The sequence below is a fragment of the Polyodon spathula genome, unplaced genomic scaffold, assembly GCF_017654505.1.
Source record: "Polyodon spathula isolate WHYD16114869_AA unplaced genomic scaffold, ASM1765450v1 scaffolds_1709, whole genome shotgun sequence".
NCBI classification, from domain to species: Eukaryota; Metazoa; Chordata; class Actinopteri; order Acipenseriformes; family Polyodontidae; genus Polyodon; species Polyodon spathula.
Window position 1 is genome coordinate 1 of NW_024473185.1, and position 57,500 is coordinate 57,500.

Below are 57,500 nucleotides of genomic sequence, written 5' to 3' on the forward strand. Positions count from 1 at the left end.
GTTCTGAGTTAGGGGAGGTGTGGACGAATGAATGGTGTTTTGTTTTATAAAATTAATTATTATTTTTTTAAGGAAAGTTACATCCAAATCTTTGAAAAACATTCTTTGGTCTTGGGCAAACTTTTCTTTTGTTTTTTTGTTTTTTTTTAAATTTTATTTTCAGTCTCCAAATATCAGCAATCCAGTTCTGCTCTGTTTTCTAAAGCCTATAGTTTCAATACGCTCATCCAAAAGCATTCTTTTTCGAAGACTAAGAAACAAAGTCGATCTTGTAGTGAAGCAAACAGGGATTTTATTACCCAGTAAAAAAAAGAATTAAAAAATCTGATGGTTCTCCAAAAGTACTGGTTATTAATAAACTATTATATACACAATCTAAACCAGGGCTAGGCAACTGTAGCCCTTCCAATCCATTCTGTTCCTTTCCAGGACTTTACTCCAACCAGATCCTTCATTATTTAATTGACCTTTCAGTAATTCCATTCCAGGACTTCGTTCCAACCAGATCCTTCGTTGTTTAATTGACCTTCCAGTCAAATCCATTCCAGGACTTCATTCCAACCAGATCCTTCATTATTTAATTGACCTTCCAGTCAAATCCATTCCAGGACAGTTCCAATGGAGATCAATGAAACAATGAAGGCTCTGGCTGGAACAAAGTCCTGCAATGGAATTGACTGGATGTGCCAAGGTTGCCTACCTCTGGCACTGTAGTCCTTTTGCAACAGGAGTGGTGTGTGTGCATCAAGATGAACTGAGAATGGGCACAGAGTACATGTTCGAGTAGTAAGGACCGTCCGTGGGCATGGGGGCCACTTCCCGGGCCCCGAAGGAGTTTATACCCATGTGTGTGGAAGCGGGGGCCCCGTAGCTCGGGTACATCATGCCAGCATCGTAAGGGAGAAGATCCGCCCGGGGGGTGACATGCTGGAGGTCGGCCGACATGAGGTGGGTGATGGAGAAGGGGTGCGCCAGGGGGTCAGTCCGGGGATCCTGAGGGGGCGGAGGGGCGAGGTGGCTGGGGGCTGGGGAGAGGTGGTGGAAGTGCAGGGCTTCCTGGAGGTGCTGAGCTGGGGAAGCCATGGGAGGCGGACTGGTTTGGGGGGATTCCAGCTTCTCCAAGCCTGGGACCGGGGACTGGACTGGGGACGGGTCCAGGCTGGACCTTGGCGAGTGGGCGGAGGTTCGCCCTTCTTCTCTCTGAGGTGTGCCGGAGGGCGGTGGGGTTTTCCTCTCCTGTTTCTGGCAGCGGAATCGCTTCTGCCGGCGCATGTAGCAGCCATTCTCGAACATGTTGCCCGAGTCGGGGTGCAGGGCCCAGTAGGAGCCCTTGCCGGGGGCCTCGGGCGAGCGCGGCACTCGCACAAAGCAGTCGTTGAAGGACAGGGAGTGGCGGATGGAGTTCTGCCAGCGTTGCTGGTTCTGCCGGTAGTACGGGAACAGGTCCCGGATCCACTGGTAGATCTCATTCAGGGTCATCACCTTCCCCGGCGCCTGCTGGATGGCCATGCTGATCAGAGAGATGTAGGAGTAGGGGGGCTTGGCGTGGCTGTAGCTCCTTCGGTACCCTTGTGGCTTTCCGTCCCGGGGCCCCTCCAGGCTGTACAGGGAGTTCCCGGGGACGCTGTACCCAGGCTGGGGGGCTCCCATCTGCCCCAGAGAAGTGGGCACGCCGGCCAGCCCTCCTGTGCCCATCAGCCCCGACGATGCCACACTGCAGCCGGAGGGGCCGCTGCTCATGTACGGCCCGCCCATGCTGCTGCACGACCCCATGGCACTGGGCAGGTAGCCGTTGAGGGTGAGGTTGGGACCCATGCTGTTGACGCAGGGGTAGAGCTGTAGAAATCGAGGAAGAGAGGCGTGACAGTATATTAGTGAATTTATTTATTTATTCATTTTTGGTTAGGCTGTAGCACACAGGGTTAGAAATGCACAAATCGCCCTGGGTTTCAGAACCACCCCTTGTTTCAGTATATTAATGAAATGACCAGGCATAAGGGAGTCTGAGCATTCAGGCTAAATCAGCAAATTGCAGGTTTATCGTGAAGTTGCTTGTACAGCTACAGAAGTGTTTAACACACTCCTGGCTCAGGATCAATTTAAAAGCTAAACTGAGGGTAATTCTAAAAGCAAAGTCTAGGTACAGGTAGTTTGGCTGTGTGTGGCTCAGTGGTTAGAAATAGTGGACTGGGATAACTAGATGGCAAGCAACGCCTTGCTACTTTCAAAATGTTTTGAGTTATTCACCTGTAATATAATTATTATATACACCATACCCGTGTCAACACACCAAGCCTAGACGCGAGTGGTCATTGATATATTTTTTATTGAATGCCTTCCCCCGAGTGTCATTAACTCGTTGTTCGGCGATGTTAATGTATGCGGAGGCCACCCACACCGCAATTTCCTATCCGACATTGTTCGTCCAGGTCTATTCTTCTCGCCCAATGTTGTCCGACACCGCGGGTCTTTTAAAGTCACCAGGCGATGGTCTTTTATTTGATTTGGAAAACCATGAGCTGCGGCCTGGCGAGCTGGCATTGTCCTGCTGGTAAAACACGGGCAAAATGAATCGGGTATCGACAATAAATAACCCGGAGGGCAGTGATCTTTACAGATGCTGTCCGCTTTTCTTTAAAGGTAAAGCCTGTTTGATCAGGGAGGCTTCTGGGCGAGCGAACTGGATCGCGCTGTGGAGTTTATGATTGATCTGTCTGATTCAGACAGCTTAGAAAGAGTTGCTAAAGTCAGTCTATAAAATGCGAGGGTTTGGACCACACACGCACTGAGGCGTGCTTCAGATTCACACAGCAGGCTCTAGCTCGGCAAGCTAGCTTGTCCACCACGTTACAGATGAACTGTGAAACCGACAGTTTCAAATATTTCCCCATTCATTCGTTTAAGTCCCCTGTCTATGTATCTATGACGCACGTGTATATTGGGCAGGGCAACTTCACAAACGCCATTGAGTTGACACAAACTGTTTAGAAATGCAAAATTAAAAATCGCGGCCGAAGAGGGTAGGCTATATGAAATAACAGATCTGTATTTAATGGTCAAGCTGTACTGTTTATAAGCACTCACATTAATAACATATTTGCAATGCAATTGCACAAACATTCTGAAATGCGTGTTTTTAAAATCGGTTGCACACAGATTGGTTTGTTTTTTTAAATATTATTTTTAGTTTGTTTAAATTAGTGAATTTGGGTGTCTGTGAAAACTGCCGGTGTTTTAACTTCAAAATACTGATTTTTTGGGGGTCTATTTTTAATCAGAACTGTACCCTATATGGTAAACAAACTTACTAATATTAGTTAATTCAAAATTACGAATTAAAACGATTTAACTAGACATATATAACTCTATAGGCCAATAATAAAGCTGCTAAAGATATGATCATATAATAATAATTTTAAATTTTAAAAAAGTCTTATTAAGTGTGCATGCAGAATCGTGCGGCTTGTATTCAAATTGTATTCAATGAAGTAACATTCTCTCAATTGTATTTCCTCTTTTTTTTAATGAATTAAATTGTCTCTCACCTAGGCTGCAAACCGCGGTATTTTGGACACAATGGCCTAAATGTTTACAGCCCAGAAAATACGCGAAATACAAACTGCGGAATATATGCGATGCACTGCAGTGAGACTGTACTGTCGCCTTTTTGAGGGTCTGTTTTTAATTTGCACAAATATAATGCGGTGTTTTAAGACAGAGAGACTGTGGAATGCGCAAATTGTTACATGAAAAGAGAATATAATGTTGCAATTGGAAATCGCATAGCATCGCAAAATTACAAACACAATGTGTGTTTGATATTTCAAATTTAAAATCTTCATTCCTCAATAAAAAAATAAATAAAAATGTTATTTGCTTTATTTCCACGTGTTTGCTGTTATGTTTATAATAGGCTAATTAACACCCGTTGACGATTTTATTAATTAAAATGCGTGTGGCGTCGAAATCGTGTTAATATTGTTCAAAACAACGTCGAAAATGACAAACAGTCGGATACACGGTGAATAAGGGTAAAATATCGCATAAAACTAAATTTTGTAATATATAGGCCTCAATATAATCAAAGAAATTGCCACCATTAAGAGCTAGAGTTAGATAATAGATAGAATATATATATATATATATATATATATATATAATATATATATATATATATATATATATATATCTATTTTTTTTTTCTATTTCTAGTTCATCAACGTCATTCTCAAGTGCTGATTGAAATCGCTGGCGGTGTTTTTTTGTTAATTAAGTGAATTAAGACGCGTCTCTCGAGGTCTGGGCTGGGTTGCATCCTGCAGCTCCGTCACCTCCTCGTACAGTCTCGCTGGTTTCTTCATTACAGCAATACGTGTTAATTGATTCTAATTAGCGGAGCCCGGGCAGGGAATATCGTCTTCCGCGTGGGACAGAGTGTGATTTTTATTTATTTTTTTAAAAAGAAATATATGTTATTTTGTAACACACACACACACACACGGGTTTGTATTCCTACATTTGTGAGAATTTCTCATTGACTCTCACTATATTTTTGTTTACTATTTCTAACTCCAGTCACACAAAACTCCACACAGGGTGAAAGTCGACAACAGGAGATACAGTGGGGACATTTTCTCAAATTTTCTCCCCACATTGATATGAATACCTGTGCACGCACATTTAGGAAGTAATTTCATTTTCTTGTGTTTCTGTGAGAGCTGGACAAACCCGTGGAACTGTACGGGGCCCTGTTGTCGTGGCTCACTTACTACAGTATTTAAAAAAAAAAACGTGTATTCAGTTTGTACCAGAATGAATGACTTATTAACAATTCCACTGTTCTTTTTATCTATACGCCACAGGCCATGAACAGAAGAAAAAAAACAGCAGGGGTGCAAACAAAAGCGGCGAGCAAGTTCGTGCCACAATGTGCCGCGTAATCACGCAACGCAAAAACATCAAGACTCTTCAGATGAACTCATTTCGACGCACTGTACAAGCTGTGCAAACCTGCGAGGGATACAGAGGTGCCCCACAAGCGTGCTGCATGTTGGAATGAACCGGGCAATAAATTCAAACCGAATGGTAGCCCATGCCTCGCCTCTCGCTGTGTACATCTGCAAGGGAAATGTGCTGGGCCTGTATCCTCAGTTACTGACTTGCGGCTGTGCCTGTCACAGTAGAGTCTGGGGAGAGGCGCTTGTCTTGTCCCAGCGTTTGACTGGACTATCGATCGTGCACCAGATTTGCCAAAAACTGGACTATTCAGCTGTAATTGCAGACTTTGCCTCTGCTAGGAACGCACGAAATGTTAATTTCTAACTGTCTTGTGTGTTTCTTTTTTTAGATTGCTGTAGTACGATGCAATTCATTTAGCAGTGTAGCTGTTGCGCTGTGGGAAAGTGATGGTATCGTATTGTGCAGGCTTAGATTAATACATCTTTATTTCCATATTTGAGAATATCTTTGTATAATAATATTGCATGAATTATTTAAAAAATGTTCATGTTTTTATTGTTCTACAATGCAGTATACCTCTCTCTCTCTCTCTCTCTCTCTCTCTCTCTCTCTCTCTCTCTCTCTCTCTCTCTCTCTCTCTCTATATATATATATATATATATATATATATATATATATATATATATATATATATATATATATATATATATATATACCATATTTAAAAGTATTCTACAGTTTAATAAGGACAAGGGGAGATATTTCTTGTCGGGACAAACTTCGTTTTTAAAAATGCATGCAGTTTAAAATTTTTATAATAACAGGCTAATGACATGATCGCAAATATTTACATTGTCCCCCCCCCCTCCCCTCCCCCGGGCAAAATATTAACCGCGGGTTTGTGGAAATTACCTGAAGAAAATATTTTATATATATTAATAAGTGGCGCAATATACTGAACAGCTGAGTCGACTCTTTCGTTTAAATTCAGCTCGAAGAGACTAAATGCAGTTTTTTTTTGTATAAAAAAATTTTTCCGAGGGCCCTGTGTTGATAATAAAGTTGCAGGAATCTGGGAACCGATCAAAAAAATTCTTCACTCACCATCCCATTTAGGAAAAGCTGGCACGAATAATTAATCGATTCAATCGGTGTTATATTATTATATTATATTAATTTATTATAAATTATTATATATTATAATTATGATTATTATATTATTATATTATAAAAGGCTTCTCGGTTGATTAAAATGTAAATACCGACCTGTTATTCAGGTATAATTTTTTGTGCAATACTATAAGATATGAGTAATATTTTCTATTTTTGAAACGCGACTGTTATGATGTGAGCAATATCAATAGGCTTACTAATTTGGAAACAATACAGCGCCGTGTAATTAGATGTGCTTCACTACAAGGCACCCCGCGTGATTATTATGGTCCAGGTATTGATTCTGATCGATCACAATTAGCAGCTAACGCGCTGCTTACCTCGCTGTCGTGGTAATGAGTTGTCCAGTCCTCATTAGTTTCCAGTTTGACGCCGCTCAGCATCGCGGAGTTATTGCCTTCGAGTTTAAACCGAAACCCCGACTGAATCAATAGAAAGCAAACACAAACATCCGAAAGAAAACCACAAATCTGGGAAGCTGTACTGTGGTTTGTCTCGTTTTCTTCAGTCGCGTTTTTGAAATAGAATCCCAGCACAGGATCTATTCAGTTCTTCAGCTGCTCCCAGGATTCCTGTTTATATCGCCCGTCTCCAAATCCCATGGTTTTTATTAACAAAACCACCTTCTCCCTCCCCTAAATCTGGCCACGCCCCTTTCCTTCACAAAATAGCACCTTTTTTTTTCCTTTAATCTAACCCCCTCCTTCTTCTTCACAGGATTGACAGCCCCGCCCCCTACCATCCCTTGTGCCCACCTGCTAACTTGAAAGAATAACACAACGTGCGTACAATGGGGTGTGATACTCGCTATACAGCCCACGATCACTCAGGAATTATTTCGTAGGGATTCAAAGCCTTGTATAATAGCTGCCCATAGTTCCTAAGTATGGGGTTCAGAGACCTGCAATAGGCATGGTATCACGATATGCTGGTTTGGTTTAAGTATTCTACAGTGTAGCATGCGGTGTGGTACACGTCATAAAGGGAACCCAAATTATGTTAATCTGTATTACGAATGAAACATTAAGTATTTTATTCAATTATCTTTTTTTTTTGATTAAAAATCGCCAAAAAGTTCAAAACTACAAAGACAAGTTTTATATATATATATATATATATATATATATATATATATATATATATATATATATATATATATATATATATATATATATATATATAATTTATATTTTAAAATCGAAATAAATACATCTGCCAGACCTTTGGAATTAAATAAAGTACATTTTAATTTTAATGCGTATTTTTAAAATTAAATAAACACTTTTATTTCCTTTTTTCATGCTCAAAAAGGTGAAAACAAAAATGCACGGTTAGATAAAAAAAAATCACACAGCAAAGATAAGCAAATAAGCAAATAAACTAGGATTATACACACACACACACACACACACACACACTCTCTCTCACACACACACACACACACACACATATATATATAAACTATTCACAAGTGCTGAATTTAGGAATACTAAAATAAACCTAGTCTAATACGCGCAACGTTTGTTGTATAATTGATTACGTTTATTGAAGTATTTCGAAATATCTTCCTTTACGATTTTTTTTTTTAAAAGACGAAAAAAAAAACACGTTCATGTTACAAAAATGAAAAGCAAAACACCTCGAGAGTGCTGAAGAGAACATGAAACAGAACATTTCGCTTTGCAAATATGATCCAGTACCGTTAACGCAGACAGAAATATCCGTAGACCTTTATAGCTGTTCCTTTATTTTTATTTTTTTTACAGTGATATAGACAGAAATGCCAATGCAAATTTGTAGTCTGTTCAGTTGACAAGAAAATAAACTAGTTTTTGAGTCGTTTAAGTTTATAAAAACGTCTTTTTTAAAAAAAAAAAAAAAAAAAAGGGGGGGGGGGGGGGGGCCTCAGTCTTGGCATATTTGCAAATAAAATGAAAATTAGGGTCACCGGGTCAGACTGACAGTGTACACCGCTGCAATTTGTAAAGCTTTTGTCTTGAAGTTAAGACACAATATTCAGGTCACCGCAGCTATTACTAATAATCAGCATCTACACACTGCGACCCACGTGTTTTTAATTGCATGTGTTTAGTTTCTCTTCGAAGAGGTTGGAGTAAACTGGAGTTATCTCAGCCCCATTGTCTGCACCCCAGCGATGATGCTGACGTCTCACGACTACCTGCAAGAATCCCTGAATCTACACTCCGCGGCGTCTCGATCTGGCACGCCCGTGCGTAATTTAGCTTTGCAGCGTTAACCGTGCATTTCGCATTCTCAAACCGTCTGCCAATCAGTAAAACGCATGCAATCTTGAACTCTGGAAGAACGCAAGCAGTCTGGCAGCTAGTGAGCCGGACAAGCGTGAGGAATGAACCGACTTTGATCATAACACTGTCGTTTCACATCACATCATAGGATATAAACGCTCTGCTCGGTGGTCTGTGAGGTAGCTATCACACCGTTTAGAATGGAATCTTTAAAATCGTCAAACACTGTAAACAGCTAGTATCCTCAAATGACTTGTTGACGGTCCCGTTTGTGTGTCTGGTTGTAGGGACAGCTGCTTGCCCTTTTATAACCCTGCCTGCAACTTGCTGGCGCTTACGATTACAGAGAAAGGAGAGGCGGGCGGTCTCACTACTGAAGCTCAATATCAATTATTTTATGCAAGCTGTACGAATCAAAATTGGACTGTAAAAAATAATTGTGAGGCGTCACTGAAGCGAGTCTTACTGTTTTGTTATATTTGTATTATTATAATTAACTGCGTTATGAGCTTACCAGGCCGTAGGCAGCTATGAGACACCCGAGGCACGCCGACCTCTGTTAAAATCATATTTATTAGACTCGTTAAATAAAATGCATTCCATCCCTCGTTATAGTCACAAAAGTCACGCCGATATATATAGTCTGTATGCTCTTCAAAATATTTTACTGTCATTGTAGATTACAGCGACACCACGGCGGGATGAGGCGTGCGCTTGGGAAAGCCCCTCGGTGACTTTCCATCTCTGGCTACGGCCGTGTATATAACAACGGGGCAGGACAATTTCAATTCGCTATTCAATGACATCTTTTTGACTGTACAGTTGTCGGCGGTATTCGTGTTTTCACTCTCTAGAGCGGAGAGAAAGTTTACAAGCAGATATTTAAAACAGACTCCAAGTGCGCGCCACAGCGTAACGAAAGGAGTCCATTCTGCGTTTGAAAAGCTATCAGTGGACTCGCATTTCCCATCGGTAAAGTAGAATATTTGTGTCCTTTTTTTTTGTAAGGTAAAGTAAACAGGCCTATCTCATTCCCAGATCAGGAATGCCATGTAGTCTAAGCCAAGGGGGAAAAACAACCTCGGTTTAACAGATACTCTGAAGGAGGATCCGGTCATTTGTAACTTATTTGTGGTTTTAATAAATCATTAACGCGCTTTATCAGTTTATTAAAAACCGCACCGGTGTGCGATAAGAAGAGCTTCGAGTGGATTTAGTTTTTTTTTTTTTTTTTTTTTTTTTTTTTTGGGGGGGGTTCAAAGAACGGATTTTTTTTATAATCTGTTACTCACCTGTTGCCTTCCCTCAGACCATTATAATCGTTTTCATATCAATACAAGGCGTTCCAGAGTTCAAAATCTATACCAGGTTCGCTCTTACCAAACACATCGTGTTTCTGAACGATATTTTAATTAAAACAGGCTCCCTTTTCATTTTTACCCATTAAACCGTTTTCAAAAGCCCGCTGGATACCTCTTCATGCTTTTTTTGTGTTGACCGAGCTCTTAAGGGTAATCTGCTCTTTTTTCTTTTCTCTCTTATTCAATTGCCTTTGTTTTCTTTCATTGAATTAGTCATTGAAGTCGGCTCTCTTTTGAAGAGAGGACTGAAGCGCTCTCTCAAGACGGGACATGTCTCAAGGTTGTGATCGGAGTCGAAATCCTTCCCATTTAAAAGGTGTTCAATCAAGATTGCTTTCAGCGTGCATTCAAAATTAACTCAGAGTTTGAAAATATACAATCTAGGATTATTTATGACCAAGGAAACAAACGTTCTGACAATATTGTGATGTAATTGAGCAGGGACTTGATTACCTTGGCCCTATTTTCCAATGTGGTAAGATAAGGCACGACTAATGTATTTCAGCAAGGTCAGAGAATGCTGCTTTAATCATACTATGAAACGATCTCTGTTTTATATTTTTAATTTGACTATTAAACTACTTTTTGATCACTGGTGAGGGGATGGAATGGGTCACCTAGTCATGTTGTTGAAGGAGACTCTTCTTCACACAGAGAGTGGTGAGGGGATGGAATGGGTTACCTAGTCATGTTGCTCTTCTTCACACAGAGAGGGTGAGGGGATGGAATGGGTTACTAGTCATGTCTGAAGGAGACTCACACAGAGAGTGGTGAGGGGATGGAATGGGTTACCTAGTCATGTTGCTGAAGGAGACTCTTCTTCACACAGAGAGTGGTGAGGGGATGGAATGGGTTACCTAGTCATGTTGCTGAAGGAGACTCTTCTTCACACAGAGAGTGGTGAGGGGATGGAATGGGTTACCTAGTCATGTTGCTGAAGGAGACTCTTCTTCACACAGAGAGTGGTGAGGGGATGGAATGGGTTACCTAGTCATGTTGCTGAAGGAGACTCTTCTTCACACAGAGAGTGGTGAGGGGATGGAATGGGTTACCTAGTCATGTTGCTGAAGGAGACTCTTCTTCACACAGAGAGTGGTGAGGGGATGGAATGGGTTACCTAGTCATGTTGTTGAAGGAGACTCTTCTTCACACAGAGAGGGTGAGGGGATGGAATGGGTTACCTAGTCATGTTGCTGAAGGAGACTCTTCTTCACACAGAGAGTGGTGAGGGGATGGAATGGGTTACCTAGTCATGTTGTTGAAGGAGACTCTTCTTCACACAGAGAGTGGTGAGGGGATGGAATCGGTTACCTAGTCAGGTTCTTGAGGTTGAATCACTGGGATCCTTTAACCCGACTTGACTTCTGAGATCAAGCAGCTACTAGAAACCAGGATTTGATGGGTCTAACGGCTGCCTCTCTTCTTGCGTTCTAATATTTCTTATTGCTGGTACAAACTGCCTGTGCTAACTATATACTATCCTGCAGTTAAAATCTTCTCTCTACTGTTGGAGCTGCTTGCCAGCCAGTCTGTGGGGGTAGTGTTTCAGTTTTTATTAGCAGAGTGCAAACGTTTGCACTGTGGTTGAAGTGAAGCCCTCCCCTCTCCTTCTCCCCCCCCAGTCTCTGGCCAGCTGGGTGAAAAGCAGGCTGTGTTTGCGCTAGGGTTTGTAGGGCAAGGGAGGAAAGGTGGCCTTGCAGTAGTGCATTGAAAGTGACAGGTCCTCAGTGCAAACATGCCGGTCGGCCAGGACAACCAGCTTCAACTGAACCACTGCGCCAGGCTGGATATCCTGGAAAGTCAGCCCTCTGGACTAAAAGGTGCCACTAAATTCATTTAGTTCCTCGTGTGGATGTAGGATAGATCTGCTGGCACCAACAATCCTTTTCCACCTCATATCAGAGCCACGATGGCCCCAGGCTCTCACGGTATGGGTGGGTTTCCACTGGCTATTTGTGAAGCCGAGAAAGCCAAACCGTGAAACACTGGCCTCACAACACATCTGAATCAGGGTCGGGGTCAAGGTCAAGGTCAGGGTTAGCGGTTAATGATTTCAGTCATTAGGTTGCCGTGTCTAAGGTCGAGTGTCATCATGCTCATCTCCCTCTTCTCCACTTTGTGTAATCAGCCCTCCGTTGCATTTCCGTGATATTCAGTAATATATGAAGAGTGAATGTGAACACAAAACCCATAACCTTCTGGACCCGCCATTCTCAACTCAAACACAACGGCTTTTAATACAGCGTCGTCTACATCCATGCAGCTGGTGCCTCGTCGCGTGTGAGAGACTCAACTAGGATCCTCAGGAAAGATAGCTAGAAAACCTCCAGGACCAGAGTTGTCCCCAATCGAGGCATAGACCTTGGTGTCTTCATAGAAAAGCTCGGGGGGCTCCCGAGTGTAAAGGCGCTCCGCGTGGAGTGCAGGATGCTCCCTATTGCCTGGAGATCTCCGGTTCAAATCTACCAGAACTCTTCAGCACTTTCCATTAATTTCTAATAACAGGCTGCAAAACTGCTACTCTTAAAAAGACACATTAATCACCTGGGTGTTTCCCAGATTAAATCACAGCCTGGGTGATTTATTAGCCCCTTTAGCACTTTCACATAAAATATAAATGCAATCTGTGAAGAGAAATATGAAGAAGAGGCGTGTGTGCTCTTGAAAACTCTTGTGTAGAAGTGTATTATACTTATCTTTGGCTGATCCTATTAAAATGTATCACAAGCATTAAATAAGTATTAGGGTTGAGGAGTTTCACTATTTATTGGTGTTGCTTTTGTGAAACTACTAAGAGAGCACTTTCTTGGTAGCTGATTGCATTCAAAGCAATACACATTTAAATACCAGAGACATCTGAGCTCATCTGGTTCTTAGCAGCTGATTGATCTCAAAACTTAGTCAAGTCTGGTCTGAAAGGATCCCAGTGATTCTGCCTCAAGAACATGACTAGGTAACCCATTCCACCTCCTCACCACTCTCTGTGTGAAGAAGAGTCTCCTTCAGCAACATGACTAGGTAACCCATTCCATCCCCTCACCACTCTCTGTGTGAAGAAGAGTCTCCTTCAGCAACATGACTAGGTAACCCATTCCATCCCCTCACCACTCTCTGTGTGAAGAAGAGTCTCCTTCAGCAACATGACTAGGTAACCCATTCCATCCCCTCACCACTCTCTGTGTGAAGAAGAGTCTCCTTCAGCAACATGACTAGGTAACCCATTCCATCCCCTCACCACTCTCTGTGTGAAGAAGAGTCTCCTTCAACAACATGACTAGGTAACCCATTCCATCCCCTCACCACTCTCTGTGTGAAGAAGAGTCTCCTTCAGCAACATGACTAGGTAACCCATTCACACAGAGAGTGGTAAGGAATGGGTTACCTAGCCATGTTGTTGAGGCAGAATCACTCTCGTTCATAAATGTTCTTAATAACATTATTTAGCATCATGCATGGAATATAATTTCTGCATATTCAATTCAAATGTGTTTGAGGAGACCTTTAATGAACAAACTAGGAATAAAGTTTACTTTAAATATACTTTATTTATTTATGTATTTATTTATCAGATATACTGTATGTTTGAATCCACCTGGATTTTCTTGTATTTCATACAGTACTTCTGTCAGGTCGTGGATATGCAATCAACGAATGCTCGGTATCTTTTTGTCAAAGAGGGGATTAAATACCCTGAACTAAACACAAAACGGTTCTTTGAAATTTAAAACCAGTGGGGCTGAATTGTACAGGTGAAGTGACAAGGTGTACCCCGAGCCCTGCTGTGACGGGACGGGGTTGTTATTATCCGCTGACTTCGTCTCTGTGTTGGGGGAGAAATGGGAGTGTAGGGTTGTGTTTGTTTGCTCAACTGCTTTGCTTTTAAATTGTGAAAAGACAACGAGACCATTGTTTTAGCGGTCCTAGCAGAGAGGCGAATAGAGATAGCCCACCAGTCTATTGTTTAATCATAGCAGACGTGGATCATTGCATTGGAGAGGTGAGGTGAGGCGGGCGCAAATATACGAGTCACACCGTCACCAGAACCGACGACTCCCAGCCAACCGGCTCGACTGCGCATTGCATCGCTGAAGTCGGGTTTCGAGAAAGGCTGCATTAAACACACACACACACACACACACACACACACACACACACACACACACACACACACACACACAATTAATTCAATTACTGGGAATTATTTGTGGTAAATGTATGTTTATAACAAAAATCTGTAAAACTGCAGAAAATGCCAAAAGTAACCCCCCCCCCCCCCCCTTGTAACTTTCTGTAACGTGTACACCATCTAAATAACACAGAATGACACTGTTACGCGGTTTGGTAGTTTTACAGGTTTGTAAACGCTGTCGAGTGACATTGCAATGAAGTGGGTGAAGGCTTTGTCTATATAGGCCTGTTTGATTGAGCCCTATAGTTTCTTACGCTGTGTTTATACCTCGGTGTGTTTTTTTGAGCTCAGTAACTGTTTAGCTGGGATTAGCCTGTGTGATATTCTGTACACACCAAACGTTATTCTAGATGCACTGCACACTGAACACTTAATGACCAAGGTTTGGTTTGTAAGTTTTCAATGGGTACGATTCGACCTCAATTCATTAGCTGCACCCTATTGCTCGCGTGTATAATGCATTGCTTTATATATATATATATATATATATATATATATATATATATATATATATATATATATATATATATATATATATATATGCGCTGAATTACAGTAAATCACTGTTTGTGTGTGTTTGTGTGTAATTTCGCCCTCTTGCGGCTCCTGCTGGTATTGAAAACCGTGTGTGCTGCACAGCGGCAAGGTTAACTCTATCAAAGACATTGCAGCGCCTTGCCACCCTCTCAGGTAATCTCATACCGCCCCCTATCGTCTTCTGAACAGCGCGCACATGTTGTGACATGCGCAGTAAACATGTTAAAAACAAACCCCAATGAAATAAATCAATAATCAATAATATACAGCATGCTGATCATTGACACACAGAGGGCTGTTCGGTGGAGCATGTGTGTGCAAGATTATTATTATTATTATTATTATTATTATTATTATTATTATTATTATTATTATTATTATTTTACTTGGCACCCATTTCTATTGTGTCATCTTTAAACAATATCATTTTAAACATAAACATTTAGCACATCTCACAATGCAAATCAACACACCGAGGACTTTGTGTGTTTAAAAATGTGTGTGGATCAACATGCACGATTTAATTTCCATTGTAGATCTGTTTTTATTCATTTATTTATTTATTTAATTCTAACAGGAGACATGCGATTAAAACGTCGTTCGTTTCGCTTTGGCCTCTGTCTGGATACATAACGCGTCAGTTTCCATCACCAGGACCCGAATCCACATCCTCGATTCACACGACGTCTTTTCTTTGTCAATTAATTAGCGCCTCCCAGGGGTGAGCTAGCGGGGGCGGGCGTGTAATTTGCACCTTGCGCCTCGGGACTGTCTCTCAGTACAGATAATTAATAGGTTCTACTGATTAGCGCGCCGGGAACCCTCGTTAACCCGAAACAAATTAGCACCTCGTTTGTTCTCTTAAGGGGTCCGCCTGCGGGACTGTAATAAAATACTTCCTGGCCGACAATATAAACGAACATGACCGCAACAAAACGCCGGGGAGGTTTAAGCGTCTTGACCGGGTCGTGTAAAAGCTGAGAGCCGCTCCAGGTGCGTCTTAAACAGCTGTGCGCCTTTCTTGCACGGACCCGCGACTCTCTCAGGCTGTTAGCGTGTGTTTATCTTGGGAAGGCACTGCAGAGACAGCGGGGAGGGTAGCAGGGGAGTGCTGAATGCAATATCGGCGTGCTCTCTTTTCTAGACAGCTTTTGAGGAAAGTCCAACAGCCTTCCCAAACTTTTTAATTTTTTTTTTTTTAAAAGAATGCTATTCTATAAACAAAATGCAACCACGTTTGCTGGTATTTAAGCAGTTGACGAGTTCAGTGTTTCACTGCATAATTCGGGGGGGGTGAATTAATAAAGGCGAGAGAACAATTAGCATGTTCATAATTAGTCTGGCTGGTCGTCAACTCGGATTTAATCTGTTCCTCAGCTGTTCGCGGCACCCCCACAGCGCGCATTCAGTCAGCATCTCTTGTTATCGATCTTATTTCTTTCCCTTTTAAGCGGCCCATGGGTCATCCAAATTATCAGCTTCTTCCTTCTCAAGCCGAATGTAATTTTAAGAAGGAACCGCTTGAACAACAAGAACATAAGAACATAAGAACATAAGAAAGTTTACAAACGAGAGGAGGCCATTCGGCCCATCTTGCTCGTTTGGTTGTTAGTAGCTTATTGATCCCAAAATCTCATCAAGCAGCTTCTTGAAGGATCCCAGGGTGTCAGCTTCAACAACATTACTGGGGAGTTGATTCCAGACCCTCACAATTCTCTGTGTAAAAAAGTGTCTCCTATTTTCTGTTCTGAATGCCCCTTTTTCTAAACTCCATTTGTGACCCCTGGTCCTTGTTTCTTTTTTCAGGCTGAAAAAGTCCCTTGCGTCCACACTGTCAATACCTTTTAGAATTTTGAATGCTTGAATTAGGTCGCCACGTAGTCTTCTTTGTTCAAGACTGAACAAATTCAATTCTTTTAGCCTGTCTGCATATGACATGCCTTTTAAGCCCGGAATAATTCTGGTCGCTCTTCTTTGCACTCTTTCTAGAGCAGCAATATCTTTTTTATAGCGACTCCTCGTGTACCCTAAAGGGTTACGAGGCTCAGATACAAATCTCTACCGGGCAACGTCCAGAAATCCTTTACCTCTGTGCTAAATGCGCACTCTGCCCTGTTTTGAAAAGGCGATACACTAATCGGCGCGTATTGCAGAACTAGCATGAAGCGAGTAACGTGTAGGAGCGCTTAGATGAACCTTCTGAGTTTGTATTTTTACAAAGTCGGTCCCCTGTTTGTCTAGTGTCGTGGAGGGAGTATTAGCCATCGTGCTGCTTGCACAATGGTACCTCTATCTATTTCATAATGCATATAGGTCTTTTTTTCAAAGCTTTGGTAGGGCATTTTTTTTTTCAACTGAGAAGAACTGTAACCTGACACACGTCAACCTATTCACGATTTACCAGCACACAGATATAACCACAATCGGCAAAGCACAACAAATACAAACTGGGCAAATATGAGGTCGCTCTCTCAATATATTACAATATACTACGATCGCCGCTAGATACGGTACCACTGCTTGATCCAAAGATGATAGGGCTTGTTTAGAAGAGCGCTCGTCGGTAGAAAACTACAAATCCCATAAGCCCTTGCAGCTCATCAGCAGCAACAAGCGACGTCATTTCAGCGCGTAAACTTGCGTGGAGAGCAGCGTGGAGAGAGGTAAGGGGAGAGTGTGCAGAGTTAAAGATACCTGCCTCTCGTTTTAAAAACCTTGTTGAGTAAAACACGACAGCTTTCTAAAAACGGGGCCGCTATCCGTCAAAACATTTACGAATTATAATAATTATTAAAAAATAAAAAGCAGATGCGCATACCAGTTTAATATGAAACGAGTTGCATATTTAAACTATACGCGAGATAAATACGATGCATATTATTATTATTATTATTATTGAGTCATTTAGCAGAGGCATTTCTCCAAAGAGACTTGCAGAGACTAGGAGGGTGAACTCTGACTTGCTCAAGGACACACACACACGCAAGGGGAGTCAGTGGCTGAGCCGGGATTTGAACCTCCTGGTAAAAGAAAAGGCTTTGATTACTGGAAAGGAAATATTGATAATTAATGTTTTTAACAACATCGCAACAGCAGCCGTATTGATGTGATTTGATACACTCTCTTTGACTTCGAGTAAGTTGTCATAACAACATAGAGAGAATGGAAATAACAGGTAGAAGATAGAGGTTAAAAATGAGCAAAAAATTAAATTTATCCTTCGTCTAACAATGGCCGTTAATGTAATGGGCAAAACAAGGTATACTTCCTGTGTGCGGTGCTTTTAAAAAATAAATAAAACTGAAACCTGTCAATTCTAGGTAAGCGTGTTGCTCGGTGATGTAGTGTGCTAATGTTGTCGCTAGTGTGTTAAACGGCGCTGTTTCTCAATGCTAATGACATTGATGTCTGATTCAAAGTTTACTGTCATTGTATTAATAACATTGACGGCACAGAGAGCTGTCGCCTGGGTGGTTTAACTGGTTTCTCTTGATGCGTTTTGGTATATAACTTTCCTTCTCTCAGGGGGACAGCTTTTACCTGGCGGACGCCCCAGTCCGATGCGTTGGCGTGGGTCTCGTCCCGTAGGCTCTGTGATTTGAAGTCGTTCTTGTGTCTCTCTGTCAGGATGTCTGGAAGCAGAGTGATCCGGCTGGACCTGGGGTCCCTGCAGCGCGCTGGGGGAGACCCCGTTCACCTGCTCCCCTGCGAGGTCGAGCACAACGGACCGGCCAGAGTCGGCCAGTACTTCAGCCCCGCAGTGAAGGGGACCAAGAGCGGTGAGGAACCGAGCCTCTGAACCCGAGGCACAAACCCGAAGGAGGAAGCACACAAACACATCCTGGCTTTAGAATGCATTGTGTACTAGTTCTAGTTTTTTTTCCATAACTGTTTTTTTTTTTTTTTTTTTTCTTCACTTTTTAGCCTCTGCAAAACTTATTTGCTTCCCCTGAAGAGTCTTTTCCCGCCCAGGCTCCTGTCAAAGCGGTCCTGGACTGAATCAGTTGAAATGGATTGCAGTGTGTAACAATGGATGCGCAATTAACTTTTTAAATTTGTTTTAAATTAAGAACATCAATCAGTTTAATAAATACTGTTAATTGCAATCTGTAGGAAAGCAGTCCAGATAGCCTCTGGGTATTCAAACCCGTGTCCGCTCTGCAGTGCAGTGTGAATTCTTGTCGTCTTGTGCCGCAGAGATGACCGTGTCGTTCCGAGGGCGGGGCTTGAAGGGTCAGGAGGTCAGCGTGCCCCAGGGGTACAGCGGCATGGTTTTGAAGGAGGACCACAAGCCAGTCTCTGAGGATGAGGTGAGGGGAAGGGGGTCAGATCAGACCCTCCTGTCAGGGGCAGAACAAACAGGCTAAGCAGGGCTGTAGCGGCACAGAGCTTTCTTGTTGTTGGTGTTTGGCAATGCAGATTCACTGCTTGGGTGGGTCGCGGCTTTTTATTTTAAATGTTTTAGGAATTGTACAACCGCGTGTGTGAAAGTTGGACAAGTTGTCCTGGCAAAACTTTTGAGAAAAAACAAAAAAAAAACAAGCATGCCGTCTGTTCCAGGACCGGTCACTTCGGGTCAGATCCACCTTCAGCACTCTGACCAGCTGGAACTTGGAGACTCCGCCCTCCTCCGATGACGGGGTTGTCATGGCGATGAACTGGCCGGTAATCGCCGAGGCAGTGAGTACCCAGCCCGTCTCTTTCCCCCAGAGACTGACTTGAAATCACTTGTTCATTTCCAGCATACCGTTGCATACGCATGGGAACAGTAACTTCAATAGACAAGTTAACTTCTGCAAACGCATTCTACTCGTGCTGTTGAAGGCGACAAACCTTCCACAGTAAAATGTTTTTGGCCCGCCCTCTCTGCATTCTGCTGCTGTTGTGAAACCTCCTCCCTCCCCTTTCTCTCCACAGATCCACGCACCCATTGAAGACTAACCAGGGAGCCGAGGCTGAAGCCGCTCTGGAAGGAGTCGCATCCCTTCCAACCTGCTGTACCGTCTACTGAAGACCGTTCCATTGCAACTTTCCAAATGGGGAGTGCTGTTGCGATATGCAGTCACCAGGTGGCGCTCTGCACTGTGCGATAAATTCATAATAAACCTTTTGCTTTTAATGCCTCTTTTCACAGCGCTGCTTTTGCTGCTGTTAACAGCAATCTAAAACTGCCTTCAATATTCAAGGCGCCCCTGTAATCAGGTGTTTAAAATGACTGTGCAAACTATAAAAGGCACAGCAATTCTAATGCCTTGCAGGAAGGTCATTCCCAAATGATTCCATCTTTTACAGAAACCCAGGCAGTAGTGTCCAGTTGCTGGGTGTGTGAGATTTTTTTTTTTTTTTTCAATGAATTACAAATAAGTCAGTTTGTGTTTTGTAATAAACGTTTCTCTAAAACATAAAGTTGCATCTTTTTAAAAATGTTTTCTAACTGCGTCTTTGTACCTCCTTGTTGAATCACTGCATCATTAGCTTCTTGGAGAGGAGGAGAGATCCCTAATCAATATTATAGTGTTTGCTTTACCGGTATGTAAAAATGTTAATAGTTACAACAGAGTTTTTCTGGAACTGGCGATTTTAAAACGACCTGTCCACATTAGGCTTTAAATGTGGGTATTATTTTAAAGAATAAAGATGTAGTCTCACAGTCCGCAGCACACGTCTAAGACCGCCTTACCGGAGACAATCGGGGTCTCTGAAAGCAGCCGAATCTGTAGACACCAATAATTCTCTGAATAACAGACCTGCTGTGCGTTCCCATTTCTATATACAAGCTCTGGCTAATAAGTTTTGCATCACCCTGTAGAATAAACTCACTGCACTTCATGAAGTCGAACGAAACCTGCCGAATTATGTCACATCAACATATTGAATTACACACCCAGCGCTTTGTGGTTTTCCATAATACTTAATGGCAAAATGTAACGTGAAATATTGTACCATTGTTCTGGCTTCCGGTAGATTTTTGCGAGATCATTGTGTGGTTTTTCTGATTACATGATGTTAAATAAAAGATCCAAATTATTGAGAGGGAGGGAGGGAGGGAGGGAGGTTTTAATCCTGATATTCTAGGTGATGCAAACTTTTGGCCAGGACTTTAGTTTCGAATCCCATTTCAATTCCTGTTTGCTAGAACACTTTGGTTCTTTCAAAACGGCATCTTTAATAGCAGGGCTGTAATCATTTAGTTGGCTGCAAGAGTCATTTAACAGTTAAACGATTTGTTTTAAAACTTGAGGACATGTCCTGAATGCAAATCAACTATGAGACTTTGAGTTTTTTTTTTACATTAATCTTTATCTTCACATCTACAAAAACGAAAGACAAAAAAAAAAAAAAAACACTGTACACTTGCTCTTAAAAATTCACATTCTTGTAACGTAGCTTCCTCACCAAATGTCTCTCTCCACATGTACTGGCATTTGAACGGGTCCAGAAAGATATACTGCGAGTGTCCAATACGAGTGTGGAGTCTTTACAGTGATTTATTAGTGTGTGCGACAGCGTTCAGCATTTCCTCAGCATTTCCCCTCCTGGAAAACGGAATCCAAGTTTAGTCCAGAGACCTCCTCGCTCTAATAAAAGCGTCCGGTCCTCCAGAAAGTAATTCCAGATACTCTTGTTTCAATGTCTGAGAGACCTGGGGGTTCCTAAGCCTGATCCTGGGGACCCCCCCCCCCTCTCATTCCAACAGAGCTCTCAATTACTGAACCAGACCCTTCGCTGGACTGATCATTGGCTTAATTAGATCTTTTTAACTTTTGTTCAGCTCTTAAACAGTTGCAGTTCAAGCTACTTATAAAATGCTACGGCTAACTTGAAATCAGCACAAACTGAAAACAATTAAAAAGGTCTAATTAAGCCAATGATCAGTTCTTTTAAGGGTCTGGTTCAGTAATTGAGAGCTCGGTTGGAATGGAAACCAGACGACACAGGGGGTCCCCAGGACCAGGGTTGGGAAGACCAGGTAGGGACGATAATTATCAGGATAAATCCTGATTTATTCTAAATCCTATCCCAGTCCTCTCTCTATTATCGATGATCACTTTCAATATGACAAATAAATCAAGACTAATCAAAATCACTGCTAACGTCTCGATAAACGGTGATCGTTCTGTCCGCCTCCTTTAACACCACGTTTTAAAAGTCTAGCTTTACTAGCAATTTGTGTGCAGGGCTGGGATCGATTCCCGTTTGTCAACTCCAATTTAAAATCAATCCCCCGTTGCAATGCCTTTCGAAGGAACTGGAACTGGCTGCGATTGTGCAGCTGCTTTCATTTGCAGACAATTTAATTGACCAACAGTGACTTCAGATTTAAGTCATTTTGTTACCGCTATGAGAATCCAAACAGAATACTGCTAACTGCAATTCTGATCAGTTTTGAATTGATTCAATAGAAATAGATTTTTTAAAAAGGAATTGACGTCAACCCTGCTTAGGAGTATATATACATACATACATACATACAGTACACTTATTCACATAATCTGGTCACAGAAAAGATGTCTTAAGCTACACTGGCCCTGCCTATAAGGAGTACTGCAGGCTGCAAAGTCAGTTTGTTACCTTTTTAGAAATGGTGTGTAAAGACTCGATAAAAAAAAAAAAAAGAAACACAAGATACAACGTCCGACGACTAGAATCAAAGGTGAACCCAACGGGTGCAGAGAATGTGGCCCCAGTCTCACTGCACCTGCAGCCAGCGCACACAGCTTGTCCCCTCTGCCCTGCCCTCTCCATATATCAGCCTGGGCTGGGCTGGGCTCTCGCTATCCGCGTCTGAAGGCGTCTGCTTGCAAGCACAGAGCAGGGGTTGCTGGGAAAGGGGTTTTGGTCCGTGGGAAGGAACGCAGATTAATGTTCTCTGCGACCGCTGGCCAGCAGTCCCGGGTTTAGGAATGCTGGCTTGTCTGTCTGTCCTCCTCCTCCTCCTCCTCTACCACTTGCCCCTCTTGCTCCAGTCTTTGGGGGTGAAGTGCAGGCACTTGGGGTCGATACGGAGGTGTCTCTTCTGCATGGCTCTCTCATGGCCGTCCACAATGTCCTCGGAAAGCGTGAGGATGTACTGACCCTGACGAAACGAAAGCAAAAGCAATGCTGAGAGAGAGAAGACAAGCAGATCCTGCTAACCCTGCTGAACTTCAGAAACGTCAGAGATGAACGAACAAGGTTATTTTAGTGCGAGTTACCCCTGTTGCTGAACTACAAGCCGTTACAGTATTGCCTGTCTGCTTTTTTTTTCAGGTTTGTCACTATCTCCATCCTTCAGATGAGACGTAAAACAAGAGGTCCTATTGGAAGAGACTCTGCAGCAGCAGCAGGAGTTGATGAAGCAGAGTTCACCCTCCTAGTCTCTGCAAGTCGCTTTGAATAAAAGCCTCTGCTAAGTGACTCACTAATGAAAACATTTCCTTTGCTCACCTTGTAATAGTTAATCAGATTAAGGTACTGCAGAGTGGAGATGACGTCCTCTTTCTTGACGCTTGTGATCTCGCTGATTTCACTAAAAAAAGTGAAAAAAAAAAAATTGATTTTTATTCAATTCTTTAAAAGAATGCATCACTTTCCTCCAACACCTTAAATCAGTTTAAAATGCATGAAGGTGTAAGTCTGTTAAATCTGGTTTAATCCCACTGAAGGAAATGCATTTACATTTAAAGTCCCCTCCCACTAACTCAGTTACCAAAGTACACTGTTCTGTGCTGAAATATTGGTTTGTGTTCTAAAGTGCTTTTTGGTAGTTAGCAGGCTGTCGACTGGCAGAAAATTTAAATATAGAAACGCTTCTCTTTTTTTCTTTATTTTTCCGTTTCTACTAGCGAAAATAAACTGTTCCATATTAAACGGAAACAATGACGACAGCCAAGTCGGCAAGCTGGCAGCCCGCTTAGTGCCAGCAAACTGAACGAAGAGAGAAAAGCATCTTGTTTTTTTGTTCAGGCAGCCCGGGTGTTTCTGCCTCTGGCAGCCGGCTGGTCCCGGGCTTGGTGACTTTGCCCTCGTCCCGGGACGCTCACTTGATGGTGATTTGCGGCCGCTCCCCCGTGTCTGATTTGGGGTTCATGAGAATCTCCAGGATGGTCTGGGACCAGTAGCTGCGGTACGAGAGGAGCCCCAGATCGGACAGAGGCTTCTCGGGGGTCCCCGTCTTCCCCTCCACCTTCGACAGCTCGTAGCCTGCGAGAGGGGGGGGGAATCAGAAACTCCGTCAATAAGTGAATCCGAGCTATTAAAACACTCCATCGTGAGGTATGAGAGACAAGCAGAAACAGACTGTGGAGGTGGGTTATCAAGTTCAGGTGAGCCGTCAAAAACAGCCGAGCGCGTGGGAGTGAACAACTTGGACCGGCGAGTCTGAAGGTACAGCTTTTACTAGCACAACAAACCAGGCTGTAAAGCGTGCGTTAGCAGTTGTATTATTAGTGCCCTGCCATTGTGCAGTAGGCTATGGACCCGCTGTGCTCTGCCTGTGCTGTCCTCTGTTGCCGTGCTGTGCGGTGTTTGTGCTATGCTGTCCGGTGTTTCTGTGTTGCTATGCTGTCTTGTGTTGCTGTGCTGTCCTGTGTTTGTGCTGTATTGTCCTGTGTTGCTGTGCTGTCCTGTGCTGCATTTCAGTGCTGTCCTGTGTTGCTGTGCTGCGTTTCTATGCTGTGCTGTCCTGTTTTGCTGTGTTGTTGTGCTGTCTCCACGTTGTGCTGTGCTGTGCTCTGTCTCTGTGGTGTGCTGTTGCTGTGCTGTGTTGCTGTGCTGCTCTGTCTTGATGTGCTGTGTTGCTGTGCGCCGTGTCTGTGTTGCTGTGCTGTGCTCTGTCTGTGTTGCTGTGCTGTCCTGTGTTGCTGTACTGTGCTGTATTGCTACGCTGCTCTGTCTCGCTGTGGTGTGCTGTGTTTCTGTGCTCTGTGTTGTGCTGTGTTGCTGTGCTCTGTCGTGTTGCTGTACTGTGCTGTATTGCTATGCTGCTCTGTCTCGCTTTGGTGTGCTGTGCTGTGTTTCTGTGCTCTGTGTTGTGCTGTACTGCTATGCTGCTCTGTCTCGCTGTGCTGTACTCACTGAACTCGATGAGCAGTTTGCCGTATCCCCTCCTCTGGTAGGGCGGGAGTGTCAGGATGCAGGCCACGTTGTAGTCTTCTGTCGATTCCTTTTCCTGAGGAGAGAGAAAGGGAAGCTCTTCACAGACAAATCACCAGCAGGCTCAGCACAGTGAAACAGCAGGTTCGATTTCATGAGCTGCAAGCGCTCCACAGCTTGGAGGCAGCGCTCCCTACCTTGGAGAAGTAGCCCACGATGTGGAAGCCCTTGGAGTCGTACTCTGTCATGACGTAGAAGAGGAAAGGGTCTGTGTCGTAGTACAGGGTCTTGTGATCCAGGAAACACTTGGCTAACAGACACAGGTTCTGAGAATACATCTGCGTGGAGCAAGGAAACAGGAGAGGGGCGATGAGGAGAGTCAGGGTTACACAGGGTCCTCCCCACAGGGACTGCTTTGTTGGCTCTTGTGGGTCATTATTAATATTCAGCAGATGCTTTTATTCAAAGCGACTTGGAGAGTGAGGGGCGAGCTAAGCATTAACTGCTCCTGCAGTCACTTTCAACAGAGCCTTGACTGTTTTGCGTCTCGTCCGAAGGACGGAGCACAAGGAGGTTCAGGGTGACACACAGCGAGTCAGTGGCTGAGCCGGGATTTGAACCTCCTGGTATCAAACCCTTTTCTTTAACAACTGGACCCACTGGACCCCCCCCCCCCCCAAAGCTGTAACCACGCGCTACAGTAACCCGGTACTTGCTTTGTTTTTTCTGCCGTCGATTTCGAAGAAGGAGATGGTTCCTTTCCTGTAGATCTCGTTTCCCGGGGGGTGCCGCAAGTTACATTTCGTCTAGGAGAGCAGAGTTAAAATCGACTTTTATCCATATGCCGTTTACGAGCACACAGAGACACAGGAGTTTATAAGGACTTGTAAATCTAGGAGAGTGTAAATTTGCTTTAAAATGTATGTTTAATCACTGCAGCACCATGGTTTTGGTAGAGAGGTTTTTGTCTGGCTTCCTGACTCCCTGAGCACTATAAACAAACACAAAGCTCACACACACACAAACACGCAGATTACAAGCGCAAAAACACACAGATCCCGCAGACTCACACACTCGCAGGAGCCGCACACACACACACACACACACACACACAGGCAGCCTCGGCTCTCACCAGGTGCCTCTGAAGACACTTGAGGCTCCTCAGGTACTTGAGGCAGAACTCGCACAGGTAGAGGATGGGCAGGGCGGTGAGCTCCTGGGGGTAAGGGGAGAAGTACCAGGGCTTGAGGCGGTGCCGGCCCAGCTCGATGCAGTCGATGTTCTTCATGCGCGTGATGATGTCATCGTGGCTGCGGTCCGACACCAGGCTGCCGGTCATGCGGGGGGCCGAGGGGATCCCGTCCGAGCTGTCCTGAGAGTCCTGGAGCCCGGGACAGAGAGGAAGGTAAGATCGGACTGCAGGTCAACGCAGTCCAGCCTGTCCACGATGACGGCTCTATTCAAATACAACTGGCTGTCTGCACTGTTATGCATGCTAATATAACATACTGCTAAGGACAAAGGTTTTGCATCACCCTATAGAATGAACTCGTTTGTGGATATTTAGGTTAACCATGGCGAAGTATTGCAATAGCACAATGCACGTCTTTATACAAGGCGATTTACAGTTGTGGCAGGGCAGTACAGGGCTACAATGCAAGCTTCATATTTAAATACAGTGTAGTGAAAATAATACTACTGAAGTACAATGGACTATAAGCCAAGACAGTCCAATCTCTCTGCAGTGACTGATTTTTACAGACTGGATATTCCAATTATTATTATGCATGTCAATATGATTGATGCATTAAAAACGGTATATATATACATATAAAAACATTTTTTTATGACAGCCTTGAATTAAAAAAAGGAATTTTAGCAAATACTTCTCTGTGATTGGCTGACCTCTCTCTGTAATGGCCCGCTAAAGACCGGCGCAAACAGTCAAGAGAACCGGGCTCGTTCAGCCAATTCAAATCCGGCTTAGGCAAAGAATCGTACACGTTTAAAACACACGTCTCTGTTAATGACGCCAGGCGTCACTCTCAGTCGAGTAAATGAATCTGACAGACCTCTCCAGGGGGGAGGAACACGCTGGGACATCGAGGGTTGATATTCTGGAAAACCTTGATGATCTAGCGAGAGGAGACACAACACAGGGAGACTGCAGCGTCTTTCACCGGGGAAGGAGGGGCGATCGAGTTAGGGCACAAACGTGCAGAACACGATAAGATAATCCAGTCATTTCAGCCTGGACAACTTGAACGCAGGCAGGCCCAGACCAAGCTGCATCACAACTGGACAAAACTGGATACGCAGTTTGAAAAACAGGCGTGAAATGCCAGGGACCCAGTGAGGAAGCTCAAACTCTTGAGTTATTTAAAGTCCCCCCGCCCCCTCCCCCCTCCCTCAAAAGCACTCTACAACCACTTCATGGAGACCGAACTGTATTCTCCAAAAAACCCAGGAACTGAGAAGCACAGGGTGACTACAGTACTTATAACTGTGCGTCCTGTGAACATGGGGTCTGTACTCAAATCTGCCTTCGTAACAATGTAATGCTGGAATTATCTGCTCAGTTCTTGGCATCTCGAGCCAGACCAGTCCAGGTTTTTACTCCAAGCAGGTTCTGAAGGTGTTTACAGAACCTGCCGAGAGGCAATCAAGTAATTCAGAACCTGGTTGGAATTAAGAGCAGGACTGGAACGGATCTACGTGATCCTCGGGTTAACTCGGTACACCCCTCCCGAACACCGTGTGGAGAGGACGGCTCTTACCTCATCGGTCCCCAGACAGCTGGCCTTCCTCTTCCTCCCTGGCTGTGACGGGATGAGGCGGCGGGCTGTACCATTCTGGAAAACAGAGAAGGGGTAACGCTAACGCATTCGTCTAATGCTGCGCAGCACAGCCGTGAGCATGATGTCCGTTTTGCTTCCGCTACACCAGCGCTTCTCAAATCCGGTCCTGGGGATCCCCTGCGGCTGCTGGTTTTCATTCCAACCGAGCCCTCAATTACTTAACCAGACCCTTAATTGAACTGATAATTTGCTTAATTAGACATGTTCAGCTCTTAAACAGTTGCAGTTCAAGTTACTTATCAAATATTATAGTCAACTTGAAATATGCACCTGTTCAGAGCTGAAAACAAGTAAAATGGTCTAATTAGCGAATGATCAGTTCAATGAAGGGTCTACTTCAGTAATTGAGAGCTGGGTTGGAATGAAACCCAGCAGCCCCAGGGGGTCCCCAGGACCGAGTTTGAGAAGCCCTGCTCTACACCTTTGTGTCGACTTGTGGTTTGTGTAATCCTCCCCCTGGAGGGACGGTCTGGGAGTTGCCTTTGTACCGTGGTGAGAGTGCCGAGTTGCTCGTGGTCCTCTCGCGCCTCTGTCCTGCCGGCTGCAGATTTGGGCGTGAAGCCGGCGTCTCTCACCAGCGGGTACACGGAGGCCTGTGTGGTTTCCGTGGAGGCTGGCAGGGAGGCCACAGGAGTGGCTGGCGACACCTGGGTCACCAGGGAGACAGGCTCCACCTTCCTCTTCTGCAACCAATCACAGTGAGAGCTGTTATCAGGCTGTGAACCCTGCTTCGGGTTCCTGAGCATGCTGGAGGCCACCTTGACACTGTGGCTCTGCTTCAGGAGACAAAAACAAACAAACAAAAAAGACGAGAGAGGGAAATCAATTGAGTGCTGTGAACAAGAACACAATGACATCAGAGCTAGGCGCTCTGTTTATTACATGGCTTCAACAAATTTCATTGAAAACTATTTTAAAAAAAAGTCTCCCACAGCAAATCATTTTAAAGGAATTTACCCTGTCTATTATCCCCATATTATAGTGGTCCTAATCTTCATGTAGGACTTTTTCCACACTCCTGGATATCTTGGCTGGCTTATAAATACTATCTTTATTTTTATATAGCGCCTTTCATAGTGGACCACCATCACAAAGCGCTTTACAGAGGCAGACTGTGATCTGTGCATTATATGCAGAGTCACTTACAACAGGACATTGATTTAATATCTCATCCGCAGGATGGAGCACAAGGAGGTGAAGTGACTCGCTCAGGGTCACACACAGCAAGTCAGTCAGTCAGTGGCAGAGGTGGGATTTGAACCGGGGACCTTCTGGTTACAAGCCCTGGATTTTAACCAATGGACCACCTCGTCACAAGCCTATATTACTATTCAAAGTGCCAAGCCTGAATAAGGTGGAATTTCTGTACTGAAGACAGTATAGGAATGTGCGGTAAGGGCGGGCGGCGTTCACTGCTTCCTGTGAAAGTCTGTTAAAGATCTTGCACCCTAGTGTAGTACCAGCTGTTTTAAAATTTTAAAAAAAAACACAGGTGTGCCATAAAATGTGTTCTTTCAAAACTGCACATTTCAGACCTCTGTCGCTAACAGAAGGAAGGGAGGCAAGTGCAAGCTACAGGCACTTCCACCCCTGCAGAAGAGGGGCGACCTTATGTACCTTAAAAAAGGTTTCAAAAGTAAATCAGTAATGCATTTAAAAAAAAAAGAATGTTTGGACTGGACAGCGATACAGGCAGCAGTGGAAAGGGTGTCGGAGCGAACGGAGGGGCGTTTTCAAAACCTCAAGCTGCTACACCCTGGCGGCCGCTTGCTTTTATTTCCCTCTCCTGGAAGTGTCAAAGTAAGGTTGTACCGGCGTGGGGGCGGTTTTGCCTCTGGATGGATCGGAAGCAGTTTGAAGAGCGAGATCGAGACTCTTCCTCTGGATTTGAACAGAAAGGGGTGTTACTGGCATGGCATGGTTTACACCAGTCTGCGTTTACTCTCGTTTTGCAGTGGCACAAAACTGGCATCCCCGTTTTTTTTTTCTTCTGCTTCAAACCGCACAGAACACCGACACCTGATCAGCAAAGCCTGTCAACGCCGCGGGCCGCTGTTTGTGAACGGAAAACTCACCAGCAAGGCCACAGACAGAACTACACACAAACTAGAGCAGCATTGCCAGTTTCATTTTCCTTCCGTGCAAACCGCATCACAAACTAGACAGCCAGGAAGCAACCGCGTAAGAAGCTTAGATTAACAAGTGAACCGTGTTCTGTAGCGGTTTAGTAAGTCAAGACAAGCCAAGGAAGTCCTGACCATTATTTTATTATCACTGGCCATTTGAGACTATCGCTGTTTGGTTCATCCCCGGTTAGGCTGGGTTGACAATAGTAATCTAGTGATAGAAATATATTTTGGATATTTCAGATATAAAAATCGGTCAATAAAAAAAAAGCGTTTCTTCCAGATATTTGCTTACTTCCTGCGCCTGACTGACTGCAGCGAGGGAAGTGACATCAGGGCTACATCACAGGAAGTGGTTTGATACCAGGAAGCAGCAGCGACTTTTACTTTTACAGCGCTGCCTTCAAACGACCAGACTGAACAGCAGGAAATGAGGGGCCAGTGACAACACTGCTTCTACTAACAAGGCAAGACGCGTCGGAGGGGTTTTGTGCTGCTGCAAAAGTTTCGTAAAAACAGAGTCAAAAACAAACAACAAAAGGGTTAGAATAACCGTGTGCACACACATACAAACACAGGCTGCGGGGAATCTAACTGGGTGGATGGAGAACTGAAATGGCCTTTGTGATTCCAGCATGATTTTGGGAAACAACACACCTGCTAAACTGTTATCGCTATCATTCAGAAGGGAACTATGACTCCCACTGCAGAGCAGGCTTACAGTCAGCTTAACTGAGCAACCCCGAATACCTGGTAGTGAATTAAACTCACAGTAACAGCAGACCACTGTGTTTTTCTTTCTCTCTCTCTCCTTTTCCACGGTTTCTTTTTCAGGGGCTCAAACAAACACTGCGATGGATCGCTGTGCTGTGTTATTCTGTTATCCAGCCCTCTTCCACACATGCACATTACCCGTGCTTACCACGTCTCGCTCGGGCGAGTTCGGCCGGGAGCCGGGCAGCCCATTCTTGGTGGGAGTTTTGGCTTCCTTTTTAGGGAACTGGAGTTTCTTTAAATCCAGTCTGTCCGGGGTCACCCATTCGTCCAAGCGCTTGTTAACTGGGGAGAAATAAAACAGATGAAATTCCAGCTCGGTACCCTCAGTGGAACAACAGCGTGGAATCAGACGGTACAGCGAGATTCAAGTCTCATCACAAGAGAATCGGACATACGACAACAATGCCTTATTGTGTTTTTTTTTTCTCTCGAGTTTCTGCCAGGGCATCTACGGCTGCAGTGCTGTGAAATGTCATACCAGTATCGGTTCAGCAGCAGGACCCCCGGCAGCCTTACTTACAGTCAATGTAATGGACATAGTACAGCTTCCTCCCTGTGATCTCCTTGACGCTGAGGATTTCAGCCAGCGCTGGGGAGAGAAGAGGAGGGAGGATCAGAGCAAAATCATAAGTTTAGAAAACGAGAAGAGGCCATCCCAGAATCTCATCAAGCAGCTTCTTGAAGGATCCCAGGGTGTCGGCTTCAACAACATTACTGGGGAGTTGGTTCCAAACTCAAACGATTCTCTCCTATCCTCCTATTTTCTGTTCTGAATGCCCCTTATCAGCTGATTTGAATTATCAGGCCCTGCATGAGCGCTGGATAAAACATCACAGCTTGAATCAGTCACACCTGAGTCTGTAGGGTTTACTAATAGGCAAGAGCAATGTGTTGAACATCAGACTCCTGGCTCTTGACCATTTAAATACTACACTTCAGTGAAGGCAGCTCTGAAACCCAGGACTGGGTGCAGTGCTAGTGGCGAGCTTCAAGCCAAGTGACCCTGTGTAACAAGGCAAGAGTCAAACACGATCCTGGGCTAACAGAACCGAATCTATTTTAACACTGCTTCTTCCTTTGCATTAAACACGCAGTTGACTGAAAACAACACGCCTCTAAATAATGCACAGCAGTTGGAACCACTGGCTTTTTTTTTTTTTACAAGCCATTTTTTTTTTATATAAAAACTTAGAATAAAATGGAGGCTTATTCCAATCACTGATGATAATGATAATAATAATAATAATAATAATAATAATAATAATAATAATAAGTCTTGTGTTTCTTGACTGAGCTGGTTCATGGAAACCCCTTTAATCGTGTGGCGCCCCCGTGTGGCTGCCAGGCTCTCTGCGCCTCGCCATGGCAGCCGCTTTCTTTTCTTATTTATTTTCTCCCCCACTCACGCCACTCGTCTTCATTTTCCTGATTTTTCCTCAACACCGGGAGCCGGCAGCCCTCCACAATCTCCACCTGCTGAGAGGAGAGGGGGTTACAGTTTATAAAACACGGCTACAGTGCGGGCGAAGGCAGGCGTTTCAGCTAAAAAAAAGAAAAAGACAGGCGAGTGCGTTGAAGAGACTCACCGAGTCCGCCATGTTCCCCTCCTCAAACCCGGAGAGGAGAGGGGCCGCCGCCGCGCCTGATAAACACACGCACACGACCACACGGCGGGCTCGCCTTTCGTCTCCTCCCGCCGTTAATAATTAAAGAGCCGTTCGTTCCTCACACGAACTTTGCAATTCAATGACCGAAATGGAGATTTACTTTAAAGGCGTTTGGGAGGTTGAAAAAAAAAAAAAAAAAAGGACCCCCCAAAAAAAAGCGAGTTAGGCTGCCATCTAGTGGCGCTCTGTGGGAATAACAACGTTCAAAAGTTATAGAGTTATTTTTTTTTTATTTTTTATTTTCAATAAAACAATGTGGTTTGTCGGTGGATCTTGCGTGGTTTTGTACAATTTTCATTTGTTTTTGCATGTGACGTCGTGTACCTGCGCAGGTCGCAAAACCAGAATTAGTTTTGTAAAACTGACGTCGTAACCCCAAACTTCAAACCTGGATGTGAAGTGTTTATTTACAGGAATAGTCTGCTATGGTGGGGCTGGGAACCCCCATACTAAACTAATGCAGAGGAATAGCCCACTCCTGTCATCTACCTTTACAAATGAGACAGGTCTGTACGTTTGCATACAGTCTGACCAAGCAGCACAACCTGTGATGTCATGTCACGACAACAGTCTCAATCAGAGGGGCTCGTTTCAATCTGTCTCTAAGGGTGACCCCCAGTTCACCCGACTGTTCCAGTCCCCCAGCCTGCTGTGCCTCGCCAAAGTGCCTGTCGTGCAATCCCTGTGCTTTTGTCCCTTATTTGCAGAAGTTCAAAATCTTTTAGTTGACCCTGCAGCCGAGCAAAAACCCAAGCTGCCCCCCTGCCATTGTGTGCTGGGAATGCGGTGGTGGCGTGATTTTATTGGATCAAGTGCTTGCTGTTTGCCTTTTTGTGAAATGTGTCTTAGTTTGCATAATAGTTTGAGCCTGGTCACACGAGGCAGGCTGCAACAGGGAACAAGAGTTGCATCATGCTGCCTGGGGTTATCGGCACCAGCGCCTGCGTGATTCAGACAGGGCATGGAGTGTGTTGAGACTGGTTGACTGGCTGTTTTCTTGTATGGCACACTTACTTTATTAATTTCCTAATTTATCTAGGGAACCCCTTGACCAGTTACTGTGAAACTTGCAAACAACATTTTGTAGTGGTTGTTATTGAAGGGCATCAGAATTCGAGGGTGTATGGGGCTGTCTATCTGTCTCTCCTGTCCATCTCATCTCTCTGTCTGTCTCTCTCCCTCTCTCTCTCCTCATCTCTCCCTCTCTGTCTGTCCTCTCCTGTCTGTGTGTCTCTCCTGTCTGTCTGTCTCTCCCTCTGTCTCTCTCACGCTTCATGCTGATAGCTGGTATTTTTAATGGACATTGTAGAAAAGGGGGGCGGAAGATGGGATGCTACTGACACATTTTGGCACAAACTGTATTTTGTATATAAATGATTACAGCCCCATTACAGGACTTTGGAACTGCAGTGCTGGAACGTGCAATGTTGGAAACTGGGATTTTAAATAATTGACCCTCTTCGCAGAAAAGGCGGGCAGTGTGGACATGTATTACTAGCGAGGTAAAAGTCCAAACAGGCCAAAGAAAAACACAGAAGAAAATTCGCTGTGTAAAACTTCTTATCTCTCATATAGAATGATCAAATGATTGGGGATCGGGCAACGTCAGAGAAATTAATAACTAATTTTTTTGGGGTTTTTTTGTATTATATAAACGTTTCCAATTCTCGTTTACTCATCATGACGTTAGCACGAATAGAGCGCTGTAATACAATCCATGTTCAAAAGCATTATCTAAAAAAAAAATATGTATTGCTCATGAATTACGTTATTAACCAAAAAGCCACCCTTCCCAAAAAAAAAATAAAAAAATAAAAAAATAAACTGTGCTTGTCATCGTGATGTGAAAAAATTCTCGCCCAAATTGATTGTTTGCTTAATATTTTGCCAAACGTGCACCGGCCACGCGTTTGCAAAAAAATTAAAAAAAATTAAAAATACTAGTGATGCGTCGCAGCCAATGAGAACTGTCCGTGTAATTACCCTACTTGAATATTCAAATGTGATTCTCATTCTACCCGCTCTCATCCAATCACAAAGGCGCCCGGGATACCGCATGCAGGGCTGTCGTCCAATAAGCGGCAGGACGGTCACCTACAGGTAGGATTCTTGACGCGTATAAAGCAGGTATGACAGCAGTTATGTCAACAGATGCATTTGTATTTTCTATAAAGACATTTCTTTGCTTTTTTTTTTTTTAGCACATGCAGCCGAGAGGTCGGCTGTATAACAGATGCAGCCGGAGTTTTAGTCGGACCAGAATAGCGATCCACAGTGTGTGGCGTCATAACCAGCTATCTCTCTCTCTCTCCCTCTCTCTCTCTGTAGCTTTTATATATTGATTTCTGTGAAATTGTATCTGTGAAATTGTTTTATTGTATAGACGTGTGTATTGAAGAGCATTTGAATCATGGAGAATGGTAAGGTGGTGCACCATTTCTTTGCTGTAGTGTGTGTGTGTGTCTGTGTTTAAGGCTAATTGTGGTATTGCAGCAGCCCAGCTATGGTTCAATCATAACAGATTACAGCTTCAATTATATCATCTATCTATCTATCTATAAAATGTAACACTTATTTTTTTTTTAGAAGAAAAAAAACAAAACACCTTGGTGTTGGATATGAAACAGACCGAACCGGATTCAAAACCCGGACTATATAAATACACGCTGTTTTTCTAGTTTGACATCTTCTGTTCTCTTCTAAATTTACCGGCAGTGTGATATGTGCTTTCTCTTTCTTCAGCCCTTCTGTTAAACCAGTTTAAAAAAAAAAAAAAAACGCGTTTAATTCTAAATCCTAGCCTCTACTGTTATTTATTAGGTTTATTAAGTTTTAAAAAAACAAGAGTAAAAACCTTGACTTATTTACAGTACACATGTACGAGGCTGTAGTTCAGTCGTGTGATCTGGCGTTTCAGCAATGTTTGTTTGTTTGTTTGTCTGTTAGTTAATATAGTGATTTTAAATAAAATAACATATTTAACTCTTAAATTCTGACACGCAGAGTCGCGTCCAGAAAGCTTCAGCTAACCGACACTGAAATATGTCAAATGTAGTAGACTTTTTTTATTTCTTGTAATTTATTTTAATTTAAAAAAAGCATGAAACTCAACTTCAAAACGCAACAAGTAACTTTTTAAAACTTTTAAAATAAGTCAAAATTTTTCTCCATTCGTTTTAAGAGCAATCATGAATGCGTGTTGTTATTGGATTCAGACTGAAAACCCTCTACCTCAGTCAGTCGCAGTGTTGGGAATCTTACCCGCTGAGGTATAGGGGAGACCGGGGTCGCTTGTCACACGGGTTGCTTGTCACAGTGCTCATAGCTATGAAGCTAGATGGCCCAGGCAGGTGATTCTAACACTGAAATGTGTGTTCTATTGTCTGGAAGTCAACCGCCTTGTAATTTGAGGTCAATTCCATCTAAAAGAAAGGTTAGCAGATATTTCTTTTTTTTTTTCATATCCAAAATAAGAATGCACGTCTTGTTATTTATGTTATAACGCTTAGTAGTATTGGAGGTTGTCACATAGTTTTGGGGGTTGGTTGTCACATGTAAATCCTATAGGAAGTCTTATATTTTTTCTTTCAACTTTTAATTTTTACACCAAAATGAGAGATATATCACCCTGTAATGCTGATTTAAATTATTTACTGTTTGTCCTCTGGTTCTGTGGAGGCTGTGGTATTATTCTGTAGCACGGGTCAACATTTCAGATATATAGAGGGCTGTATTTTTTATGTTCACATAAAAAGTAAAAATACAACTTTTTCATGGATGTTTACATTTCCTCTGTATATCCCTGACAATGCTGTATATAGATCCCTGAACTCATGTGAAGGTACAGTATGGTAGTCTTTTTACAAGGCAGTACAGGGTGCTTCCCTTCAGACAGGCGAGCTGGGTGTAGAGGTGTAGAGCCAGGTGTTTTTGTAAAGTCTTTTTGAAATTCACTCACTCTGTTGTCGATGTGTTCTGCACTCACGCTGTTTTCATTGCTGTGTCTCTGTGCCCAGGTACCACCCGCGTCACCATGACCAAGTTCTGGCAGGAGCACTCGGAGCAGGCCACGGTGGAGGAGATGATGCTCGACTCCAACGCCAAGATTATCTCCAGAGAGGAGGTGCCGGAGATCCTCGCCACCCTGCCTGCACTGGGGGGGCTCAGAGTGCTGGAGCTGGGGGCTGGCATCGGGTAACTAGCCTGCCTGTCTGTGTGTCTGTGTGTGTCTGTGTGTGTCTGTGTGTGTGCGCGCGCCTGTTGAAGTGAGATGCCTATATTCAGTTCCTGCCTCCCCATTGGCTCTCCTCAGGCGCTACACTCAGCACCTGGTAAAGGTGGCCAGTCAGGTGACAGCGGTGGATTTCATGCAGAAATTCCTGGATAAGAACAAAGAGGACAACGGTCACCATGGAAACGCAGAGTTCCTCCAAGCAGATGCCATGCAGCTGGACTTCCCAAAGAACAGGCAAGTGTCTCGGAACAGACTGCAGCAGGGAGAGCTCTCTGAATGAGACTGAGAGAGGAGAGGCGGGACTGCATCTGTCATACACTGTCCCTGCAAGCAGGCTCATTCAGGTCTCAGTGTGAGAATGGGTAGTAAAGCACTGTGCTGTTCCAGTGATACCCTCCCCTCCCTCTGCAAGCAGGCTCATTCAGGTCTCAGTGTGAGAATGGGTAGTAAAGCACCATGCTGTTCCGTTGATACCCTCCCCTCCCTCTGCAAGCAGGCTTATTCAGGTCTCAGTGTTAGAATGGGTAATAAAGCACTGTGCTGTTCCAGTGATACCCTCCCCTCCCTCTGCAAGCAGGCTCTTTCAGGTCTCAGTGTGAGAACGGGTAGTAAAGAATTGTGCTGTTCCAGTGACTGCTGTCCCCTCTGAGACCTGAATGAACCTGCTTGCAAAGGGAGGGGAGGGTATTGGTGGAACAGCACAGTGCTCATGGAGAACGGGGTGTCTTGGCAGTGGAAGCACAGCTCCAGTGCTCTGGGGTGGGGTGGGGTGGGGTGGTGCAGGTGTGTGACTCTGCCCTGTGCCCCTGCAGCTTCGACCTGGTCTTCTCAAACTGGCTGTTCATGTACCTGAGCGACACGGAGCTGCTCTCACTCGCCGGCCGCATGCTGGACTGGCTGAGTCCCGGCGGGTTCCTCTTCTTCAGGGAATCCTGCTTCCACCAGTCAGGTACCCTCTCACCCCTCCCCTTCTCAACGTGCCGCTGACAGCAGCACAGAAAGGGTTACACTAGGGGATTATCCCCCTCTCAAGGTGTCACGACTTGTGTGCTTTGGTTTCCGATTCTGGTTTCTCAAGCCCCCCCCATTGAAACGCGTCCCCCGGCTGACTGTCGCTTGGTGACCCGCAGGAGACAGTGACAGGAACTTCAACCCCACCCTGTACCGGAGCCCCTCCCAATACAACCACCTCCTGACCTCCGTGGAGCAAGACGACCCTGCCAGCGGCGACGCCCAGGGCAGCGGCTTCGAGATCGTCATGAACAAGTCTGTTCAGACCTACATCAAGGTACAGGGGCACCCAAGAGTCCAAGTGACCAGGGTTCGGGTCATCGCCTGCTTTTTCAAAAGCAGTTCCCCATTCCATTGTGAATCCATTTCAACATGTTGATCCAAATTGCAGTTTCGTGGTGTTGAAATCTGTTTCTCGCAGTGGCAAACTTCACGTTAGTTTTGAAAGCTGTTCTGCTCAGTGTCTCTTTGTGTGTGTGTGTGTGTGTGTGCATGTCTGTGTGACCAGCTCTCCTCTGTGTGTGTGTGCATGTCTGTGTGACCAGCTCTCCTGTGTGTGTGTGTGTGCATGTCTGTGTGAACAGCTCTCCTGTGTGTGTGTGTGACTAGCTGTCCTGTGTCTCTGTATGTGTGTGTGTGTGTGATCAGCTCTCCTGTGTCTGTGTATGTGTGTGTGTGTGTGATCAGCTCTCCTGTGTGTGTGTGTGTGTGTGTGTGTGTGTGTGACCAGCTCTCCTGTGTCTCTGTGTGTGTGTGTGTGTGTGTGTGTGTGTGTGTGTGACCAGCTCTCTCCTCGCCTCCTCAGATGAAGAAGAATCAGAACCAGTTGTGCTGGCTGCTGCAGAAGGTGAGACGGAACTGCTCGGCCAACCAGGGCTTCGCTACATTCCAGCAGTTCCTGGACAGCCAGCAGTACTCTCGCCGCGGAATCCTGCGTTACGAAAAGATCTTCGGACGAGGCTTCATCAGCACGGGGGGGGCCCGGACCACCGAGGTACACCCCAGCGCAACCCCTACCCTCCCAACACCTCACCTTTTTAATAGACATAGCAGAATTTGCCATGGGACAGAAATACAGAGGTAAAACCTAATGCTTTTGACTGCATTAATCCGATTCAGAAATAGTGTTTCATTACCGTGGCTTAGAATGCATTGAGATATGATCTGTAACAGTTAAACACCAAGTAGTGGTGACTTTCCAATCACTAAGATTCAATGACAAACGTTTCTAAACATGTCATTGAATTTGAGATTCTTTTAGTATTTCCAAATGCTATTGATATTGAAACCTTCTTAGTTAAGTTTTTGTTATATATTTTTTGTTTTATTATAATCATGCAACATCTTTATCAAACGTCTTCGGTTTAGACGTGTAACAGTTGCAATCAAACGGATCTCGGGGTTTGCTCCCACAGGAGTTTGTGGACATGCTGGCGTTGAACCCTGGACAGAGAGTGCTGGACGTGGGCTGTGGGATCGGAGGAGGAGACTTTTACATGGCCAGGGTCAGAGGCACACAGCTGTCAATTCCACTGGCAATAAGCTCAAGGGAATCTCGAATCCACCATGCCGTGACTTCTCCTGTCTCTCTGCTTTTCTAGAAATTTGGTGCGTCGGTCCTGGGCATAGATCTCTCCTTCAACATGGTGGAGATTGCCATGGAGAGAAGCGTAGAGGAGAACTTGCCTTCAGTATGTATCTCCCTCACAAACTGCTGCGTCCCTCCTTCCTTTGCCCCCTGACAGAAAGAGTGCCCCCTCCAGTCCAGGGCAGGCTTGAGGCATGGAGACAAAACTGCTCCCTTCCTCCCTCACCCCCCCTGAGAGAAAGGGTGCTCCCTCCAAACCAGGGCAGGTCTGGTTTTATAATGCCCTTCCTAACTCCAGCTCTGCTTCCACAGGTACAGTTTGAAGTCGGAGATGCCACAAGGAGGCTCTTCCCAGAATGCTCTTTCGACGTGGTTTACAGCCGAGACACTATCCTGCACATCGCTGACAAGCTGGCTCTGTTCAAGCAATTTTATGTGAGTACTTGATCAGTGCACCCCAATAGCTTCCCTAAGCACCTCCCAATACATTCCCCAGTGCACCCCCTAATGCACCCAATGTATCCCCAGTGTACCCCACATGATTTGTTATGCACCCCCAATTACCACTGTAACGCACCCCACTCCTGTCCTCTCGCTGTGTGTGTGTGTGAGAGGGATGGTGATTCACTCCTGTCTTCTCTCTGTGTGTGTTTGAGAGGGATGGTGATTCACTCCTGTCCTCTTGCTGTGTGTGTGTGTGTGTGAGAGGGATGGTGATTCACTCCTGTCCTCTCGCTGTGTGTGTGTGTGTGTGAGAGGAATGGTGATTCACTCCTGTCCTCTCGCTGTGTGTGTGTGTTTGAGAGGGATGGTGATTCACTCCTGTCCTCTCGCTGTGTGTGTGTTTGAGAGGGATGGCGATTCACTCCTGTCCTCTCGCTGTGTGTGTGTGTGTGTTTGAGAGGGATGGCGATTCACTCCCGTCCTCTCGCTGTGTGTGTATGTTTGAGAGGGATGGTGATTCACTCCTGTCCTCTCGCTGTGTGTGTGTGTTTGAGAGGGATGGCGATTCACTCCTGTCCTCTCGCTGTGTGTGTTTGCTCCGTGCAGTTGTGGTTGAAGCCCGGAGGGAAGCTGCTGATCAGTGATTACTGCTGTGGAGAGAAGCCCTGGGCTCCTGCCTTCCAGGACTATGTGAAGCAGAGGGGCTACATCCTCTACACTCCCCCCCAGTACGGCAAGGTAGGAGGGCCCAGTTCGCAGACTGTTTCTGCAGTTCAAACACTGCTAACGCTTTCCAAATAACGTCTGCAAATTCATAACGAATTCCGACTGATTATCGCGGGAGTAACTCCTGAATATCTCCAGCACTTCATTTTGAATTCAAGTGGAAGTGTTCGTTCAGCACAAATGCCTCGTACGTGTGATCAACATCGTTCGTTACAAAGGAACGTGGAATGAATACAGGGAATTAAATCAGCGTGAATTCAAAATGAATGACTAATGAACTGTGTTTTGCCGAAATCCTAAAAGAATGCAAGATTTCTTTCAGCAGTTCTGTGTTTCGATTCAGCCCTATTTTGATAGCGATGGGTGGCTCTTGCTGGGTTGTGTAATCTTGCTCTGCTGTCCCTGTGCAGTTCCTGGAGGAGGCGGGGTTTGGGCGTGTCCGGGCGGAGGATAGGACCGCCCAGTTTGTCGAGGTAATCAAGGAGGAGCTGGGGAGAGCGGAGACACTGCGAGAGGAGTTCATTCAGGTCAGGAAGGCACCAAGCGCTAATGCAGTTGTACAGCGACAGTGGAAATGTTCAGTCCTATTCTTTTTAAAGATACCAGTAAGCTTTTTATGATTTTTTTTTAAACGCTTGGGCCCTGCAGGGCTGATAAAGCTGTGTTGGATGGGGTTGTTTCAGGAGTTCTCTGAAGAGGATTACAGCTACATCGTGAAGGGCTGGAGGGAGAAGCTGCAACGCTGTGAGCAAGGGGACCAGAGATGGGGGCTGTTCTACGCTGAGCGACTCTGAGACTGACAGGGAGCTTGGAGATGCATCCGATCAAAAACCACAGCACCGCTGCTCGGCTCACATTGCTTCCCTGTTCCATGGTTCAATTCAATTCAAACTTTACTGCTGCTTGAATAAAATCAAAATTATGGCACAGCTATGAAGTGCAGTTTATAGCGACACTATTAAAGTTTGATTTAATTCAGGCTCTTGAAGGACACCCCCCCAGATACAAACATGTGAAAAATGTGCTCCCTCAGTCCAGGGCAGGCTTGAGGCATGGAGACTGAACTGCTCCCTCCCTCACCCCCCTAAGAGAAAGGGTGCTCCCTCCAGTCCAGGGCAGGCTTGACTCATGGAGACTGTACTGCTCCCTCCCTCACCCCCTAAGAGAAAGGTGTTGCCAACCCAGAACCTTGAATTATACCTATCACCACTAATTCTGGTTTACCAAAGCTGTAGTGCTACATTAAAACAGTCAATTGTGATGTCAGCAGAGCAAGTGCTGTGAAGTGGGTACATAAAGCCATGTGTTGATATAGTGCAGGGTCTTAATAAACGTGTCACCTTTGCTAACTAGCCACAGAGGAATAACAATGTAACTGAACCTGCAATCTGAAATGTTTTTTTTTACTCTAAATGTGCAATGTAAGATGTATTATATATATAGATATATATACACACACACACACATATATATATATATATATATATATATATATATAATTAATTATTTATGGAAGCCCATTGCAGTGTTGGACCACTTTTTTGTATCGCTTCATTAAAAAGCCCTCAAATGTTAAGCCGTGTCCTTCCTTTTTTTTCAATTTAAGATAAGTATTACCTGTGCAATGCAGTGTCAATGAAGTGTTCTTCCTGGGTTTTGTGTGGGGTGCTTATTAGCTGTGGTGTCTAATACAGAGTCATCTTTATCACAGCAAGTATGATCTGACAGAAAGACCTGGTTCAGCACACTGCTGGTTCATTCTCCTATCTTGTGTGCTTCATGGAAAGCCGACGGTTTCATTCAGTTTCCCAGAAAACTTTCTTTCAAATTTGGCTGTTTTTAATGGGGAGTGTGGGGTTACAGCACAGCAATTTAAGCCAGGATATTATAGTGACAATCTTTAAGAGGCTTGACTTGAATGAGAATTAAAGCATTTTTAAATCACAGGACCATTACATGCAACATTTGTTTGTTTCAAAACGAGGATATTACTAAACGAAGACTACACATTTCTCAATGCAAGAGGCAGCAAAATTTGAATACAACACAAAATATACAATCAGAAAAAAAAAACAGTGAAACTAAAATAGAATCCTCCAGCTCATACCAGATTAGCAGGGGGGTCAGCGGTGTGGATATTTAGATTTTTCACTTTCCTTGATCATGTTTGAAATGTCCCCTGATTTCCAGAAGACATCCCAGGTTAACTTGCACTTTAATTATGCTTGTCTTACTCAGACAAAGCTTTAAAACGCACTGGGAATTCCTTTTTACACCTTTGCACATTTATTACAAACCTCCAAGGAGGAACCAATGAGAACAAAGAAACACAGAGACAATAGCGTAGAGAGCCCTCGCCACCAATCACCGTACAGCGTGAATTATATTTAAGACGTCTGTTTTTCATTTTGTTTTAATCACATTTTTTTGGTGCTTATTTTTAGCTATTTTTGAGTTTTATGTATTTTCTCAGGGCTGTATGAAATTTTTTCTTTCCAAAATGCTTGGCCGTTTTTTTTCTGTTAATATGTGTAGTAACTCGATAGTACTTGCACCTTTGCTGTCTTCCATAACGAAATCCCTCTGGTCACAGGCACATTGTTCAGGAGTTTTTGTGTGGAGGCATTTTTGTACATTTCGCCACAATTTCCAATTCTGTTTTAAAATCCTCCGTATCTTAACTGTAAGACAGCTTTAAATCCCGTGAACAAGCCTCCAATCGGGTTTAAAGTATTCAGAATGAATCAATGATAGATACAAGTCAGGAAGGAGGGGCATTGCCCTGCTGCACTGGGAAAGGTAGTTTAGTTAGTTTGTTGTTTTATGTGCCATCTCATTGTAAACTGACTCAGTTACTGCATGATATTTGGGACAGAGTGTTCAATGTTGACATTTCCTCCCCCTCCAGAATTTTTCTGAAATGACGCTCCAGTCCGGGTTCCCTCTCTCCACCCTCATCTCCACCCTCTTCTCCTCCCTCTTCGGGGCCGCGAGAGCCTGGAGATGCTCAGCTCTGTGTACTGCGTCCCCTGCTTTCTCTGGACGATCAGCAGAATCAGAGCCAAGACCCACAAGAAGAAATTCACCCAGGCAGAGACCTGGCAAAACAGCAGAGTTTAGTTTAGGAGAGTCTCTCTTTAAAGATGGGAAACCCGATCAGCAAAAAACTGAAAAATTTAAGCCCTTGTGGCTTAAATTAAAGCCCCAGGTAGGGGTGCTAACAAGGGGCGAGCCCTGATGAGCTGAATGGCCTTTTCTCGTTCCCAAACTGTTCTTATGTCTTATTTACAGTAAGGCCAAAGTTTTATGCATGTTGTAACGGATCTGCTGCTTCTTCTTGAATGAAAATAAGCCATTTTTTTGTACCAGGGAAAACAAAAATACAGCCCTAACTGTTACACTTTAGATAGATTGGCAAAATAATGATGCAATGGTACCTCCTTTAAAGTCATACAAATTACTTGGAAAGGGAATATTTCAGAAGCTACAGGGATCGGCACACTGAATCAAAGTCGAATGATTATTGATACAATACCAGGCAATGTTGATCACACTCAGTAACATGAATTACCCCTGCGTTGTAGAGGCTGGTGTAGAACTGAGATGCTTTGTAAGGTTCACTCCAGTTCTCCAACTGAGCATCCTGACAGCTGGAATAAACAGGCAAGAGAATGACAGGCAACTCAGGGATGGGAATAAGACTCCCGTTGCATAGCAGTTTGATCCATTCCTGGTTTTGCTATGGGTTTAATAAGACACACCTGAGCTTGTTACCTAGACACACTGTGGCTAAACAAGCTTGTAGTAAAACCTGGAACGGGGTTGGAGTTATTAAGATGGACATTCTTTGATTGTAATCGTTTGAGAAATGATGTCAAATTGAAGTCTGTGCCGCAGACGAGGGATGCAGAGATGCTGACACGCATGTAAAGCCTCTCATCCTGATTATTGTAATTCCTTGTTTGTTGGTAAACCCGTCCCTAAACTCGGAAGGGTTCAGCTTGTTCAGAACGCAGCTGCCAGGCTGCTTTCCCACACATTACTCCAGAGCTCAGGCCCTTGCGTTGGATACCAGCAAGTTACCCACTTGATTTTAAAAAGTTCATGTAATAACTTGTAAGGTCCTTCATGGATTAGGGCTATCTTTTCTCCAAGAACTCCTAACTCTGTGCATTCCTAGTCGCTCTGAGATCAGAAAATGCACTTTGTTCTTCCAGAAAATCATCTTAAATCAAGTGGAGGCGTAGCTTTTTTGCTGTTGTGCTCCTCTTTTGTGGAACTCATCACTAGGCAGGTTGAAACACTGGATTCTTTTAAGTCTAAATTGAATGCTTTTTCAAATGTGCTTTAATAGAATTGGTTGCAGCTGGAGTATGCTGTACACATGGGCTCTCTTGTTCTGTTAATTTTGTACAGTGCTCTGGGATGCCATGCTGTGAAGGGCTACATAAAAACACACTTGTATCAGATTGGTTAGGGCAGGGGAGTCAAATTCCAGACCTCGAGGGCCGCAGGGTCTTCTGGTTTTCATGCCAACCTGAGCTCTCAGTTAACACAATGGATCTAATTATTTGTTCAATTGGACGGTTAATATTTTTTAAAAGATCTACTGCAGTTGAGTTAAAAAACACACTTGATTCAAGGCACACTGCCTGTGAAACATTGTGAGGCCTGGAGAGAAGTGTTAAATGTGTTTAACAAATCAAATAGTTAGAGTAATTGAGAGCTCGGGGGTGGAGCGAACGGCAGTCCCTCCAGGACCTGAGTTTGACCCCCCCTGGGTATGTTTGGGTTTCTAAGCCCACCCTGCTCTCTCACCTCTTTAAATCCTTGGCTGTAGTGATGGATTGACAGAGGCTGGTTAACCCGATATTCAGGATGCAGCCGGAGATGAGCAGGAAAAACAGGAAAGTGGCAGCGAAGGCCAGAGACAATGTCACCTCCACTGAGCTCCTGGGGAGAGAGACAGACAGAGACTGAGAGACACTCACAAACACAGACAGCAGGGATCTGCCACCAAAATCACAACCTGGACCAGAGTCTTACACAATTCCCCTCCCACCGAGGTGTAACCTTATAGGGACATATGACCTGGAATGCAATCCTGGTACATATGTAGCCATGACGGAGACAAGGACTCTTGTTAACTGCATTTAGGAAGCTGGATTTGGTTAACAGGTAGTGCGTCACTAACAGGTAGCCTGCCTTATCATGCAGGAGGTCCAGTGGTTAAAGAAAAGAGCTTGTAACCAGGAGGTTCAAATCCTGGATCACTCAAAGTGTGTCACCCTGAGCGAGTCACTGAACCTCCTTGTGCTGCGTCTTTCGGGTGAGGCGTTGTTGTAAGTGACTCTGCAGCTGATGCATCGCTCACACACCCTAGTCTCTGCAAGAAGCCTTGGATAAAGGTGTCTGCTAAATAAACAATTTATAATCATATAAGTAGCCAATCAGGACCATCACATGTATCGTGATGCATATCGTATCGCGCCCTGCATACTGCGATACCTATGATACTGTGATAGGAGTATATCGTTAGACCCTGAATACAGTGGTGGACATCTGCAGTGATTACCCTTGGACCCCACTGAAGCAGCTGGCGTAGATGCAGTACAGCACTACAAAGAAGCAGTAGATGGTGATCAGGCCGGAGATGACAGATACGAAGAGGCAGAGAGAGGCGTTGCTGGAAGATGCCACCGAGAACTCCTTGGAGGTTGCGTTGTAGCCGACGCTCCCGTACAGCATGCAGTGCCCTGCGAACTCTACCTGCCAGGAGAACAAACCACGAGACAAACCCAGTAAAATCGCAGGCATGGAAACAAGACTCCCGTCATCGTAGAGTAGCAAAGCCAGGAACGGATCAAATGGCTTTGCAGCAGGAGTCTCACTCCCATCCCTGGTGCGAGGACACATGCATGAGCTACTAATAATATATTCAATTTCCTAACCAGAGGCAAAGCAGATATATTAATCCCAGTCCAGCACAATAGGCTGTTTATTCAGGACAGGTCTTGGCTGCTATAAGTGCAGATCAGGCTTTGTATGCAAAGCTGCTAAGACGCTGCTTAGATGCACATGCATGAGTGCCACCCATTGCAGTCTTCCTAAATGACCTTTTACTTTTACTGCAATTGTGGCCAAAACACCAAGCGACGCGTTGATATGGGTAATGCGGCATTCAAATGAGACGGTGTTGACGGTATACTTTTTTGTCGATGCCGACAAACAACAACGACGACTCACAGAGCAGAACAAGCCAAGTACTTAATCACTGTGCCAAAATAAACAGCATCCGTTTTATTTCTACAAACCTCGGCAACATTCGCGCATGTAAAAATGTTATGACATGTTTAACGTCACATAACATAAACCAGTATGTATTAATGCAGCACCTGCAAGGTAACCCTGACTACCCCCCTTATACCCTTGCCCACTTATCCCAAACGTGTCCTAACGTTTTTAAATAAATATATATATATATATATATATATATATATATATATATATATATATATATATATATATATATATATATATAATAAAACAAATAAAAGGTGCAATAAACAAATCATGTCGTTCCATCACCCACTGCTGCTCCACTCATTATCCTCCATTTAAACACACCAGCCAACCAACCGAGGGAGGGAAACTACACCCTCGGAATTGAACTTCTATTTTTCGGAGGGCAAATCGGGGAACAGAGCAACCAGCACACAGTCGTTATCAATTAAAATAATGTTTTAATGCACATAATTAAAAGAGTTAGCAGCAGAACGCTACAAAAGCACGTATGTGCTATGTGCAAGAAAAACACAGGTTTGTTTTAAATTACATAAAACATAGAACACAAAACGCTAGTGCGTGCAGAGGAGGGAACATTGATAAACATTATTCCCAACTACATTATTATTATCATCATCATAGCAGCAGCAACAACAACAACAACAAAGTCCAAAGTGTATTATTTATTTCCGTCTCAGGTCCCCTTTCTCCTACACGCACAGACAAGACAAACAGTGATTTTATAAAAACAAAAATCAAGGGATATTTATAGTCAGGTTAGTATATTATTTTCAATTGCCGGGTAATTAATTAATTCAGCTCCGGTGCTGAGTGGGGCTGCAACAACAAAGTGCTACAAATCAATCATAAAGTGCCCTATCAAAGAAAACGTGTGTAAATCAAAATAAACGAAAGTGCAAAAATAAAAATGTGAAGTAATGGGTCATTTCGACCCCGTTCCATTAATACAAAAAAAGGCTCTTATCATATTTTTAAATGTATCTTTTAAAACAGAAAAATACAAAAACCAAAACACTATACCCTCGTTTTACAGTAGGCTTTAACAAGTCTGAAAATATTGTACATGAAAAAAGCTTGTATTCCTATTATTATTATTAACACCCGAAGTCTCTGGTTTTGACAGTAAGCCCAAATTTTCAAGCACAGAAAAGTCTTTTTTTTTTGGACGTAAAGTTCGGTACATATATAGGCCTTCACAGACAGGGCAATAACTGAATACAACCGCAGCTCCTGAGAGTCGAAGTCCAGTTACCGGCTCACCTGCGCTACTTTTACAGAAGCCGCGGTGATAATCCCGCAGAAGAAAGACGCAGCGCGCAGGAGCAGTTCCGCGACCTCCAGACAATGCGCCATCTTGCACACAAGACCGGAGAGACGTCGACGCAGCTGTATCCGCAGGGCTGCTAGTGCGTTTCATAACCGCGCTGTAATGGGTTTGGTTAACATCGCCATATATTAGTTTAGTCATCCTACTTCGAGCACACCCAGACAGCGGCTCCTTTGTGTTTTTGTTTGCGGTCCGGTTCGTTTCGATTGTCTGAAGTTAAACAATGAATACAAACCCAATCAATTATTGAACAAATAACATCGTGTTTTGGTTCCTGGGTAGTAAGTGTTATTTCCTAATTACTTATGTCTCAAAAGTATACAAAATGGCTATTATTCCCCACAAACTTTGCTTTTGTGACCAGGACAGTGATATTTTGAAATTTACCTATTTTCCAGAACATTCCAGATAGATTCAGTGCTGAGTAAACTTGAAGTAACTTCTAGAACTTTCCAGTAATATAAATATAAATACAGGGGCCTTAAGCGCACCAGTTCAGTTTAGTTCCAGCTGCCTAAGTGGATACATAGCTGCATTTTTCTGAGATGGCATCAAGAAGCTGCAATGGTGACATCCTGATGGGTCTCCGAGGCGGTTTTACCAAGTTTCCCTGCTATCTTTGCCTTTGGGACAGCAGGGACACCAAGGCGCACTACCACAGGCGGGACTGGCCACAGCGGACCGAGTTCTCTGTGGGGAGGAACAACGTCAAGTGGGAGCCACTGGTGGACCCCAGGAAGGTGCTGATGCCACCACTGCACATCAAATTGGGCCTTATGAAACAATTTGTCAGAGCTCTAGATAAGGAGTCGGCAGCCTTCAAGTACCTTCAAGACTTCTTCCCTAAGCTGTCTGAGGCAAAGGTCAAAGCCGGTGTCTTCGTCGGACCACAGATAAAGAAGATCCTGGAGTGCAATGAATTCCCCAAGAAGCTCACTAGTAAGGAGAAAGCGGCTTGGAACAGCTTTGTCGCAGTGGTTCGGGGCTTCCTGGGCAATCACAAGGCCGAAAACTATGTGGAGCTGGTTGAGACTCTGGTGAAGAACTACGGCACAATGGGCTGTAGGATGTCCCTCAAAGTCCATATCCTTGATGCTCATCTTGATAAATTCAAGGAGAACATGGGAGCGTACTCGGAGGAGCAAGGCAAGCGCTTCCACCAGGATATACTGGACTTTGAACGCCGCTACCAAGGACAGTATAACGAGAACATGATGGGAGATTACATTTGGGGGCTGATTCGTGAAAGTGATATCTCGAAAAAGTACTCACTTCTAATTCTTTTGTGGTCATTTTTGTATTACTTTAGTATAAATACATGTTAATTTGGATTCATATGTTGTTTTTTTCTGACTTTATGTGAACGAAAAGACACAAATTCGCCCGTTTTCTCACTGGAAATAGGTACATTTCAAAATATCACTGTCCTGGTCACAAAAGCAAAGTTTGTGGGGAATAATAGCCATTTTCTATACTTTTGAGGCATAAGCAATTAGGAAATAACACTTACTACCCAGGAACAAAAATTGTTTTACATAGTGTAATCCAGATTCATTATTTTATTTCAGATGTTTTTATGTAATTTATTTTTGTTAGTGCATCTGCAAAAAAAAAAAAACACGGTAGAGTGTTACAGTTCACCTACACGTTTGCAAGGATATTAGCTGTGCCTTTATTGACATTTATTCATTACGGGTATTCCGCCAATTTGGGGTTGAAACCACGTTCAGAATGTGTTTTGGTATAACTGTATAATTGAGTCTTGTTTGGTGATTCTTGAACAGCACGCAGCGCTAAACCACGAACCCAAGTTTAATTACGCCACAGGTGTCCTTCATTGAGTAAATTAATCACTTTAAAATTTAAATAATCGTTTAATTGGCCATTATCACTATAAAACACAGCTGTGATGGCGTGCTTCTCGGTCGAACAGTGTGAGAAGCAAGATGCAGTGAGAAAGCTATGGGATAGTTAGAGTCCATTACACGTTTTAATTAAATACTGAAATAACAAAATACATTTTTTGGGGCAAGTACAATATGTCGATTTTCTTGCTGCTGCATCTTGTCAAGCGCTTTGTGATGGTGGTCCACTATGAGAGACGCTACATAAAATCGATTGATTGATATAACTTCAATTGATATTTCAGCTCTGCTAACTGCATGTAGGATTGTACCATGGTTCTAGCTATAATATACATTATAAAAGAGAACAGCGTTGGCTGGCTGGCAGGGCTGTCATTAACTGAACTGAGTTTTGATGCGCTGTACGAGAGGACTATCAATCAAAACGCTCGATTCACGAGCATTCTTCAAGCCCACAGAAAGGGCTGCACTGGGAGTTTGGTCGCAAACCCGAGGAACGCTGTCGTGCCCTAATTACACTTTGTAGAGAAGCAAACTCCTGAGCTTATTTTAAATGAAGTAGATTTCAGAGTGGCACATGGAGGCATTCGTAGGCTATGCCATGCTATCAATGGGATTTCAATATTTGAAGGTGTCAGCTATTTAAAAATCTAACTACAAAATAGCACTTACTATTACCTATTTAAAACACATTACTGAAACTATTTTCCTGTTCGATTTTAAAGGTGTTTTTGACTTTTTTTTTTATTAAAATAGTTTTCTTGGTTAGTTTGCCCCGTGCCTGCTTGTTGGCATCAAACACATTACTGATAACTTAGCAGCCATTTAAACATCAAAACAGAGGAAGTAAAACCGAAACTGCAGCAGTTAATGGCAAACAAGCAGGAGGACGGTGAATCTGTGTGGGGCTCTCGAACTTATATTTACAAAGGCAATATTTTAGACACAGGGACTTCTAGTGTATACATTGCAGAATATAATAGCTGCATTGATGCAAACTACTGAAATGTTGCAGCTGCAGAGCTGAGAGACTTCTACTGTCGCTTGTTGGCTTCAAACACCCGACTGTCTACAGATTACAAAAGCAGCCATTAAAAGTTCAGGGAAGAAAGTGTGTGAACTGCGTCACAAGCTTGAAGAGTGTGGGCTGAACACAAGATTGTTCTGTTTAGAACAAGGCTGCTGGAAACGTAGTTTACAAGAATATTTTTTGGTCGGTGGACACAAACCCCCATTCCTGCAGGTAAGGTCCTTTCTGTTTGTTACCGAGTGAAAGGAGACGGACTTGCGCACACTCGAACCTGAACTTACCGGAACCCCCCGAGCGGTGTCGAGGTTCTGCACAGATAGAAAGCAGTATTCTGTTTGGAATCGTAACTTTGCATAGCAAACCTGGACACTAATTACTAATGAGCTGCTAATGTATCATGTCCAATTCACATATATTTATAGAAGCAACTTATTATCTTGTATCCGTGAAGAAATACTAAAATGCTGCTTGACTACACACGGACAGATAAACATATCCTGCAGGCTGTGCCTATAACAAATACATGTTCAAATATATTTAAACTACTTTTGATCATCTTCATCTGTTAAAAAACAGGTTTGCAATCTTTCTTTATTTCTCTTTTAGAATGAAGATTTTCGTTATTGTGCTGATCTTACTGGTTGTTAAACGTACCGGTAGGTTTTTTTATTATTATTATTTCCATTCATTGAAGTATGTGTATAATTATATATAGAAACGATAAACCACAAATATAAGACTTTGTAAAATGTTAACAATGTCCGTGTTTATCTCGGTCACGAGGTGTGTGTGTTATGTTGATAAACAGCGCCACTACTCCGTGGTTGTGAGGGTGGAGCTCAACCAAACGGGTTCTCCGTGGGCGTGTTTTTTTACACCTGTTTCTTTGGTGAAAAATAAGATATTTCCGGACCTGCAAGCGAAGATATTTCTTAAAGGACTCAGTGTTTGATTTTGTTTTTTCTTGACACATTTGTAAAAGTATTAACTACAGTAACAGCTGTTTCCATAATATTCACAATTCCTGCTGGAATTACGTTCTCCACAGTAACCCTTTGTTGAGAAGTCTCAATCTTTTCCAGTCAGTTATATTAATGCTTCACTTGCACCTTCTTACCATTGACTGAACTTGTTTTTCCACCCATGCTCCTTCAGGAGGGAGTGTTGTGAATAAAATCACAGCGGCCCGCGGCAATGACATCTGGCTGGACTGCACGTTTGACGCTGCCAGGATGAGGCAAGACAAGGCTGTATGGTGGAGTCACTGTAAGAATTCAGTCTGCACAGATATCCAGCACTTCAGGGATGGCGTGGATCAGCTACAGGACATGGCAGCCTCCAGGAGGGGACGGGTTTACCCCGACAAATTCAGAGACGGAAATGCTTCCCTTTTCATTGAGAACGTGCAGATGTCTGATGAGGGGCTTTATGAACTTACTGTCATATTAACAGGCGGTCCTTACAATAAAATCTTTCTTTTAACCGTTCTAGGTATGTACTTTACTTTGTGCTGTCTGCATAGTTCCCACCCTCACACCCTAAGAGAAAGGGTGCTCCTTCTTGTCTGTTGATGCCTAAGCAGCGTCTCTCTCTTTGCAGCCTCTTCCGAACCCCCTGAGTTGACAGAAGCCCTGGACACTCGCTCCTTCACCTGCTCTTCTAGAAATGGTTTCCCCCCTGCGCTGGTGACCTGGACCGGTGGCAGTGGGAAGAATTACACTCCGGATTCAGTCACGCAGCACACACTGAATCCGGAGGGGCTGTATGATGTTGTGAGTAAATTAACAAGGAGTTTAACTGAAGAGGAAACAATCTGCTGTACAGTGTGGAACCAGCCTCTCCAAGAACACAAAACCAACTGCACACAAGTCACTCCAGGTAAATGTGTTTGTAATTCCCCAGCAATCAAGAGTTACTGTAAAGTACTGCTTTAAAAATGATTTTAAAATGTAATAGACACATGATATTGAATATAATAGATCCATTTTCCTTCCTTCAGTTAATTTCCAAAATAACTGTACAAGCACTCAAGGATAGTATTGATAGTTACACAAAAAGAAACTTCTAGACTTGTCAAAGTTTCTTTTAGTATAATTATTTCTATTTTGCTTTTTGTTTCTTGCATGACCAGAGTCCAGTGATAAACTCATTCCCATTACTATCACCCTGACTTCAGTCCTCCTCCTCCTCCTCCTCCTCCTCTTAGGATTCGTCTACATCTGGAAAGGTAATTTATTTACCTCTTATTATTCTCCACAGGGGATAAAAGTCCTGAAGACAGGGAGGCAGTCCTACATCTTGTAGGACACACTTTACATGGTTCCATATATCTGGAGAAGTGTTTATCCTATTGTCATGAAACTTTGTAAATATACTTGTGTAGAACATTCATTTTAATATTTGTATTTACTATACAAGCACATTTGCTTACTTGATGACATCTAGGTGTTAAATGCCACTTCTCTGGTTTTTGTTGAACTTCCATATTCTAATGCATATTCTGTTCATATTGTTATACTCTTGATTGGAATGTCCATATTCATATCCATTTTGTTTTTCTCAGGTCAGAATCTGACCAGAAAGCGGAAGAGGATTTCTCATTTCACATACCACACAGTCACTGTTCTCATTGGGAGACCACAGCATGGAGTGCCATCTGTGATTAACTCCTGTGTGTTTGCCTACAAGGCTGAAGAACCTTTTGAGAACTGGGCCGGTGCTGACAAGAAACCCCCACATTATGCTCTTCCGGAGGAGGTGCCCCTAACAGAGCACATCACCATCACCAGAGCACTGCTCGAAAAGGAGGACCGGTTCTGGACCGATGAAAGGGAGGCCTACCTGGACAAGTGGAGAAGGGAAGAACGGAGTCATAGACACCCTTTTGTGTTTGTGCACAGGTACGTGACCTGTCTGTCTGTCTGCCTGCCTGCACAGCTGTGACTGACATGGCTGTTACTGTGTGTAGGCTTACATCCAAGTCAAAGAAACAGTCCTGTCATTTGGTCACGAGTTGCACTGTGTGATATGCAACAAGCATATAGTACAAGGCATTGCATCTTGTAGGTACATGATGGGCCTGTATTGTTTCCTAAATAAGGTCCATGTCACGTGACACAGATTACAATATTGTCTTTCAGTTGCACCGAGGAGCTGACTGCCACAACCAAAGATGAAATTCAAACACTGTTTGAGGATATTAGAAGTGTTACAGGTAAAGTTTTATTTGACAAAGATATGATGGAGCATTTCAACTTCATACCAACTCCTGTCTCACTACACTTCAATCAACATGACCATGATTGCATCAGCATTCAGTGAGCTGGGCAAGGCATGTGAACAGCAAGCAGTCAATATATATTTTTTTCTTTTATTTCTAGGCTCATACCCCATCACTGTGCTGACAAAAAAGAACTTGGGAAATCCAGATGAGCTGGTGCCTTTCTTCCGCAGTCTGGGGAGTAATCAGGTCTTCACATTTCACAACTACACCATGCAGGAACACGAGAGAAGTGCGAAGAGGGACGAGGAGTTTTTGGATTTCATGAGTGCCTGTATTGATCAGGCTCATTTGCCTGAATCTGAGAAAACACCCTTTTTACAAGATTGAATGATGTGCCCTTCACAGCCACTGTGGAGTCATTCTACCAAGGACTACCTCACACCATAGGAGCTGCTCTTGTACTACCATTGCACCTTAAGAATGTAAGAAAGTTTACAACCGAGGAGGCCAGTCGGTCCATCTTGCTCATTCGGTTGTTAGTAGCTTAGTGAACCCAGAATTTCATCAAGCAGCTTCTTGAAGGATCCCAGGGTGTCTGCTTCAACAATAGTGGGGAGTTAGTTCCAGACCCTCACAATTCTCTGTGTAAGAAATTGCCTCCTATTTTCTGTTCTGAATGCCCCTTTATCTAATCTTCATTTGTGACCCCTGGTCCTTGTTTCTTTTTTCAGGTCAAAAAATTGTACAGTTAACACAAAGTTTTAATGCAATTCTGAACCACTGCAATGACACTTCTGTAATGCATTGATTCTGAAGATCATTTGGAAGCACGGGCTATCCTGTTGAAAAACAGCATGCAATCAATTGATTTGTCTTTTTACAAAAATTGTTTATTCTCTCAGATTTCAATCTGATCTACATGGTTTTTAGTGGTCAGTGTCAAATGATTCTCATTTATTGTAAACACTCCATCTATCAGCAAATGTAAATATGTTTAATGGATGTTTACACTGCTGTTTTTGAGGATGGTCTTGAATTGACAAACATTTGCACTCCTGCAGTTTGTCTAGCACTTTATCAAATAAATTACTTTATATTTGCATTTCAGCTCGTTGTTTTTGCTGCTATATTTACTATTGTTAAGTGTGCAGATCTAGTATATATCTAGCACCCGAGTTATTAGCCACAGAAGAATAACAATATAACTAGAGTCCAGACAAACAGTAGAAATGATCTATTATCAGGTTTATAAAAACACGCACGTGTGATGTTTTTAGTGGGCAGGCCGGCTTGTTTGGAATAGAGGGAGTGAAACAAAACTCATTGCAACACGGGCAAGTTCCAGCCTGCTTATGAATACAGAGTCAAGCAGCAGCCTGCTATACAAATGTTTAGTTGAACTAAGAACATATTGATAAAGACTGATTGACTCAAGAGAAAGCACTTGGCCACTAAAGCCATCTGGACCTTTTATAACCCCTCTGACCGTGTTGTGATGTTGGCAATTATTCTGAGAGGTGTGCAGTTCTGAGGTTCAAATACAATGGTATTTAAAACTTGTGCATCTTTGACTTCTCGCATGGTAATTTGAACCGTGGATCGGGGATATTTTTCAGAAGCTCAGAGTTGGGGGCAGGGACATTTTTCAGAAGCTTAGGTGGAGATTTTCATTTAGAATGTATGCCTCATTCAGTCATCTTTGAAGTACCTTAATTATAATGAACTGGAAAAAAAGATTTATTAAAATTACCATTTAATTAATACAGAGAAAAAACTCGTACCCTTTCACTGTGCTGACCATGAATAGTATTAAAACGTGTTAAATTAAAATAATCAAAATGCAGATGAGCTGAAACCATTCAAGGATCTGGGGAGTAAACAGGTGTTTTCATTTCACAACTACACGATACAGACCCACAAGTGCAAAGAGGATGAGGAGTTTTTGGACTTCATGGTCACCTGTATTGATTTTATGCATGTGTTTTTTTTTGTTTGTTTTTTGTTTTTTTTTTTTGTTAACAATGGCTGATAAGAGCAACTGACTCAAAACGAAACCTAAGCTGTGAACTCTGTCACAAGGGGCTTAACTTCAAGCGATCGTATTTCCTGCTAGGAGTTCCGCATACACACTGAATACGTCACTGGAAACCCCCTAGTCTGTACTTTTAAACAAGCCAGGTAGGTGTCTGAGAAATATGCGCGTAATCACAGAGTGTAAAGAGATAAACAAATATTTGCATGAGTACAATATAACGGGTCATTTTTGTAAAACAATTATCTGGCTGAAGAGTCAGGAATGTAACCCCAATTTATAACATTGTTCTTATGGGAAAATGTGCTTCAACTTACGACGCGACTTTCAGGAACCAATTGTGTCGGAAGTGTGAGGACTGCCTGTATTATTTACAATTTTTGTATGTATTTTAAATATATATATCATTACGTATTTATCGTTTCATGTATTTATTGTGTTATTTACTTTAACCTCATGAGGTGAAATGTAATTCCGCTTATGGTCTTCATGAAGTGAATATATCAACAGATATTGAAATAGGTTTCTAATTTAACCGATTTCTGTGCCTTTATATTCCAGCAGGTATATAAGTTGTAAACAGTTACAGGAGGAGGGTCTTCATATGGAGACAGAGTATTACTCTATCTCTTGTAGGGACCGGCCTTTATCTGTAGCAATAACATTGGGACCTGGAGCACTGAACTTGGATAAAGTGTTATGGGAAAACTTTAAGAACCTTTTCTGCCAGTTATCTACCTTTTTAAATTTTGCCATGTTCTGTATACAGGTTTGAAAATAATATTCTTCAGGTTCTAAGCTTTTAATTGACATTTGGTTTTATGGTAATAATAAAATGTGAATGATTTACAACACTTAAACAGATCTGTGCATTTTCTTTAAAAAAAATAAACTGGCTCAGGATTCCAGGTTAGCATTCTAAATCTGGCTTTGAAAGGGTTAAATGCGTTTTACCGAATGTATTTTCCCGAGCTGGGAATGAAGTCCCCTGCTAACAGGAGAAGTTGTATACACATGTCATGTAACATTTTTCCCTTTCCAGCATATGGAGAACCCCCTCTGATTCAGAGAAGAAACAATCTAGGTGCAAAGTCAGGAAGTAATCAAAATGAATTAACTTGCAGAAACAAATTAAACTTCACTGAAACAGCTCTTTACAAACCATTTGACATTACATGAACATCGCATGGAGCAAGATTCCTATGCCGCCATCTGTTGGATGCAGCGAGATATTGCAGCTGAATGCTGACAGTTCCAGCAGAGTTGCCAAGTCTCAAGAGAAAAAAAGCGACACTGCCTTTCAAAACAAGCCATCTCCATTTCATAGAGAGGGAACTCGATTAAATGCAAATCCATTTATTTTTTAGTTAAACTGTTAACCTCGCCAAACCACACACTACTAGATCTATCTTTCACCAGTTCAGTTTCCCCCCGGGAGGGGAGTGCACCGTTCCTGGAGGTACTGCAATACCAGGTCGATGCGTGGAGTGGACGGAGCAAGCCCCTCTTCCATCTCCCAGTTCCAAAAATCAATTTAATATATGGTCCCCAGATAGGGGACGTATCAGATATTAAACTGATAAGAACAGATACTACACTTGATCTTAGCCAAAAGGCCGAGAAGCGATGCCGATCCGCTCTCGAAGCGAGGGCCCCCTCTCCGCCGAGGTGTTTCCCTGTCACGGTGCGCTCACACTCTCCCCTCAGCGGCTGCATTTTAACTCAA

The 57,500-nt window shown here is 43.5% G+C and overlaps 6 protein-coding genes and 1 non-coding gene across 16 annotated transcripts; 3 read left to right on the top strand and 4 right to left on the bottom strand.

The window, feature by feature from the left end:
• Positions 1–6: 6 nt before the first annotated feature.
• Positions 7–6,847, bottom strand: LOC121310068 (hepatocyte nuclear factor 3-beta-like). Its single transcript, XM_041243292.1, has 2 exons — positions 6,453–6,847; positions 7–1,836 (listed from the first exon to the last, which is right to left on the bottom strand). Exons 1-2 carry the CDS (start codon positions 6,513–6,515, stop codon positions 745–747), a joined length of 1,155 nt encoding a protein of 384 aa, XP_041099226.1. The 5' UTR covers positions 6,516–6,847; the 3' UTR covers positions 7–744.
• A 10,262-nt stretch (positions 6,848–17,109) lies between these two features.
• On the top strand, positions 17,110–19,910 carry rnaseh2c (ribonuclease H2, subunit C). Its single transcript, XM_041243284.1, has 5 exons — positions 17,110–17,149; positions 18,114–18,265; positions 18,684–18,796; positions 19,047–19,166; positions 19,404–19,910. The coding sequence occupies exons 2-5, from the start codon at positions 18,115–18,117 to the stop codon at positions 19,425–19,427; spliced, it is 408 nt and encodes a 135-aa protein (XP_041099218.1). The 5' UTR covers positions 17,110–17,149; position 18,114; the 3' UTR covers positions 19,428–19,910.
• Positions 19,911–21,029: 1,119 nt separating this feature from the next.
• LOC121310063 (histone acetyltransferase KAT5) lies at positions 21,030–32,005 on the bottom strand. Of its 5 annotated transcripts, none has more exons than XM_041243278.1 (15): positions 31,908–32,004; positions 31,728–31,797; positions 30,842–30,910; positions 30,467–30,603; positions 29,231–29,299; positions 27,907–28,101; positions 27,338–27,412; positions 26,633–26,695; positions 25,693–25,941; positions 25,277–25,366; positions 24,758–24,898; positions 24,543–24,636; positions 23,510–23,669; positions 22,914–22,995; positions 21,030–22,563 (listed from the first exon to the last, which is right to left on the bottom strand). In XM_041243278.1, exons 1-15 carry the CDS (start codon positions 31,917–31,919, stop codon positions 22,429–22,431), a joined length of 1,641 nt encoding a protein of 546 aa, XP_041099212.1. In that variant the 5' UTR covers positions 31,920–32,004; the 3' UTR covers positions 21,030–22,428. The 5 variants fall into 5 exon arrangements, with proteins under 5 accessions (XP_041099212.1, XP_041099214.1, XP_041099216.1 ...); XM_041243280.1 differs by having other exon boundaries at positions 31,728–31,794; positions 31,908–31,934; XM_041243282.1 differs by lacking the exon at positions 29,231–29,299 and having other exon boundaries at positions 31,908–32,005.
• A 2,094-nt stretch (positions 32,006–34,099) lies between these two features.
• Positions 34,100–41,053, top strand: pmt (phosphoethanolamine methyltransferase). Of its 3 annotated transcripts, none has more exons than XM_041243311.1 (12): positions 34,100–34,115; positions 36,005–36,182; positions 36,301–36,456; positions 37,035–37,171; positions 37,353–37,510; positions 38,039–38,227; positions 38,649–38,738; positions 38,835–38,924; positions 39,134–39,256; positions 39,872–40,003; positions 40,402–40,518; positions 40,675–41,053. In XM_041243311.1, the coding sequence occupies exons 2-12, from the start codon at positions 36,022–36,024 to the stop codon at positions 40,783–40,785; spliced, it is 1,464 nt and encodes a 487-aa protein (XP_041099245.1). In that variant the 5' UTR covers positions 34,100–34,115; positions 36,005–36,021; the 3' UTR covers positions 40,786–41,053. The 3 variants fall into 3 exon arrangements, with proteins under 3 accessions (XP_041099245.1, XP_041099243.1, XP_041099244.1); XM_041243309.1 differs by lacking the exon at positions 34,100–34,115 and adding an exon at positions 34,134–34,262; XM_041243310.1 differs by lacking the exon at positions 34,100–34,115 and adding an exon at positions 34,172–34,408.
• Positions 41,054–41,812: 759 nt separating this feature from the next.
• Positions 41,813–47,688, bottom strand: LOC121310075 (transmembrane protein 179B-like). 2 transcript variants are annotated; one of them, XM_041243305.1, is made up of 5 exons: positions 47,558–47,687; positions 45,567–45,760; positions 44,810–44,944; positions 43,563–43,641; positions 41,813–43,089 (listed from the first exon to the last, which is right to left on the bottom strand). In XM_041243305.1, exons 1-5 carry the CDS (start codon positions 47,648–47,650, stop codon positions 42,946–42,948), a joined length of 645 nt encoding a protein of 214 aa, XP_041099239.1. In that variant the 5' UTR covers positions 47,651–47,687; the 3' UTR covers positions 41,813–42,945. The 2 variants fall into 2 exon arrangements, with proteins under 2 accessions (XP_041099239.1, XP_041099241.1); XM_041243307.1 differs by lacking the exons at positions 41,813–43,089; positions 43,563–43,641 and adding an exon at positions 43,742–44,434 and having other exon boundaries at positions 47,558–47,688.
• A 2,631-nt stretch (positions 47,689–50,319) lies between these two features.
• Positions 50,320–54,299, top strand: LOC121310078 (CD276 antigen-like). Of its 3 annotated transcripts, XM_041243312.1 has the most exons (8): positions 50,321–50,732; positions 51,126–51,175; positions 51,675–52,010; positions 52,119–52,397; positions 52,651–52,746; positions 53,083–53,419; positions 53,660–53,733; positions 53,900–54,299. In XM_041243312.1, exons 2-8 carry the CDS (start codon positions 51,127–51,129, stop codon positions 54,127–54,129), a joined length of 1,401 nt encoding a protein of 466 aa, XP_041099246.1. In that variant the 5' UTR covers positions 50,321–50,732; position 51,126; the 3' UTR covers positions 54,130–54,299. The 3 variants fall into 3 exon arrangements, with proteins under 3 accessions (XP_041099247.1, XP_041099246.1, XP_041099248.1); XM_041243313.1 differs by lacking the exon at positions 53,660–53,733 and having other exon boundaries at positions 50,320–50,732; positions 53,900–54,038; XM_041243314.1 differs by lacking the exon at positions 51,675–52,010 and having other exon boundaries at positions 50,322–50,732.
• Positions 54,300–57,211: 2,912 nt separating this feature from the next.
• Positions 57,212–57,402, bottom strand: LOC121310079. The gene has a single exon (XR_005948729.1). It is a non-coding gene; the product is annotated as a U2 spliceosomal RNA (small nuclear RNA).
• Positions 57,403–57,500: the final 98 nt, after the last annotated feature.

Bases quoted from the DNA above. Each gene is read 5' to 3' on its own strand.
- LOC121310068 (XM_041243292.1), bottom strand. From the start codon at position 6,515: ATGCTGAGCGGCGTCAAACTGGAAACTAATGAGGACTGGACAACTCAT. The intron at 1,837-6,452 runs GTAAGCAGCGCG...CGATTTCTACAG, and splicing joins CTCATTACCACGACAGCGAG to CTCTACCCCTGCGTCAACAG.
- rnaseh2c (XM_041243284.1), top strand. From the start codon at position 18,115: ATGTCTGGAAGCAGAGTGATCCGGCTGGACCTGGGGTCCCTGCAGCGC. The intron at 18,266-18,683 runs GTGAGGAACCGA...CTTGTGCCGCAG, and splicing joins AGTGAAGGGGACCAAGAGCG to AGATGACCGTGTCGTTCCGA. The intron at 18,797-19,046 runs GTGAGGGGAAGG...CGTCTGTTCCAG, and splicing joins AGCCAGTCTCTGAGGATGAG to GACCGGTCACTTCGGGTCAG.
- LOC121310063 (XM_041243278.1), bottom strand. The intron at 30,911-31,727 runs GTGAGTGGGGGA...TTCTCTCCCCAG, and splicing joins GGAAAATGAAGACGAGTGGC to CGCTGGCTGAAATCCTCAGC. The intron at 24,637-24,757 runs GTAGGGAGCGCT...CTCTCTCCTCAG, and splicing joins TCGTGGGCTACTTCTCCAAG to GAAAAGGAATCGACAGAAGA.
- pmt (XM_041243309.1), top strand. From the start codon at position 34,193: ATGCAGCCGAGAGGTCGGCTGTATAACAGATGCAGCCGGAGTTTTAGT. The intron at 37,172-37,352 runs GTACCCTCTCAC...GGTGACCCGCAG, and splicing joins ATCCTGCTTCCACCAGTCAG to GAGACAGTGACAGGAACTTC. The intron at 40,004-40,401 runs GTAGGAGGGCCC...GTCCCTGTGCAG, and splicing joins CTCCCCCCCAGTACGGCAAG to TTCCTGGAGGAGGCGGGGTT.
- LOC121310075 (XM_041243305.1), bottom strand. From the start codon at position 47,650: ATGGCGCATTGTCTGGAGGTCGCGGAACTGCTCCTGCGCGCTGCGTCT. The intron at 45,761-47,557 runs GTGAGCCGGTAA...TTCTCCTGGCAG, and splicing joins CTTCTGTAAAAGTAGCGCAG to GTAGAGTTCGCAGGGCACTG. The intron at 44,945-45,566 runs GTAATCACTGCA...CTCTCTCCCCAG, and splicing joins TGCTTCAGTGGGGTCCAAGG to GAGCTCAGTGGAGGTGACAT.
- LOC121310078 (XM_041243312.1), top strand. From the start codon at position 51,127: ATGAAGATTTTCGTTATTGTGCTGATCTTACTGGTTGTTAAACGTACC. The intron at 52,011-52,118 runs GTATGTACTTTA...CTCTCTTTGCAG, and splicing joins CTTTCTTTTAACCGTTCTAG to CCTCTTCCGAACCCCCTGAG. The intron at 52,398-52,650 runs GTAAATGTGTTT...TTGCATGACCAG, and splicing joins CTGCACACAAGTCACTCCAG to AGTCCAGTGATAAACTCATT.